Source organism: Papio anubis, chromosome 11, assembly GCF_008728515.1.
Source record: "Papio anubis isolate 15944 chromosome 11, Panubis1.0, whole genome shotgun sequence".
Lineage (NCBI taxonomy): Eukaryota > Metazoa > Chordata > Mammalia > Primates > Cercopithecidae > Papio > Papio anubis.
In genome coordinates, this window is record NC_044986.1 from 53,426,181 (window position 1) to 53,498,269 (window position 72,089).

Here is a 72,089-nt window from a genome sequence, read left to right on the forward strand (position 1 = left end):
TACCTATCAAAATGTCTAAAATTGAAAATAGTGACAAAACTAAAATGCTGACAAGATGAAATCAGATCACTCATACATTGTTGATGGAAATATAAAATGGTATAGCCATTATTAGAAACAGTTTAATAAATTAAATAATTAAAAATGTAATGACCATACAACCCGTAAATTGCATCCCTGGGCATTTATAGTGAGAAATTAAGGCATATTCACACGAAAGCCTATATATGAATGTTTATAGAAGCTCAATTTGCAACAACTCAAAATTGGGAATGACCTAGTTGTCCAATAGCTGAATGATTAAACAAATTATGATGTATCCATATCATGAAATGATACTCAAAAGTATAAAGGAATAAACTTTTAATATACATAAAAATGTGAGGGAATTGCTAGAAAGTTATGTTGGAATGTGAAGAAGTCAATCCCAAAAAGTTACGGTTACATGTTGCACGATTCCTATTATATCACTTTTTTTTAATTTTTATTTATTTATTTATTTATTTTGAGACGGAGTCTCACTCTGTCGCCAGGCTGGAGTGCAGTGGAGCTATCTTGCCTCACTGCAACTTCCGCCTCCCGGGTTCCAGAGATTCTCCTGCCATAGCCTCCCAAGTAGCTGGGATTACAGGCACGCGCCACCTCGCCCAGCGAATTTTTGTATTTTTAGTAGAGACCGGGTTTCACCATGTTGGCCAGGATGGTCTCCATCTCTTGACCTCGCGATCTGCCCGCCTCAGCCTCCCAAAGTGCTGGGAGTACAGGCATGAGCCACCACGCCCCACCCACAGCATTCTTGAAATAACAAAATAATAGAAATTGAGAACAGAGTAGTGGTTGTCAGGGTTTATGGAAGAAGCAAAAGTGAGAGAGAAGTAAGTGTGGCTACAAAGAACATTATGGACGGAAATGTTATGGAAATATTCTGTATATTGAATGTAACAATATCAATATCCTGGTTGTCATCATTGGAGGAAACCCAGTAGTTTATATCCCGCATCTCTCTGTATTCTTTCTTATACCTACATGTGAATCTACAATTATTTTAAAGTAAAATATGTGATTCAAAAGTAAAAAAAAAACAGGTAATGAGTTGAAATTGCATGTCTTGATCATTAACACTAAATTATAAGGCCTATTTGATAAAATATGATTCAATTAGTAAATAAAGCACAGGTAAACTTCAGCAGACTTTTGGCAAAATGTGAAATTTGAACTTTACACATTTCATTTGACCAGAGAAAGATTTTGCAAAAGAAGACTGCATTAGTTTACTAGGGCTGCCATAACAAAATACCACAAACCGGGTGGCTGAACAATAGAAATTAACTTTTTCGTACTTCTGCAGGTTAGAAGTCCAAGAACAAGATGTTAGAATATGTTATTTATACCGAGGCCTCTTACTTTGGTTTGCAGATGGTGTGCTCACGTGGCCCTCTCTTCATCTCTGTGTTGTCTGCCCTAATCTCTTCTCCTTATAAAAACACCAGTCATATTAGATTAGGGCACACCCATATGATATAATTTTACCTTAATTACCGGTTTAACAGCCCTGTCTCCAAATACAGACATATCCTGAATTATTACAGGTGAGGGCTACAACATCTGAATTTTTAGGGGGACATAATTCAGCTCATAACAGAGACCAACACGTAAAAATTAAGGAATTCCAAATAAAAATGTAGGTATCTAGGTTATTTTTACAGTCTGCAATTAGTTCTAGCAACAATTAGTAGTACCTGAGAAATAAATCCCTGCTTCAAAAGCACATGCACACATGCACTCAAACATCTGTAAAATTCATGCTTCACACACACACACGTACACACACACATACAGTGTTGTCTTCACACCTTTATTAAATTCCTGGCCTTTGGGTCATTGAGCTTGTGATGTCTAGAATAAGGAATCATATAGTTTTCTGATGGAGTAGGGAGGGAAAAGTCAAGAGAAATACTGAAAGGAGGTGCGTGAGAGCTCCGTAAACAAACAGCCTGCTTTATAATTTTGTGAGCAATACTCTTGTTAGGAAGCAGAAACTGACTGGTCTGCATTTACAGAGAGCAAACTATTTCTCCCTCAAAAGACTTTAAAAACGTTGCATCAAAAATGAATTAGTTTGTTATTTCAATCTTTCTTTTTTCTTTGTCTGATCAGGAGTTGACTTCTTTTTACCAAGCTCTGTTCTTTCAATTTAGCAAGTCTACTTATGGCATATAGGGCAGTGAACTGGTTTATTGAGAGCATTTCTATTAACATAAATAAATGGTCATTCTTAGTTCAAAACATTAAACCAGGTTTGCAACCATGTCATTGTAGTTTGTGCATAAAAACATTTTGCTGGGTGAGGACAGCCAATTCTTTATTAGCATGAAAGTTACAAAAGAAAAAAAAATAGATAAGTGACAGATATTTCCTTAAATGCAAAGCAAAAGTACAAATTCTACACAGAACAAAATGAAGAAGTGATATGAGATGTGAAGAAGCAAACAACACTTTTATTTTACCCTGGCGTATAGAGTGAGCTTGTTGACAAAGGCCTGGGGTTGTATTTGCATCCCTGCAGTATACTGTTTAGTCATGAAGATTTACTTAGTGGAAAGTCACTGGCTGAGAGCAGTGGTTCACGCGTGTGATCCCAGCACTTTGGGAGGCCCAGACGGGCGGAACACGAGGTCAGGAGATCGAGACCATCCTGGCTCACACGGTGAAACCTCGTCTCTACTAAAAATACAAAAAAAAATTAGCCGGGCGTGGTGGTGGGCGCCTGTAGTCCCAGCTACTCAGGAGGCTGAGGCAGTAGAATGGCATGAACCTGGGAGGCGGAGCTTGCAGTGAACCGAGATCACGCCATTGCACTCCAGCCCAGGAGACAGAGCAAGACATATCAAAAAAAAAAAAAAAAAAAAAGTCACTAATCAGCTTATTAAAAGTCAAATAATACTTGGAAAAAAATTCATGTATGCCATTGCAATTACATAAGGCCGTTTTATTTTATAAAGTACAAAATTTATAAAGCAAATAATGAATCGATAGAAAAATAAAAGTTTATATTTGCACTGTGTTTTTATTTCTGTTATACCCGTTGATTTTATTCTAATAAATTTATGAGGAAAATTTAAACAAAAATGTGTTTCCCAAGTATATTTATATTTGCCTCTACCAAGTGGGCTCTGTGTTTCCCAGTAGGGATGCTGACTTAGCTGTGGACAGAAGCTGAGTCTCCTCCAATTCAATTCTGGCACTATCTACCTAAAGGTAGCATCAGATCTCACCAGTTGAAGGCTCAGTCTCCACGACCACCTCCCGCTCCACTTCAGGTATCAGTCATAAGTCTGGGCATCAAGAATATCTGGCCAACCAACTTCAAGTTGGGGTTGCCACAATACTCTCTTTGGGTTTGATTAAGTTGTTCAGCGACTCTCAGAACTCAGGGAAACATGTACTTACATTTACCAGTTAATTATAAAGGATATTACAAAGAATACACACGAAGAGGTACACAGGGTGAGGTACAGGGGAAGGGGTGCGAAGCTTTCATGCCTCCCTGGCCTCACAGCTCCTCAGGAATCTCCCCATGTTCAGCTATGTGGAAGCTCTCTGAACTCTGGTTTGGAGGTTTTTAGGGAGGCTTCATTATGTAGGCATGATTGATTAACCTATTGACCATCGGTGATGAACTTAACCTTCAGCTCCTCTCCCCTCAGTCTCAATCCTTCCATCAAACCTTGGCCTTCCCCATCCTGAAGCTGCCTAGGGGCTGCCAACCATCAGTCACTTATTGGCATGCAAAAAGACATCACTGGAGATTCCAAGGATTCTGGGAGTTCTATGCCAGAAAACAGGGATGAAGACTAAATATATATTTCACAATATCACACTGGGTAAACCGCTCTTATTCAATATCACACTGGGTAAACTGCTCTTATTTTTTTGGTGAAGTGGTTTTTGTTATAAATTTCCTGAAAAATTTTATCCTCCCTGCCTTTAATCACTACAAAGGAAGATAGGACTCTGTTTTAAAAAATTACTGAATATTTTAACAACTTTAACATCCTTTTTTTTTTTTTAAAACATAAGCCAACCTGACCACCTTGTTACTCAAGATGGAACACAACGAGGCTGTTGGGAGTTTATGTTGTGCCCTCCAGACTGTCCTTGGAATTGACTCTCTTTTCCTTCTTGTATAGTTGGGGTAAATGCAAAGCCTTTTATTCTGTGATTTATAAAGACTTTGGAAGACTCTTGAGCAATTACCTTTTTCTGAATTGGGATAAAAGTCATTCTCTCAAGTGTCATCTCTCTTAGAGCATTTCATTTTTTTTTTTTTTACTTTGTGTAACACTTCCAAAATTGATGTCATAAAAGAGACAACAGTTTGCTTCAGGATTCCTCAAATCTTAAAAGAAATATTAAAATTAAATTTTAAAATTTAATTTTTTTTTTAAAAAAAAAAAAAAAAAAAAAAAAGAGTATATTTTGGATCGAGTTTGACGACCTCCATTTAATGAAATGCCAGCATAGGATATCAATGCCCGGTTTGAAGCTTAAATTATTTCCCTAAAGAGATAACATTTTAGCATTTAATGTGCTAGTAATTGCCAGGATGTCCAGTGTCTTAAATTGACATAATATAATGCTAAAATTACAATAGTCTTACACTTATGTAGTTAGATTGAATTCTTTTGACAGATTTAAAGGTAGAACTTCTCTAATACAGTGATAACTAAAGGAAATTTTTTTTCTAGACCACAGATTTGTCATTTTAGTTTTTAAATATCTTGATATATTGATTTGACAAAGAAAAACAATAGACTGTGGCAGAGTAACAACTACTTTAAATAACAGAATACTTCTTAAAATTGTAAATGATGCATTTTGGGCAAGTAAAGGGTAAGTTATGTCATGGAGTCTCATAAAAATGTGAATTTCTCAGTTACTCTATTGCCAAGGCAAGTGGTGGCAAAATTTGAACCTAATATTAATAGAAAAGTTCAATTCGACAGTATTTTGATGGTTATTACCATAATAAATCATAGCGGTATTATTGCAATCTTCCCTTACATAAAATAACCTAAAATATTTCATTAGTAGTAAGTATATTTTTCTGTTACTACAAAGTTGAGATCCCCAGATGCCTCCAGGTATAAATAGGTATCCATTTTACTTCAGAAAGTGCTCTGTTCTATTTTATTTAAGGTGATTAGTCTCAACACCAAATAATAACATTTTTAATGGAAGTTTAATCATCTTATTCTCATTTATCCATGATCCAAAACAGTTTAACACACAGTTGGCCATTATTAAAAACAACAACAACAACAAAAACCACTAACGACACTTTGTCTTAAATTTAATTCTGAAAGTACCTTTTGGTATTATGAAATATGCTTGTATTTGAATTCAATTTCTATTTTGAGCAAAGTGTGTTTGTTACAACTTTATATTATTTTAAAACATTATAGTAAAACATTTTTGAGACAATTTTTTTTGAAAATTAAATAATAAAAAATTAAAAATTAAAAATTAAAATACTGTCTATTGTCATTGTAAATGCAAGATAGCTTTTATTTTTTCAGTTATGTTCTCCAAGGGTTAGACTTTCTCTCATCAAAATCTCCAAATAAATAACAAACAGCAGTTAATGACTTTTCCTAACCTATTTTAACCTTTCATATTCCTACCATCTGCTTTTTATTAATAATACATAATTATAATTTGTAATTTCTTTAGTTATAGTATTAATTTCTCTGCATTTTAATGAAGAAAAATCTTAAAGGCAATCTCTTGCTTTATACTAGCAAAACATCAGTATATCTCAATGTATCATCCTTGGAAATTTTAGACATGTACATGTTTTTTTTGTTTTTGTTTTTTGTTTTGCAAAAAGACAAGTATGTCTTCTCCCTGATGTTAGTATTGCCTTTCACTTTATAGGAACATAATATTTTAGTCATTAGAACATTTAGAGATAAGTGTATTAATCGAAAAGGTAGATAAGATGATGGTATGAGAGTCCTGTCCTCTGCCCTAATGAAGTAAACTTCCAGTTATAGTGAGTGCCCAGCAATGCAGGAGGGTGATTATCACCCCAAAACAGGCAGTCTATAGGGTCTTTTTAGCTTCCCATTACCCTATGGAGTTGGCTGAGGCATTTGTTGTGACTGCATTGCAGCCAATTCCTCCTCCTCCCAATGTTGCTTCCTTTCCTTTCTTTACTGTTATAAATCCTGAAAGTACTTTCTAATGAGTTTCCTGTATGCAGATTTCTATTTCCTTGTTGTTGTTGTTTTTGAGATGGAGTCTTGCTCTGTTGCCTAGGCTGGACTGCAGTGGCGTGATCTCAGCTCATTGTCACTTCCGCCTCCCAAGTTCAAGAGATTTTCCTGCCTCAGCCACCCAAGTAGCTGGGATTACAGGCACCCACCACCATGCCTGGCTAATTTTCGTATTTTTAGTAGATACTAGGTTTCACCATGTTGGGCAGGCTGGTCTCGAACTCCTGACCTTAAGAGATCTACCTGCCTTGGCCTCCCAAAGTGCTGGGATTACAGGTGTGAGCCACTGCACTGGGCCCAGATTTCTATATCTGAGTTTACTTTCTGAATAAATCAGCCTCTCTGAGTTTTTACCAGGAGGAGTCAATAAAAGTAGATGCTAAGATGGAATTTTGAAGCTGAGCTGTATCACCTCTTGGCTAGCTGACAATAAAGAACTTCTTGTGAGCAGTAGGTAGACTATGAATAAACCCTAGCCCAATTTAACAGCATAACTTAAAAGTTCATCTGGGTTTAACTTAGTGGTGTACCAATAGAAAAAACAAATGCAACTAGCAGGTGAAAGGTAGCAAGCTTTTAAGAAATATGAGAAAAATGGTAACTATAAAGGGAATGAAATTGTCTGGCGGCAGGGGCAAGCGATACTGTGGAGAAATGTAATGAAAGACTAGAGGTGATAAGTCATCAATTAAAAGCTAAATGTGAACAAATAGTGCTTCTTTACAGTATATAAAAAGCCTCTCAGCAGTAGATGGGCAAAGAAAGCTGAATATGTCCAGAATTTTTATCATAAAAGTTGCAGAACTCAGGAGAAAGATAAATTCTCAACTTAGGTAGGACTGCTATGCTGACATCAGGGCCCTGTTTAGGAAAGAATGGGACAGTTGCCTATGGGTTGGGTTGATGAACTTGAGAACCTTGAGTCCTCAGATTAATCTAACCTGAGCCAGAAAAAGTGGCTATTCTTCCTTGTTAAGGGCTAGTGCCCTTCCTTTGCTTGTAGGTGATGCAGACACCTCTTGCCTTCCAGTGAGCATGAACTCCCCATAGATTTGCCCCTGCCTTCCTTCCTGACCATCAGACCAATATTTAAGAACCACAATTTGAAGGAACTGTAAGAACTAGAAACATATATAATGTGAGTGGGTATTGAACATGCTGAATCAAAGGAGGATGATACATAACACTGATTAAGAAAAACTTTATTGAGATGAGAGCACTGTCTTAAAAAAAAAGATTTACTACTTTGGCAAAAACTCCAGATGTTTCTAAAATGCTACTTAGACAATTCTAGAAACTGGAATAGTATTGGCTCGCATCAAAGAGGAAGTGCAATACCTGTCCTGGCAGTTAGTGGATAATGGAGCAAAAGAGGGTGTGGAGATGTTCATTTTGTTCTGCAAAAGTGTTCAGAAGATATGTTTACCAAAGCAGTAAGCAACGCACAGCTGAGAGGTGCTTCAATATCAAGTTCAGTGATATCTGTTTTCTTGTATGCCAGGACTAACAGTAGCAGGTGCTATTATATCAATATGCTCATTGAATTCTGTAATTAAAGAGAAGACTCTGGAAAAATAGAGGCCAGGTCGTGGTGCATAATCATCAAATGTCCAGTAGACGTAATTGTTGCAATGAGAGACATGGTCACAGTGGTAGGCAGGGGAGCTTGACATATACAGTTATAAAGCTAGTTAATACAAGTTAACATCCCTGTGGTTAAGAGCAACCAACAAACAAACCAAGGAGTCTGAGGGCAGTCTCTTGCCTGTTTTCTATACTCTGAGTCCGTTGACTGCAGAAAGCTAGAACAGAGCTGCCTATACTAAGGCCATTCCCTTCTCAAGCAAATCTCACACCCACTGAAGCATCTGAGAAGGAGCATAAAGACTTGGTTCATACACACCAGTCCAGAACATCTCTGCAAAGCCATCACACTTTCAAATTTTCTCGTTTTCTTCTGCATGTATTGCTCACTGCTTACTTCCTTTCTTTTTCCCATAGGTGTTGATGTTGAGAGCAATTCTTAATAATCACTTGAATGTAAATCCACAAATTAGGGTCCTGTTTCCAGAAATACTCTTGCAATAATATTTAAGAAAATCTTTTATCAGCTAAAAATTATAATGAGAAACTATATATATATATAGTTATATATAACTATATATATGTATATATGTATAGAGAGAGAGAGAGAGGGAGGGAGGGAGAGGAGTTGTCTTAGAAAGGACAAAGCATGCATTATTGCCCTAAACTCCTCTTTGGATGATTCTTGATTGTCACCTAGGTCTTCTGTCTATGTTTGTCACTAATTTATGTTCCACGGCAACAGCTAACTTCAGACTTTCTGTTGAACTAAAATTCCAGACCTCAGCAGATTTTACTCTCTTTTTCCATATTAGTGACAACTCTTCGCCCGAGCAAGAAGTGATCAAAAGGACAGGTGTCTTTTAACAGTAAACTAGTTTTTCAGAAATAAGCATGAACTACAAAGAAACGTGCAACCCTCAGGGTCAGTATCCCCAGTGCTAGCCTCCGATTTCATCAAGTCCACGTGCCATGTATTGCACTCTGCAGCTGTGACGAAATTAAGGGATACCTGGCAAGACACTTACAGTCTCCTGAGCATATTTCTTCTTCTGTGGACTAAGCAGTTTGAATTATTTTAATTAATTGAAGGTATACATTTAGTAATGATAACTTCACTACTATGAACATACAGAGGGCTATTCTCTGTCTCTGTCTCTCTCATTTTCTTTTCTTTTTTTTTTTTTTAATTATACTTTAAGTTCTAGGGTACATGTGGATAACGTGCAGGTTTGTTACATATGTATACCTGTGCCATGTTGGTGTGCTGTACCCATCAACTCATCAGCACCCATCAACTCATCATTTACATCAGGTATAACTCCCAATGCAATCCCTCCCCCCTCCTCCCTCCCCGTGATAGGCCCCGGTGTGTGATGTTCCCCTTCCCGAGTCCAAGTGATCTCACTGTTCAGTTCCCACCTATGAGTGAGAACATTTTCTTTACCCTAGACACTATACCATTTCAAAATTGCATCTGTTAATAATGTCTTGGGCTTAGAATTACAATAGTCTTACTTTATTTTAAGTAGGTATTTTTTTACATGTATGGTTTCACTTTAAAATTTTCCAGTGAAAGAAAAATTGATAAATAGATGGACTGAATTATTTAAAATAGTATGAAAAAAATGGTCTCTATGTATTCAACTTTCATACTGTAAATATGAAGACGTCTGAAGAAAATCCCACTATTTAGTCATAATAGCATTAAAAACTACTACATGGTATTAACAATTATATATATTTCCCTGGATTCTAAATTTTACTTCCTGAAAATTTTAACTGTTACCATTCCGTTGTCTCTCATAACATTTTTTGGCAGTTGAAGAATAATACATTTGTAGGAATTGATTATTTTTAATTAGACCCTCTACACAAATTTTAAAATGCCTCTGGTAAAAGAACCATCAAGGGAGTATTTTGTTTTAGGTATAAATGAACTTTCTCATACATTTTAAGAGAAAACCATCTTTTTGATTTATTGAAATTCAATTCTGTTCGCTGCCACATTTCCTCATAAAGTAAGATTGAAATAAAAATGGTATATATATTATACTCTATGAACATATTGTACAGGTTCCCTTTGCCATTCTAAGTCTGATGTGTGTTATAGTTTCTTACCTTTCTCAACTCACTTTTACTGCTTCCTATAAAAATTTTTTTAAAAACTAACATAATTAAGTCAAAATTCTTCTTGATGAAATGAATGTGACATGTGACTTTCTATTCAGAGTATAGGGTGTGGTATTTGGAGCTCCAAATCAGGCTCTCTCAGTTCATTGTTGTGTCACTTTGTACACATCATTTATACTCTCATCTTTAAAAACATGCATTTCATGTTTTTATTTGTTAGAGATATGAATACCTAAGGAAGTAACACATGAAGAATATCTAGCAAAGGGGCTGGCACACGATAGAATCTCACTAAATGGTATAAATAAACTCCCCAAGTTTTACCCTAGAAAAAAAGACTTCTCTTTTTAGAATTGCAGAATTACAAAATAAGACATTTCAGAGACCAAGAAGTTGCTGATCCTTTTCTGTGATGGAATGTAACATTTATCACTGAGTGTTCCCCCCCCCCTTGTTATCTTTCATGGGATTTGTTTTGCACTTTAATATTGTACTGTAGATTAATCATTTTTAATGTTTATGTACTTTCTGTCCAGTGAAATTCTACTCAGACCCTGAAACTAGACTATCCATGTTTCTATTCACTGCTCCATTAATTCTCAGATGTGTATGATGCTGAGCAAGTTACTTAAACGCCTTGTGCTTTAGTTTCTTAATTTGAAAATCAGAAAAAAAAATAAAAGCTCCTCCAAAGTCTGTGTGAGTTATGTGAATTTGGATGAATAAAGTACTTAGAATATTTGGTATCATCATTACATTTTTTTTGGTTTTTTTATTAATTATTATTATCATCATTACTTTTAATATAACTTTGAAGTGATACAAAGTCTAATATAAAATGGAAACTGTACTTCATAAAGATTTGCCAATTAGATAAATAAATAATGCAAGCACTAATTCACAGTCATCTATGTCAAAATATGAGTGCTATGTCCTATGCAGGATACAAAGGTGAAGAAGATGCATAGGACTTCATAATTGGATGAGAGGAGAAATAAATCTATACATTCTTGTAATTTATGCTGCCACGTATTAGAGGCTCAACTAATTATAACAGAAATTGGTCTGTGTATCTCCTCTTGCTCTGGCCAACATGATCAACTCATGACTGACCTTTTCTTGGCTATTTTTCTGCTTCTCTGACAGTACTTTCAGAGGCTTCTTTGTTTTACAACAAACGAAAAGGTATTTTATGATTCTCAATTAACAAGTCTGGGAATTATCTAATTCCCTTTATCACAATATTCTGGAATAAGTGTCATTTCTTTTCTTAATTATCAATGCAAAATGGTTATTAAACACTATATTTTTCTCCTTTTAGTTTACATTATATATTTTTATGATTTCTTTATGTAACTGCATTTAGCCAGTAGGGTGTGGAGTTATCCTTGCCTCCTCTCGCACTATAACAACTCTGTGACACTCTTCATTGTGGATTGATTCTGAAGTGATCATTCTCTAGAACAGCAAGATTCATGGTACGACAATATCAAGTTTAATGCATACAACACAAAGAATGAGATAATAATGCAAAAAAAAAAAGTATATGAGTTTTTTACTGTTTTCATTTCCAATCTAACATGACTTTTCCAGCAGGAAGAAAGGAGCAATGTTATAGCCAATCTTAGCTGAGATAGTCTGTGGCCATCGCTGACATTCATTTACAATGTGTAACAAAATTTAGTAAAGCCTATATGTTTGCCTTGCTCATATGACTTTTACGCATCATATGTGTGATGATAGAAGTTAGAGCTAAGAAGAGATTTTCTGTTTCTTCTGATTGTAATTTTAAAATATAATTTAAAATTAATTTCCGAAAGCTAATGCCTCTTAACCAAGATTATCTCACCAATTATTTCTGGGTGGAAAATATCAGGTGTATCCTGTTTATAATGATAGGTTTTGAATTCTTCAGATTCTAACTTATTCTTTTTACTGTTAGTTGAGTAAAATTTTTTCTCAAAATTGAAATCTAAAGTAAAATATAGCACAACCTGACAAAACTATGCAAGGCCATGCTTTTTATTCTTGTTTTTTAGTTGGGCAGTTTTAAATATTAAAAATGTGGAGCAAAATATTTAAAAACGAAATTACCAAAAAGGAAATGAACCCAGTGTCCAAAATTTATACTGTAATCATTTTCGACTTTGACAAATCTCTCATGATCTATGACTGATCCATGGTCATCACATGGTGTACTTACTGGCTCATCATATATGGATCTGCCATTATCTGACTAAACCTGAATGGTGCCTACTAGTGCATTAAATCCTTTTTTTTTTTTTTTTTTTTTTTTTTCCTGAGACAGAGTCTTGCTCTGTTGCCCAGACTGGAGTGCAGTGGCATGATCTCGGCTCACAGCAAGCTCCACCTTCTAGGTTCAAGCAGCTCTCCTGCCTCAGCCTCCCAAGTAGCTGGGATTACAGGTGCACGCCACCATGCCCAGCTAATTTTTGTTTTTTTAGTAGAGACAGGGTTTCACCATGTTGACCAGGCTGGTCTCAAACTCCTGACCCCGTGATCCACCTGTCTCAACCTCCCAAAGTGCTGGGATTACAGGCGTGAGCCACCTCATCCAGCCGTTAAATACGAATTTTTAAATCAATTAACTTCAGTGGGAGATTCTGCTTCCTACCACGGCAGTGCAAACTTGTGCCTACCTGTCTGGATACTTGTCAGAGAAAATGGATGTGTGTTGCCACAGTCACCTTTTTCAAGTTTATGTATTGTTCTGTATATCATTTTAGGCCATGTCATGATTACAGAGGAGAATTTTTAACATCATATGGCATGAAGAGAAACTTCCTATTTTAATTCTGAGTTTAAAATGTGTACTGCATTGTCAAGGAGTATGTAGCTTCCTGGAGAACCATGACATGCCACTGAGTTAGTGCCTTACGGCCTGCAGTGACTTTGTGAGTATTAATACTATAAATAAAAAAAAAAAAAAAATGCAAGGTATGCCCCAGCCTTTCTATAACTTATTAATTATGAGGAGAGGCAAAGAAATGACAGATGAAAGATCGATCAAGAGTCAGAAACATATGAAATGCTCAAATGTATCGTATAGTCAGTGTATATGAAAGAAGGTCAGAAAAGAGGAAACCAATGAGACTGTAAGAGTTGTAGAATACCTTATAATGGCAATCAGAAGATACATTTAAAAGATGGGTATTGAACCTTAGAATTGTATTAACGAAGTCTTAGGTGCTTTCGGCACTTCCAGAAGAAACATTTGAGGCAGTCTGGGGAATGGGAGTGATTATGATGAGGATCCTTAGAAGAGGTATGACTTAGCTTGAGTTTCTCCCAAGAGTGGACCCTGAGACAAAGATTTATGTACAGGGAGTTGGAAGGTGATCCCAGAGAGCAAGCATGAGAAAATGGTGAGAGGGAGAGAGGAACAAAGGAAAATCGGGTTTTCATTGTTAAGGTAACCACCACTTTATAGACTGCATAATACAGTAATTAAGAGTATGGGCTTTGAAGTTACACAGACCTATTTTTGAAACTGGTTTTATATATGCTTATTAACTAGGCCATTTGTATTAACTAGGCCACTTGAAGTACAGTTTCCTCACATTTATTTAATGCAAATGTATTCATTTGTAAAATAAATATATTGTTTATAAATACATTTATTTGTAAAATAAATATCACAGAACCTATAATGTTATTACTGTCAATAAAATTATGATAAATGTGAATATCCTTAACACAGTATCCTCACCATAATAAATAACCTTGCTTGATTTTACTTCTTAAAGTGATAAAGTGTGCCTTAGAAAGAGAAAAGAATCAGAACTTTTGAAAAATAGTTTGCACATAGTTTTCTTAGATTTAGTCTAGCTAATCTACATTTTCAAATATTGTATTTGTTCCTACTGAATAGAAATATGATGTTTAATTTGCCCAATATGGATACCAAATTTTATTGTTATGTGCGTACCTTTTTATATACCCAAACTTAGTGTATAATAGATTTTCAAGGGCTTTACTGGAAATTATAGTATATTTTCTGATATTTTTGATTTAATTACTTCAGCATCTAAAGGAGAAAAATATAACAATGCCACTTTTTCATTTCACCTGGCTAACACTGTGAAACCCCGTCTCTACTACAGATACAAAAAAAAATTAGCTGGGTGTGGTGGCAGGCGCCTGTAGTCCCAGCTACTCGGTAGGCTGAGGCAGGAGAATAGCGTGAACCCAGGAGGCTGAGCTTGCAGTGAGCCGAGATCGCGCCACTGCACTCTAGCCTGGGCGACCCAGTGAGATTCCATCTCAAAAAAAACAAAACAAAACAAAACATAACTCAAAACTATAGGGCAAGTCAGAGACAGAACTTTGAACCCTTGGTCAATCTTCTTTTTATACAGATACATATTTAATGCATTCCAAGTTGAAAGGATGTTATATTTTAATTAGTAGAAATGATACTTAAGATCTATGTCCCTCTTAAGAATTTTGAGTCATTAATATATAAAAAGCCTACTCTGTTTTTCTCATGCAATTTTTAAAATATTGATAAAATAAAAAGTGGCAAATGAATTGAAAATGCTAAATTATGCTCTGCTTGTATAGCCAATTTTCCTCCAAAATAATGTATACAAAATGTACCTTACATAAAAAGTATGCATTTGCATACCTTATAAAAACAGTCAACAGAGAAACAGTGCTGCATTGTACAGGACTGTGGGAAATAGAATAGAATTCATAATATTTATAAATTTGTAAGACATTTATTATAAATATTAGAAGACATTTATTGTGAATATTGTAAGACTCAGTTGACCTCTACCTTCTAATACAAAAATCCATTAATATGAGCTTATAAATAGGTGAAAAAAAAAGCTGATCAAAAGAATAGCCAAGGAACCTAATGAAATTGTTTACCACAATGTCAAAATGTGTATCTGCAGAACTTGAAGGCAAGTAGATGTTTCCACGGGCAAAAAAAAAAAAAAAAAAAAAAAAAAAATTTAAGTACAATGTAAAATAACATGGAGTCTGTGAAGCATTTTAATTTTTACTGTGGTAAAACATACATGGTATAAACTAAATATTTATGTCACCCCAAATTCATACACTTTAGCCCTGGCCCCCAATTGATAGTATTAGGAGATAGAGCCATTGAGAGATAATTAGATAATATCATGAAGGTAGAAACTCTATGATGAGATTATTGCATTTATTAAGAATAGGAAGAGACACCAGAGATTTCTCTCCCACCATGTGAGAATATAGAAAGAAAGCAATGTGTGTGAGCCAGGGAGAGGGCTCTCACCAATAACTGAGTCTGTGCACATCTTCATCTTGGACTTCTCAACCTCCAGAACTTGAGATAAACATCTGTTGCTTAAGCCACTCAATCTCAGATATTTTTGTATAGAAATTCAAGCTAAGATAGGAAGTAACATCAAATTTACTATTTTAACTAGATTTCAGAATACAACTGAGTGAAAGTGTGTACATTCACAATAGTTTGTAGTCATCACCGCTACACATTTCCAGATTTTTTTCATCATCCCAAAAGGAAACTGTACCCCGTTAGATAGTAACAGGCTATTCTGCCTGCACTTCAGCCTCTGGTAACCGTTACTAGGTTAGGATTACCATGGACTTCAAGAAAATACAACCATGTTATGATTATAGATATTTTTCATAAGGAATTTGCCTTAATATAGCTCCAGAATTTTAGTCTTCCCGAATGCAGAATCACTCAAAATAGAATAGTTTTCAGATTTTGGTATTTAAGAATGATGTATCCAGTTGAGATTGCTTGATTTTTTTTTTTTTTTTTTTTTGAGACAGAGTCTCACTCTGTAGCCCAGGCTCAAGTGCAGTGGAGCGATCTCGGCTCACTGCAAGCTCCACTTCCCCGGTTCGCCATTCTCCTGGTTCAGCCTCCCAAGTAGCTTGGATTATAGGCGCTGGCCACCATGCCCAGCTAATTTTTTGTATTTTTAGTAGAGACAGGGTTTCACCGTGTTAGCCAGGGTGATCGTGATCTCCTGACCTCGTGATCCGCCTGCCTCGCCCTCCCAAAGTGCTGGGATTACAGGCATGAGCCACTGAGCTCGGCCCATGAATTCAATTTTAAGAGGAACTATGGTATTAGAAAGGACTAAAAATTAAATACTATAATAGTTTCTCCATAGAACTTATACTATTGTATTAAAACTTATTTATTGTATTTTGGTCTCATTAGTTTAAACAAAATAATTTTTTATGATTCTATTTTCAGGCTATATGTCAGCATAGCCAATATTAAAGTAAATTTTTGTTCTTCTGATTCAGGAAATTGCCATAGAACATACCATCTCTAAGGATGAATCAGCTCTGGCTAGATCGGTACACATAATTCTTATTCTTTGTGTTCTAGAGAAACCTTAGTACATATTTGAAATGAAGAGAATCTTCTCAAATTCCAATAGATGCCAAGATTATTCTTTAATTTGTCATTTTATATATATATATATATGAGATAATAAAAGTACAATTCTAAGATAGATTTTTAATTTACTAAATTAAAAATGCAAAGAGGCCGGGCGCGGTGGCTCAAGCCTGTAATCCCAGCACTTTGGGAGGCCGAGATGGGCGGATCACGAGGCAGGCGATCGAGACCATCCTGGCTATCACGGTGAAACCCCGTCTCTACTAAAAAATACAAAAAACTAGCCGGGCGCGGTGGCGGGCGCCTGTAGTCCCAGCTACTCCGGAGGCTGAGGCAGGAGAATGGCGTGAACCCGGGAGGCGGAGCTTGCCGTGAGCCGAGATCGCGCCACTGCACTCCAGCCTGGGAGACAGAGCGAGACTCCGTCTCAAAAAAAAAAAAAAAAAAAAATGCAAAGACTACTCTACCTTGGAAGGAAAAACATGCACTTCAATGATGGGCATTTGAGCATTATAAAAAAAAAATAAAAAAAATAAAAATCTAACTAAAGGCTTTAAAGACCATTTTCAAATGAGCACATCTGTATTTTATAAAGTGAATATATACTCCAGGACACATTACGAATATTTTATAGTGATAGGTAGAGTAGGAAGGGGTGGTGCATTAATCAAGAATATATTATCATCTACATGCCTCTAGGACAGACCGCATAACATAGTCATTGCATATTATATACTCTAAGCTGTTTCAGCTGTAACAGAATACTTCTGCCAATGAACTCTTCAGTGCATAAAAAATGCTATAAAGATTACTGAGAATCAAAATTGTCTGTAAGCTGTCTGCCCATTCCAATTGGTAGTTTTTTTAATTCTACTTACTTTTTTATATTTTATGAGCAGAGAGCTCTGCTAGCGAGTGATTTACCATCTATTTATGTCTGACAATCTTAATATCAAAATAATAAATGCATTCAGTATGAATGATGATTGTGTAATAAGATTTATTCAACATTTTATTTTACAATGTTGAAGAAATCTTCAGTCTTCTTAGAATTGTATTTTTATTATCTTTTAATGAAAAATAACCTATCAACATTGTTTTGATAAGCTATTTTGCTCCCATTATGTCTAAAGTATAATTTTTTAAAACAATTATATTGTAAGTTGCCCTTTACATTTTTCAAAGTAAGAAAATAATATTAGATAAGCTCTGTGGATCTTTTCTAAATACAATATGTAATATCACTTCTAGAATGAGAGTTTGGAAGGTGACCTTTTATGATAAACATAAATGATCTTTTATGATAAACATAAACCTTTAAATCTTCAGACTGTAATTTCACATATTATGTCTCTGGGGTTAAGGCAATCTTTATTTAAAATCACTGGTTGGTCTCAAAAGAGACATCCAAGCATAATCCCTCAGCACATTTATTCATATTATAAGAGATGTGAAAAAAGAAAATCTCCATCAAGACTGGGGTTTGGAGAGAAAAGAAATCAACTTTCTCACAACTGTGTAACTTATTTGCTCTCTCCTCCTTGGGTTATCATGGCTTTTATATAGACACTTAAGAAGAAATTTATTCTGTTATCAGTAGTATGAAATCATAAGAAGTGTTTTACATTATTTGGTTTGGCTCCTATATTTCAGGAAAAAAAAATCTGAGATGACACTGTTAATGCTTTTTTTCCAAAATAACTGTGTGATCTAGGGGTTATCTTAATTTCTTTTGCCCACTATGGACTGCAGATGCAACAAAAGTGCAAAGATTATAGGAGGATCACAAACTGAGTCTGGGAAAGGGAGTTGACTTGGTGTTCTGGGTGAAAATATATCTATCTGCTTATTTTTCTTTGTGCCTTTCAAGAGAATTTTAGGTTCAGTAGGCCAGTATGAACTGTTGCTCTCTCAGGATAATACAGTATTATTCTGTATAGTGTTTATCAGACAACCAGAAATAGAAAAATGTTTCTGATAATAGTCATTACAAACACACAAATGGTGTAGACTGGAAGAAAATCAGAAGCAAGGAAAGAGGTTCAAAGTTAGATTTTCAATTGAGATAGTTGCAGCTATCCATAACATTAGAATTAAAATGTCAGTATTATTTGACTTGGTGAGGTCCAGCTACCTAAAGTAATGACTTTTAATTACATATTTTACTAAAGTTTTCTGGTATACATAGACCAAGCTATTACAGTCTACTTTTTACCAATGCTTTAAATTAGTAAATCATATTTATTAGATAGGCATTATACTTTTACAGATGAGTATTAAAAGAATTTCAAAGATACTGGAAAACCAGAAAGAAGAATAATTTTATGGTTATCTTAATCTCTTGGATCTGCAAAACAAGTCTGCCTGCAAAACTACTATAAATCCATTTTCTTTTTACATTTTACCTGGCTTTGTCAATGGGTGATTATGATAGTTTCTAAAATTATAATTATGTTTTATAATTTGGCTTCACACGAATCTATTCTCTATACAGAGAGCTGAATGATCTGTTAAATATGCAACTCTAATTAAGACATGCATCTGCATAAATCATGTCAATGGGCTTCCAGCTACAATTTAAATATCACCTTTCTCTGACATCTTATCCGAAGCTGATTTTTTATTAATATCTATGGTAGAATTCTACTCATTTATAGAAATTATTACAATTTAAAATTATGTATCTTATTGTATACACATATGTATAGAAATATACATGTACAGGTGTTTCTTTAAATATTCAGTTTTTGTTACCACTAATCCAAACATACACAAAAGAGAAGGTAATTCATAAGAACCAAGTTCCTATCTCTTTCATTTACCAGCACTTTGTAAGGACAAAATGACTCACTGACAGGTGTATGCAAAATGGAACTATTTATGAAATTAATGAATTTTGAGTCAAAAGAAAATGCACCAAACTGGTAAATTCAAGCTTTTGTAATATCTTTCTTTCCCTATCTAAAATATGATTGGCAACAACATAAATAATAAACAGAATTTTTTAAGTATTTGTTGATTTTGCTGCTTCTAGTTTTGATCTTTCAAGAAACAAAGACATTTTTAATTTTTTAAATGGTTAGCTTTCTATATAGAAATATAATGAACTTTGTTAAATTAGTGACATAATGCTTCATGCTAAGGCTTTGCTAAGAACTATGGAAAACACTAGTTATAATCATTTTCTTCAAGGAGATGATAATCTAGTTAGGGTGATTGAGTATAACATTTAGTGACATGTTCAATTAATAATAGATAAGCTTTTACAAGACTATACTGCATACAAATAATAACAAATGTGTGGCTAAGTTGCAAAGTCACACTTCAGGGAACTATTTTGCACTATTTTAGTACAAATAAGTAAGCTATTTTGGATGAGTAATTTTCCTCACTGCATTAAACAGATGTGTTCAAATCAGGCATTTAATTAAAATTGAAAGGAAATGGGTAGTCATATTTTCCTAAACTATAGGCATAATTTGGTATCAAATATTTTTCTCTCAGGTTATAAAGGCTCTTAATTAAGCACAAGTGAATTAAGTGTAAAGCAGCACAGAAGAGTTTAATGCAAATTTTAGAAACATGTTAGTTGTTGTTCCAAGGTCAGACTGTTCAATAGAGAAATGCTTTTTGCTCTTGTATTATAGTCATATTTATTTTTAGCCACTTTTTATTCCATAACCTCTACATGTCTCATGAATCCTAGTTTTCTATTTTGAGTTCATTTATTTGAAATGAAAAGAAACAAACAATTTTAGAGCCAGATGGATGATTCCATTACTGTCATTCTACTGCTACCATTTCTGTATGCTTTTAGGAATAAAAAATTAAAGCCTTTTATGTAAATTAAAACCTAAAACATAAATTCCCAAGTTTTTTGATCCCACTGTCTATAGATAAGCAAAATCTTGAAAGATTTTTTTAAAAAATCAATAAAAAGGACACTCATTGTTCTCTTGTGATTTCTTTACCTGTTCTTTTACAGTACCTATATATTTTTTTAAATTCTTCTTAAGACTCATCAATGCAGCTATAATTCATTAATGTGGGTAATCTTTATTAGTTATTAGAATTATGTTGACACCATGGAAATCTTTATGGTTCAATAGACACGGCTTATGATTGGAGGAAGGACACTTTGAATCTTGTTTTCAGTAATAATGTCACTACAGGTTAATTATTTAAACTTTCTGTACCTTGACTGATGTAATCTCACAGGGAAACGGTATCTCCCTTTAAGGATAAAATAGCTAAGTGTACAGAAAAGAAATTATAATGAAATGAGTTTATGTTGCTGTTATTTTTTTCATCATCATTATCATTTCAAAAGAATAAGAACAATCTTTAGATCCATATTTGGCAAGGATGAAGGAAAAGTCAAAAGTAATATGTAAAAATTAATAAACCTCTATTCCAAACACAGTTGGAATTTTCTATAATGATGTTTCTATTTCATCATTTTTTCAATAAGAAACTCTCATTAATGCACAGAATGTTCAATTTAGAATCAAAAAGCCAAATTCCCATTTAATTTTCTGAGTTATATGTAAACTATATAGCTCCTATATTTCCTAGCTCACAATACCAGAAGACATGGCAATTTTGCTAATTCCCAAATTTGTTGTTCACAAGCTAGATTTTCTCTATAAATCTGATTTGAGAAAAATTAATTTCTAAATGTTCTTTTAGCTCTAATTCTGTGAGGTTTCATTACTACTGTAAGATGCATTTTATTTATACACAGACATAATTATTATGTAATATTATACACAGTAATATATTATTGAAATATAATTTTCTTAGTGAAATACTAGAACAAATAAATAGTAAGACATAATTTATGTCAATCAAGAAACAATGTACATGCAAATATTGAAGGACACAGAGCATGCTACTTGAGATTGCATTAAGATAACCAGAAAAGTTTTTAGAATAAAAGAAAAAGGATTGTATTAGTATTTCAACAGATTTTTTTACTTTATTAAATAATAATTAAAAGAAAAAATATCAGTGAATAAAAAATATTGAAGAAAAAATAATAATATGGGGTTAACATTGAAAATCAGATCCATGAAAGTAAATTTCAAGAGAATGCCTTATTAAAAATAGAACATAAAAAGTCAAGAGAAGCATTTTCTTGCTACTTACAAATGTGACCTTTTCACATAACTCAAAGTTCAAGTTTGTGTTCAGAAAAGGCTTCTGCAGCCCCTGACAACATCTATGTCAATTTATATAGACATATGAGAATATGCAAAACTTCATGGATTTCAATAGAGAGAGTTCTACAAATAGATAGACTCAGAGTTTATCCCTAAAAACAATCTGAAGAAACCTTCCCATGTCTACTAAGGGAGAAAAGAATGAGAGGTATTTATAAGTAACTACCATCTCTTTTCTGTGCTACTACAAAGCCTCCAACATGGTTTTGCCATGTGAATTTTTCTAAAATATAAATTAAATTGTATTACTTCCCTTTTTAAAATCATTCATTAGTTTCCCCTGTCCTCAGGGACAAAGGCCACCTTCTGTTCATGACCTACAAGGCTTTGCATAATATGGCTTTTGTTTATATCTGTAATCTTACCTTATCCTGTTCTTTTCTTCATTCAATATATTTCAACCACTTGATCCTAAAATGCGCCAACCTAATTCAGTCGATATTATTTAACACCTGCTATTCCCTCTGAGGGTGTATTCTTTGAATCACTCTCACTGTGAAAGATGCTTATCCTCTAGATCTGAGCTTAAATCCACCTTGTAAGGTATTTCTTTAAGCATCCCACTTTAACTGGATCAGTTGGATTTATTTCATAGCCACCCAATGATGGTTTGAAACAATAACCATTTTGTTGCTAATTTTTCTTTGTGAATAATATTGTCTGTACTAAGCAAGGCAACTCTCCTGGTATCTGAGGGATCATTCATTCAGCTCCTGTCAACTGCATGTCATTGGCAGCTCGCTTCTCTAGGGTAACTTCAATTCGGAAGGCCAATCTCTAGTCCATGCAGTTTCTCACATTCTAGAATGTTAGCCAATTTGTTCACATAGTCAAAAGGCAAAGGGGAGAGAGAGATCTTAATGCTCAGAGCAGTCACACTATCATTTCTAACGCAGTTCTCAGGTCAATATAAGTCACTACACAGCCCAGAATCAAAGGGAGAAGATACAGGCTGCAGTGCTTGATGAGAAAAGCTACAGTTGCATTATAAAAGATGCAGAAACGGAAAGGATGGAGAATCGTGGCCATTTCTGCAGTTCACTACACAGACTTATTGGTAAGAGCACCCTGTTTATTTCCTTTACACCACACACCAAATATGCTTCACCACTTTGATGTTTGCTGGATTATTGTTTGTTACTCCCTCTAGACTATAAACAGAACAGAGACTTTTTTTTTTTGTTTTTAACATAGTATTGCCATGGTCTGACATTATGCTTTGCACATGGTAGGCACTTAATGAATGTTATAAAATAAGAATTTTAAAAAGAAAAATAAGAAAATTGTAGGAATAATTTTCCTTACAGTTTTACAAACATGAAGATTCTTGTTAAGGCTCATATATCTATCGTCTACAAACAATCCCAATAACTAGCAATAACATTAAAATGTGTAACAGTAATTTAAAAGTTATATTAGAGAACCTAGACAAAAGCCTAGCTTAACTGGAGTGTATTGCTTTATTAATAGGAAGGAGGTAACATACATTTGCTCTGTGCACTCAACATGTCTGCCACTATGCTGGTAATTTTGTTCACACCATCACTTGTCTGGAAAACTAATGAGAGAACAGAAGAAAGGTGACCTGAGAGAGATAGCATGAGGTCTCTGACTTAGAGATGGATCCTTGTATTATCTGGCAGGAATCCGTGGAAAGCTGGCACATGTAAGGTGAAAGGAATTACATAAAGAATTAATGCTAGTATAGGATTACCATGGACTTCAAGAAAATACAACCATGTTATGATTATAGATATTTTTCATAAGGAATTTGCCTTCATATAGCTCCAGAATTTTAGTCTTCCCGAATGCAGAATCACTCAAAATAGAATAGTTTTCAGATTTTGGTATTTAAGAATGATGTATACAGTTGAGATTGCTTGATTTTTTTTTTTTTTTTTTTTTTTTTTTTTTTTTTTTTTTGAGACAGAGTCTCACTCTGTACCCAGGCTCGAGTGCAGTGGAGCGATCTCGGCTCACTGCAAGCTCCACTTCCCCGGTTCGCCATTCTCCTGGTTCAGCCTCCCAAGTAGCTTGGATTACAGGCGCTGGCCACCATGCCCAGCTAATTTTTTGTATTTTTAGTAGAGACAGGGTTTCACCGTGTTAGCCAGGGTGATCGTGATCTCCTGACCTCGTGATCCGCCTGCCTCGCCCTCCCAAAGTGCTGGGATTACAGGCGTGAGCCACTGAGCTCGGCCCATGAATTCAATTTTAAGAGGAACTATGGTATTAGAAAGGACTAAAAATTAAATACTATAATAGTTTCTCCATAGAACTTATTTCCTGAATCAGAAGAACAAAAATTTACTTTAATATTGGCTATGCTGACATATAGCCTGAAAATAGAATCATAAAAAATTATTTTGTTTAAACTAATGAGACCAAAATACAATAAAACTAAGGAAATTTTTTCTTATAAAAACTAAAATGATCACTATAATACTAACATTCTATTTGTGAAGCACTGTGTACTTGCAAAAACTTCTACACAGTTAAATCTCTTCGGCCAATGAAGCACAGGATTAAAGAGGTTAAATACTTTGCATAAAGACTGCCGGTGTTAGGTACAAATAAACGCAAGACTCCTAACTTATGATCCAAAGTCTTCTCCTACTTTGTGATGAAATAGTAAATATAGCAATAAACTTATAAAGAAATAAATAAGAGCCATAACATTGGTTGACATGAGGCTTAATAAATTGCATGATCCTTCAAAGTGTATTAGATTACTATTTAAATAGTCAATATTTCTTTAAACATACACAAAGCAAGCTGTCCACAATTTAAAAGTCAAAATATGATTTCAGATAAATTTGTGTTCCCCAAAATTCATAGGCTAAAGTCCTAACAATTAGTACCTCACAAAGTGACTGTATTTAGAGATACATAATTAGAAGAGGGGCTTTGAAGTGGTCATATGAGTGGGCCCTAATCAGCTCTAACCAGTGTCCTTGTAACTCAAGAGAGATACCAGGGATTGTCTACACAGAATGACAAAGCCACGTGAAGACACAGCAAGAAGGTGACTATCTGAAAGCCAAGGATAGAAACCTCAGGAGAAACCAAACCTGCTAACACCTTGATCGTGAACTTTGGTCTCCAGAATTATGAGAAAATCAGTATTTGTTAAGTCATCCAGTCGGTGACCTAGCAAACTAATGTATCCATCTAAAATGGAAATACCTCTAAGACCAAGCAGAAGATAAATGACCTCCATTATAGAAACAGCAATCATAATTGGCTAAGTGTCTTAGGGCTGGCAGAGTGTGTAAAGTGACCAGCCTCCCCGGAATTCACTTCTCTGTGGCACTTCTCTGCAATCAAAGACTTATCTACGATGCTTGTACTCAGAATATCCTTTCTATATCATGACAGGTCCTCAAAACAAACAAACAAACAAACAAAAACTTGGATCTGAATAGAGCCTCCTGTGTTACAAAATGCATGGACTTCTCCCTAATTTTTCTGTGTCCCATGCCCTCTGCCCAGACTCACGATACCAAGCTGACTTCCTGTTCCTTGTTCTCTCTGGCATGCACTATTTGGCAGTTGTCCAAAACCTTGGTTGTACTCATTAAATTTGATCAAAGAGCCCATTAAAGGTATAAGAGACTATGCAGAAACTTATGAGTTTTTCAACATATAATTCTATTATTGGGGACTAACAGATATCCAGGTTAAATTTGGTATTTTTGCCTACATATAATATACAGTGAAAGGCTCACGTTTCTTGTTGCCATAGCATATGCTCCTGGGAAATTTTAGATGCCAAAAAGTGGAAAATCAAATCAGGGCTGTAGCTTGGATTTCAGGATAAATAAGGAATTGGTAAACCATTTATGTTGCTCTTAGATCTAAATAATTCTAGGTCAAAGGAATGGAGAGAACAATCAACAGATATTTTCTTCTTCTTTTACTCTGCAATGCTTCTCTTTCATCCTACAGGAGGCAGAGAGATGGCAACATTGATGAATATTTTTATGCTTTGATTTATATCTTAAGAGATCCCTTAGTATTTCAAGAGACATGTAGTATACTTATTGTTGTCAAGACACGTACTTCCCATTATATACCACAGGAAAAGAAAAAGTAAGTTCAACTGGCAATTTGAAAGATACATTTTGAGTCTCTCTCACAAACACTGCAGACACATTTGAGTCTCTGATGTGCAGACAATTTTTATAAAATGTTACCTTTGTGTGTAAAATAACTTCTTTTTTCCTGCAACTGTGGTAACATTTCTGATCTGTATATAAACTAGGATAGCAATTAAAAGTGTCTGGGCATCATTCTAAGCAAACTATCACAAGGACAGAAAACCAAACACCGCATGTTCTCACTGATGGGTGGGAGGTGAACAATGAAAACACATGGACACAGGGTGGGAAACATCACACACAGAGGCCTGTCCTTGGATGGGGGGCAGGGGGAGGGATAGCATTGGGAGAAATACCTAATGTAAATGATGAGTTAATGGGTGCAGCAAACCAACATGGCACATGTATACCTATGCAGCAAACCTGCACGTTGTCCACATGTACCCTAGAACTTAAAGTATAATAAAAAATTAATAAAAAATGAAGTGCCTGGACTCCCCTTAATGATCATGGAACCAAAACAAGACTAATTTTACTTTTACAGAATGCATTTCTTTATAGCTTTGGCAAATGACCTTAAACATGCTAATTTACTTATGTCTCTCCTTTGTGCAAAATATTCAAATTTGCCAGTGGCCTAAGTTCTGAGTATTCCATGGGGATGTAAGTTTCTGTGTGTCTGAACTGAATTCCTCCTGTTGCCATTTCTTTAAACCTGCTTCTCTTCTTACATTCCCTCTCTTGGTGGATTCTACTCATTCATCAAAGCTGGCAGCTGGGAAGCCATCCTACCAGTATCCTTCTCCATGTCACTCACCATATTAAGTGGCAGATTATTTTACCACCTCATTATCAACTTTAGTACTGTTGTCCTAAGTGAGCATCGTCAGCATAATTGATGTCTACAATTATAAAGTCCTCCTTGCTCTGTTTGCTCTAACATTGCCCACATCCTTTTCACTACTGTCTTGTGTTACAGGCATTTATCTCCTCTTCAGATCCCTTCATATTAGTACTCACTGAAAAAATGTTTGGTATCTCCCTTTTGCCTATGTTTAAAATCCTTAATGTGGACAATCCTAATCTGTTCTAAAGCTATTTTCCTGATTACCATTGAAGTAAAGATACTGGACCATCCAACAGCTGACAGAATACTGGGAAATTATCTTCACTGATTCCTAATTTTTTGTGTTTCAAAAAACACTCAAATTTTTTCTGATACTAAACAAATAAGTGAAACCTATTGGGTTCAGAAAGAGATGAAATAATATATGCTTTTAAATCAATTCAGCAATTTTAAATCAAATTTTAGCAACATTTCCCCTATGGTTAGTTTCTTATGTGGTCTTCTTCATTCCAATGCAGGACTTGAGTTACTCCCCTTCAACATTTATTAATTTCTATAACTTATAACTGTTGGAGTCATGTTGATTTGTACATTTTAATATGACATTGAGAATATGTGTTAATCTTTCACACTTACCTATAAGGATATAAAAGTGCCAAAACCCTGCTTCCCTGTCCTTCATTTCACCCATTCATTCCACATCTTGTGATATACACATACAGATTCAATAATAAAATCTTTCTCACTACTCAAAGGCTGTGGGTATACACTGGAAAAACACCTGGGTGGTTTATAAAGCATTACATGCCCTTGGAATCTGAATAACGCAGTGATAATCTCTAATTACTTTGCTTTGTGGATATTTTCTTGCATTTCTCTCAGGTGACAATCCATAGGTTTTATTTACATACAACTATTAAAAATGCTTCATCTTAAGCAATCAAGAGGAAAGCTGATTTACCTAAAAGTGAAATTCTTAAGCTCAAACTATATTTTGACATTATTTTAAAATACAGTAAAAAATATACTAATTACCCCTTAAACACACACACATGTGCAGAAACATATACATGACTAGTAAATATGTTATACTCTTAGTTTTTTTCTGTGGAAATGGAATGTGAAAAGTGGAATGGGGAAATCTAAGAAGAATCATTAACACCCTAAAAATAAGAAAATAAGACAAATGATTACTGAAATAGAGTGTCAACTTTAGATCTTTCCTGCTTTCTCTTGTGGGCATTTAGTGCTATGAATTTCCCTCTACACACTGCTTTAAATATGTCCCAGAGATTCTGGTATGCTGTATATAGCCGGGCACAATGACAGAGCAAGACTCCATCTCAAAAAACAAAAAAATAGCTTTATATATTTCATATAAAGAAACACGTACTCAATTTTAAATAGATTTTGGGCTCACGGAACTTCCATATATCATGATCAGTTGGATCCAGGGGCTCAAATTATGCCAGTCATTTCTTTCTTTTTTTTTTTTTCTGCTTTCTTCACTGTAATGACACTATTCTCTACTTGTACTACTTGAATTGCTCCATAAATCTTGAAGATGGCCACTTGTAGCCTTTGCTACCAGTTTAACAACCCCGGTTAAAAATAGTTTTCCCCCAGTGATATTATGCCAATACAAATAAAGAACCTCTACCAATTTTGTTTCATCATTTGTCAAACCCCAAAATGCTCATTATCATGAGACAGACGTAGTGCTACAATTTGACAAATCTAGATTGCATGATAACTTCTATAGCTCAGGTGAGAGGCTTAGATTGATAGTTTACCAGAACCATATCGGATGGGGTCGATTACTTTCCACAAAGAAAGGAATGTCGATGCAAACAAATATCTATCCCTACTTTAATGTCTAGTAAATGGAGTAAAATCATACATATCTTTTTATTTCAAATCCTGTTCTCTTTCTTTTTACAAGAACATTATTTTGGTTGTAAATCCCTTAAATCTCTAGGGTTCTAATTCTTTATATTGTTGACTGGCTAGATATCTCCTTTATGCCACACCATTACAAAATCTTGTGTGTCCATGCTCTTTCCAAAATCACATGCACAACTATGTAAGAGGAGCTCTCAGTTTAGAGTGCAAACATCAATAGCACTACTACTCTTCCTGTAGTTTCAAGCAAGTACTCAGAAAAGCACTCTCTATACCTACAATAAAAACCAGAATAGTGTAGCATTAAATTTTTTGTGGAAAAGATACAGACTTCTTGGGAAAAAAACCTCCAAATTTGTATCCTGTAAGTGAAACTGTACATGATAATGAGTTGTTGAGATCACATTGAGTTCTCTTTTACTTGTTGATGGGCTATGAAAGGGCCAAGGCTATTGGTTATACAGTTGATTCAGAGAAAGAGACTTAGAGGACTCCAGAAATATTCGGTAATTTGCCCTTGCAAGGACTTTCCTGTCTTTAAATAAAATGATTTTAGAGCATGGTGTTCTTAGAATGTGAGTGTTAGTAATCCTTTGGATGTGACCCTAGGTGGATATATGCTATCTGAATTCGGTTCTGTGGCATGTTTACAATTAGGCATATTGACTTGGAATAGGGAAAGTTAGGAATATATTCTGTCGAATTTACCTTAGGCAATAGAGGGCTGTGGGAAACTATTTCTCTGAATAACCTACTTCTGTCTGCATAAACTTGTGTTCCGGTTTTGTTCTGTTTTGTCTCTATATATGTGAAAAGAACAGTGAAATCAGAGCAATGCTGAGCTAATAACTACGAGTTTAGATTGGAAGTAAGTACGAACAGCTAATTTGTTAGTTTCAGGAGTTTGTTTATTTAACAAACCTGAAGACTGGAGTCAAGAGGCAAAAGGTTGAATTCTTTGCTGTTTCATAGCATGTATCCTTTTGAATCACATAAAAATATATATTTAGTTACTTGTAAATTTTGGGAAATGTTATCCTCTACAATGCTACTTTATTAGCAATGTGAAAATATGGGAAATACTGTAAAATATTGTTATTACAAACCAGTCCGTCATATTTGTTATTACAGATTCTGAGTGATATAATTTTACCTGTAGTAGTTCTGAATACAATGATAAACAATTTCAGCAAAGAACTGAAGTATATATAATAGGTCATACCATGATTCATTCAAATTCACACTAGGCTCTGGGATTTCTTAATGGAATCTTCAGTCTTTATTGATTTCAAAGAGATCCAGAAACTTAATGACTGCGTGTTTTGTTTTTCCTGTGTGCTAAATTACTTTAGGTAATTAAGACTGCAAAGTAAAATACTTTGAACCATCACTCTTCTAGCTGCCAGGGAGACATTCATTAGTTTGCACTAAATCCAATTATATTTGGAATCGGCAGCAGTTTTATCAGTAAAATACCTTCCTTTTTGCAACAAATATTGAATAACTTCGTTCTCTAAAACAGGGTTTCTGAAGCTTGGCATTATTGATATTTTGGACTGGGTAATTGTATGGGTTGTTCTGTGCATTGTAGTTTATTTAGCAGGATCCCTGAACTCAAGCCACTACATGTTAATGTAACACTCTTCCCCCACCACACACACACACACACAGAGACACACACACACACGAGTTATGACAACAAAATTTATCCAGCTACTGAATGTCCCCTGAGAAGAAAATCACCCAGGTTGATAACCACGACTCTACAACAATGGCAACTGTCATAAACAAAAGGTGTAGTCAAAAATTTTTAAAGAGGAATATAAGGTTAAAAGTTATGTACTCAAATAACCCTTCCTATTACAGATTACTAATTTAAGTAATAGAAAACTTATGCAATTGACTAAGGTGACACAGAGCCAGGGTTTAAACTCAGCTACTTCAAATTTCTATCAAATGCCTTATAGTTATTCACTATAGAGAAAATAAAATATTATAGATGGTATAAACCTAATTATATTTATTATTTGTTGACGTATTTTAAAAAATTATATTTTATGCAAATTGATACATATCTTAGCAGTTACCCATTTATGTGTAAAGGCTTTTATGTTTTTATGAATGAACTTTTCCTTGTGAAAATAAAATATTCAAATAAGTTTCTGGCTTTGATTAAAACAGAAATGTTAATGCAAAACATATCATTAGAAAAGAAAAAGAATACTTATTATCATTAGAGCTTGAGATATTCATCATATACATTGTAAATTTTTGATTAGAAATATTCCACACTAAAATAAATTATATTAAATAAATTAATTATGTTAAATGTTAAATTAATTATGTTAAAATAAAATATGTTAATATTTTTATAATATTAAGAAAAATTAAAAATTATTTGAAAGTTTATCATTGTACCCAGTGTTTTGTCTGAAGGAGATTGCTAGTATGTGTTTGTGTGTACGTGTGTGTTGTGAATAATCAGAATTGAAATATAATTTTCTTCCTGAATCAATTTTCTAAATGTATTGTCTTTACAATTCAATTACATGTTTAAAATGCACTACTACACTTCTTCGTTGGTTTCTATTGCTACTGTAACAAATCATCATAAGTTTAGAGGCTTAAAAAACGCAAATTTATTATCTTCTGGTTCTGCAGGTCAGAAATCCAACACAGGTCTCACTGGGTTAAAATTAAGGTGTCAGCAAGGCTGAATTACTTTCTGGAATCTCTTTTCCAGAACATAAAGTCTCGGTGGAATCTCCACTGAGAACTTTTACCCTTTCTAGCTGCCTAAAAATCATTTCTTAATAACTCCTGTATTATTCCCCCCTTCAGGAGATTTTATTCTAACTGCTGTTGGGGGTGTTGGATGATGATTCTTTCTGGTTACTTCCTGCTAAAAAGGGGTGTGGTGTGGGGGGACAGCAGTTGGGGCTCCTTCTGATGTTGGTCCAAGGGTTCTCAGAAGAATGGTGTGTCCATGTGTGGCTCTGTCTGCAGCACCTTTTGGTGTTTGATTGCTTTTAGGCAAAAAGAGATAAATTTTACAAGAAGGTTTAAAATATAGAGTTAGAATATGAGTATTAAGATTACCACTGTTAGTGGGTGTACTGTAAACATTAACTATGACAATAGTTACACCAACGGATTGTAATACCGATCTTCCTCCACTAGATGGCACAGTACACTACAAGAAAAGTTAATGTAAACGTAACATTTTCCTTGAGAAAAACATACGTTTCCCCCTTGACTTGCCATTAGGGGATAATTTTAGGCTTAGGCCTTTCTTATAGCTTGTGATATGATTAAGAGAAATACATTATTAGGTGGTTAAAACAACTTTAGTGTCAATCTTGGCAATTATTTCCATTTAATTATTAAATTCTTAAATGACTTTCACAGACCCTCTTAAAACATATTCAAACTTTTTGACTTGTCCCAACATTATTCCGCAAAACAACCAGTCATTTCCTTTTGGAAAAGAATTAACCATACAAGAGCCTTTCTTATATAAAATCTCTTTTTTATAACCTTCTTTCCATAGCTTAGAGTGTACCATATTATCTTCAATTATATAATCTTCAATAAAAAGTCCTATCAAACTTAATGATAGTAAAACTTTCATGCTTACTTCTTGACTGTAACTAGCACTCCTGCCACAAGCAAAAAAAATCTTGACTAAATCCTTCCTGCAATTATTAATCCTGCTATAAAGATGATAATTAGGCAAAATATTACAGCCATTAGAATTTTAAAACCAGAATTCCACACTGTGGGTACCACAGTGTATAGTTTTATTGCAAATAATAGTGTGACTATAACAATTTCCACAAAAGTGGCATAGTAAATAATTTTTGTTTAAAATTTTACTTGCCAAGATATAACATTTCCCTTCGGGGATTTATGAAGTTACAAACGCAATTCCATGTGTAGTTAAAATCTCCCTGCAAATACGTGTTAAAAAGAAGTTCTATTATTTGGCGGTGAATTCTGAGAGGAAAGGTAGAGTAATAAAAAGTATTTGTTGAGGTAAAGGAGTGGGACTGAGTAAGATGACTGTCCCTCACTCAGTTACTTATCTTTTATGATTTTCAGCCTAAGATCTTCTATTTCTCCACATTGATATTTGAGATGTTCCTCTGGTCTGTCAGGGGTTGCTCCCTCAGCTCTTCAGGCATTGACTTTAGTGTGATGTATTCAGAAGTTGATACCTGTAACGTTTACTGCTGAGGGGGTTGAAAGAACAACTGTATAGGGCCCTTTCCAGCTTGGTTTAAAGAAGGAGAGAGAGAGATGAGTTTTCACTAATACCAAATTTCTTAGGTTGAGTAAAGGTGGTCCTATTTCTTGGGGCTGCTCTTTTGCTAGTTGTGTCAATTTCTATCGAAAGTGAGCTACAGAAGGTAGATGCTTAACCAACTTAGAGGTTTCCTGCCTGAAAGCAATCTCTAAGCACATTGATAAGTTTTCTTTTCCTAAGTGAAAACCTTGGTGAAGGATTTTAAGGACTTTCCATTGGCTGGAGGCTGGCAAATCGAGTTCGCCATCCTCTGACCGTAGCTATCCTGAGAGATGAGAAGTATACCCTTGAGAAGTGGCTCATTCTATTTCTGCAGGGAAATAATGAGGCTTAATTTTTCTTATGGGGCCTTCCTTGATTAGGATGGCTTGAAGTGTGTTAATCCCTTGAGGCTTCCTTGCCACTGACTTAGCTGCCTGATCAGCTAACCTGTTTCCTTTGGCTACTTTATCTGTTTCCTTTTGATATTCCTTACAATGCACCCCTGCTATTTCTTGTGGAAGGAAAACTGAGGATAGTATCCTGCTAATTTCCTGGTAATATTTTATAGTAGATCCATTAATGATAAGAGAATGTCTTTCCATTTAAATGGCAGCATGAGCATGAAGAACTAAGAAAGCATACTTGGAATTAGTATAAAAGTCAGCTACCTTTCCCTTGCTTAATTTAAGTGGTCTTATAAGAACTTTCAGTTCAGCTAATTGAGTGCTTGTGTCTGGGGAGAGACATTATTTAGACGTTATTCTGCCTTATGTATTGCTTGCTTTACTGGCTGTTTGTTAGCTAAACGCTCCCCCTAGAGGACAGTAATCCTGCCACATTATGTGGGGTGTAAACAGGTAAATTATTTCCTAGGGTTAATTTGGAGGCTTTTCTGATGAGTAGAGCTACTGTGGCAGTGGTTTGGAAGCATGTATAAATAATAGGTCCTCCTAATTGCAACTAAAAGTTGAGAAAAATATTGGATTAGAGTTTGTCCTGAGACTCCCCTTACAGTTGTACTACAGGAAGAGGGGAGGCCTAAATTAGAGAGGAGCAAAGAGAGAGACAGGCTCTAGTGTTCAGAAGGAGGTCTACTTTCCTTCCTTCAATTTCCAGAATTACCCAAGGCTCCTGTGCTGTTATGGTACTTTAGCCAACAGAGCCAGAGTTTGAGCCCCAAGACCCACCAATCCTACTGGACCATCTGTGAGACTGGTTCTGAATCCAGTGACCTGTGCCTTCGGGGGCAATTTGATCTCCAGTGGTCTATACCTCAGGCTGGACCTGGTCGAGGTGGCTTCTTCTTGCTGTTTGGGCACTCCTTCTTAAAATGCCCTGGGTTGCCACACTGATAGCAACTAATGGATGCACCTGGGTGATCCCGGACTTTGCAAACTTGCAAAGCAGCTATTAGAGACTTTGTCATTCTCCTGAGCTTCCTCTCTATCTTTTAGGTCTCTTCCTGCTCCCTATTATAAAAGACCAAAGTGGCCACCTCAAGGAGGTTTTCCAAGATCCTATCTTGTCCTATAGTTTACTTCTATAGTTTCCTTCTAATATTGGAAGTTGCCTGTGTAATAAACTTAAGCTTTAGAATGAGCTGTCCCTCAACCGTATCAAAGGATAAGGAGGTGTACTCTTTTAGTGCCTCTCTCAACCTTTCCACAAAGGCTGCAAGATTCTCATCTGGCTTTTGGTCTATCATGGACAGTTTAGAGTAATTAATAGATTTTGTCCTACTCTTTCATAGGCCCTCTAAAATATATATTAAAAAGTGTTTTATTTTCCATTCATCTGTGAAGCTGTTGGGATTCCAATTAGGGTTGTCAAGAGGAACTGTTTCCCTTCCTATTGGAAATTGTGTTTCCGCTATTTCTTCCCTTTCCCTATCTCTTTTCTTCCCTTCTGTTGTATTATAGGAGGTATATTGCTCATCTCTGAAATTATCTGCTACCTGCAGTACTGCCTGCTGTGGTTAGGGTTTGGTTTAGGAGCAGCATAACATCTTTCCATGTGAGGTGAAACACCTAAGTTAAAATTCTGAAAACCTTTTATATACCTATTGGGGTCATTAGAAAATTGGCCTAGTTCTTCCTTTATTTGCCTAAGGTCCTGTAATGAGAAGAAAACTTAAAGTGGCCCCAAATAAGGGGAATTATGAGATCTTTCCCCTGGAAACTGCCTTTCTAATTGGGGAATTATTTTCTATAGGCTTACCTGATATGCCTGTTAAAAAAGCTAGCTCGATCTTATGACACTTGCAAAGGTTAATAAAAATGCCATGCTCTTGTGCAAAATAAAATGAGTCACTTTTCTCTTTAAAGTAGTGAGGTTAAACAAGTTCCAGTGTTTCAGAGTGCAAAAGGGTGCAAGCTGAAGATAATCTGTTACCCATCTAGAAAAAGAAGTGAGAATAAAAGCATCTTTTTAGTCCTCCCTTCTTTCATTGTGACCCAGGGTGGAGCAGGAGGAGAAGACAGTGGGAGCATCCCCCTGACTATTTTCTCTCCTCAGTTCCTAAGTGCCAGCACTGTGTTAAATATTTCACCTAAGGTTGCCGGCGTAGCCCTCCAAGCCATGGAACCAGATGATCTAAGTGATTGGATTAGCCATGCTTGACCCACTCAACCTTAGCTTATCTGCCTGTTGTGATCCCCTTTGACTTCCTAAACTTGTGTGATCTCCCTGGCTCCCTGAAAAATGGATCTCCAGAGAGACTATGTCATCTTTGGGCAAGGCTGCTTTAATGGAGGGAATGTTCTATATTGCCTGCTACTATAACCTGTGCTAAAATATTTACCCTTAGCAAAGTGGTTCCAGTTAACTTCTGAAGTTAAAAACTCCTTACTAATTAACTACTGCTCCAACTGGAGACAGAAATGAATGTAGGGACCTAATGACAATTTTCCTGCTGATGGGGAGAGGTGAAGTCAGCTGGGCTTCTGGGTTGGGTGGGGACTTGCAAAACTTTTGTGTCTAGCTAAAGGATTGTAAATGCACCAATCAGCACTCTGTGTCTAGCTAAAGGATTGTAAATGCACCAATCAGCACTCTGTAAATTGGACCAATCAGCTCTCTGTAAAATGGACCAATCAGCATGATGTGGGTGGTGCCAAATAAGGGAATAAAAGTTGGCCACCAAAGCCAGCAGTGGCATACCACTGTGATCCCCTTCCACACTGTGGAAGCTTTGTTCTTTTGCTCTTCACAATAAATCTTGCTGCTGCTCACTCTTTGGGTCCACACTACCTTTTTGAGCTGTAACACTCACCGTGAGGGTCTGTGGCTTCAATCCTGAAGTCAGCAAGACCACAAACCCATCAGAAGAAAGAAACTCTGGGCACATCTGAACATCTGAAGGAACAAACTCCGGACACACCATTTTAGAGCTGTAACACTCACCGTGAGGGTCAACAGCTTCATTCTTGAAGTCAGTGAGACCAAGAACCCACCAGAAGGAATAAATTCCACACACAATGAGACAGTATCAGGTCTAAAATCTGGTGATGGAGGACATTTTACTCCTAACTGTTGATGGCAGAGCTTTCCTATTCACAGAAGTAGCTTTTCTAGCTGTGTGAAAAGAGAGGATTAGGAAACTGCAGTGTTACCAGACTGACAATGTACCTCATGAAGAGGATTTCTACTTCCATGAGATGGTTATGTTGGCTTAGAAATACTATGTGCTCACCACAGAAAGCATACAGAGAGATGCTTAATGGGTTACTGCCTGTGGTGATTGCCAATCTATCCTAAAAGAACTATTTCCCTGAAGTGTAAAAATTTCCACACATTGCACACACACACAAAGAAGAAAGACAAGTGACCACAGAGAGAAAAGAAAGAAAAATTTTGTGACAGGATAACTGGAGATCCATTACCAACACCCAGATGGCTACTGGAGGCTGGGTTCAGTCCAGAAGCCTTTGAATAACACCAGGGTGTGCCCTGGCCAGAAATTCTCATTTGCCCAAGGACTTCTCATAGCTTAACACAATGGCTAGCAATTCCATGAAAGGAAACTGGTTTGAATAAAGCCTTGAGATTAAAGGACAGAATTGAAGTTCGCTCCATACTCACCACTCTGATGTTTCTACCTTCCATTCTGATTCCAATTGCAAATGAGCCCCCAAAATGAAACGACTCTGTTGTCTGTGGTACAACAGAGTCATGGTGGAGAGAGAATTCAGAATATATGTTTTTCAAACTCAACTAATAACATGTTTAAAACATGATCCTTTCATTGTAAGTTGTAATTCAATAAAGTTGATTAAGAATATCCAGCTTTAGGTATTTTTATATGTTTATGATGTATAAATATACAACATTTTTTGAAAGTTTCTGTTGAGATCTATTAGAAACATGAAAATAAATAATGTCTTACAAGTTTAATCAGTCCATCTTGACTGCTTACTGTAAAACTTTCATAATTAGCTCAAATTAAATATTGCTTAATAAAAAAATTCCTGTTGTTACACAACATTGTTTCCAATCCTAAAAATTCATTTTTACATTATTTAAATCTTTATCTAAATAGTTCTGCTGAGGCAGTTCCAAGATGACTGAATAGGAACAGCTCCAGACTATAGCTCCCAGTGTGTGTGATGCAGAAGATGGGTGATTTCTGCATTTCCAACTGAGATACCGGGTTCATCTCACTGGAGCGTGTTGGACAGTGGGTGCCAGACAGTGGGTGCAGCCTACCGAGTGAGAGTTGAAGCAGGATGAGGCATCACCTCACCCAGGAAGCTCAAGGGCTCAGGGAATTCCCTTTCCTAGCCAAGGGAAGCTGTGACAGACAGCACCTGGAAAATCGGGTCACTCCCACCCTAATACTGTGCTTTTCCAAGGGTCATAGCAAATGGCATATCATGAGATTATATCCCATGCCTGGAGAGTCCCACACCCAGGGAGCCTCACTCACTGCTAGCACAGCAGTCTGAGATAGAACTGCAAGGTGGCAGCGAGGTTTGGGGAGGGGCGCCCACCATTCCTGAGGCTTGAGTAGGTAAACAAAGCAGCAGGGAAGCTTGAAATGGGTGGAGCCCACTGCAGCTCAAGGAGGTCTGCCTGCCTCTGTAGACTACACCACTAGGGGCAGGGCATAGCTGAACAAAAGGCAGCAGAAACCTCTGCAAATTTAAATGTCCTTGTCTGACAGCTTTGAAGAGACTAGTGGTTCTCCCAGCATAGAGTTTGAGATCTGAGAATGGATAGACTGCCTCCTCAAGCAGGTCCATGATCCCCAAGTAGTCTAACTGGGAGGCACCCCCGAGTACGGGCGGACTGACACCTCACATGGCCAGGTATCCCTCTGAGATGAAGCTTCCAGAGGAATGATCAAGCAGCAACATTTGCTGTTCAGCAATATTCGCTGTTCTGCAGCTTCCTCTGCTGATGCCCAGGCAAACAGGGTCTGGAGTGGACCTCCAGCAAACTCCAACAGACCTGCATCTGAGGGTCCTGACTCTCAGCAGGAAAACAAACAAACAGAAATGACACCCACACCAAAAGCCCATCTGTATGTCATCATCATCAAAGACCAAAGGTAGATAAAACCACAAAGATGGGGATAAAACAGAGCAGAAAAGCTGAAAATTCTAAAATTCAGAGTGCCTCTCCCCCTCCAAAGGAATGCAGCTCCTTGCCAGCAATGGAACAAAGCTGGAAGGAGAATGACTTTGACAAGTTGAGAGAAGAAGGCTTCAGACGATCAAACTTCTCTGAGTTAAAGAAGGAAGTTTGAACTCATCACAAAGAAGCTAAAAAACTTGAAAAAAGATGAGATGAATGGCTAACTAGAATAACTAGTATAGAGAAGTCCTTAAATGACCTGATGGAGCTGAAAAACATGGCACGAGAACTATGTGACAAATGCACATGCTTCAATAACTGATTCAATCAACTGGAAGAAAGGGTATCAGTGATTGAAGATCAAATAAATGAAATGAAGTGAGAAGAGAAGTTTAGAGAAAAAAGAGTAATAAGAAATGAACAAAGCCTCCAAGAAATATGGGACTATGTGAAAAGACCAAATCTATGTCTGATTGGCGTATCTGAAAGTGACAGGGAAAATGGAACAAGTTAGAAAACACTCTGCAAGATATTATCCAGGAGAACCTCCCCAACCTAGCAAAGCATGCCAACATTCAAATTCAGGAAATACACAGAATGCCACAAAGATACTCCTCAAGAAGGGCAACTCCAAGACACATAATTCTCATATTCACCAATGTTGAAATGAAGGAAAAAATGTTAAGGACAGCCAGAGAGAAAGGTTGGGTTACCTACAAAGGGAAGCCCATCAGACTAACAGGAATCTCTCAGCAGAAACTCTACAAGCCAGAATAGAGTGGGGGCCAATATTCAACATTCTTAAAGAAAAGAATTTTCAAACCAGAATTTCATATCCAGCCAAACTAAGCTTCATAAGTGAAGGAGAAATAAAATCCTTTACAGACAAGCAAATGCTGAGAGATTTTGTCACCACCAGGCCTGCCCTACAAGAGATCCTGAAGGAAGCACTAAACATGGAAAGGAACAACCAGTACCAGCCACTGCAAAAACATGCCAAAATGTAAAGTCCATTGATGCTAGGAAGAAACTGCATCAACTAACGAGCAAAATAACCAGCTAACATCATAATGACAGGATCAAATTCACAAATAACAATATTAACCTTAAATGTAAATGGGCTAAATGCTCCAATTAAAAGACACAGACTGGCAAACTGGATAAAGAGTCAAGACCCATCAGTGTGCTGTATTCAAGAGACCAATCTCATGGGCAGAGACACACATAGGTTCAAAATAAAGGGATGGAGGAAGATCTACCAAGCAAATGGAAAACAAAAAAAGGCAGGGGTTGCAATCCTAGTCTCTGATAAAACAGACTTTAAATCAACAAAGATCAAAAGAGACAAAGAAGGCCATTACATAATGGTAAAGGGATCAATTCAACAAGAAGAGCTAACTATCCTAAATATATATGCACCTAACACAGGAGCACCCAGATTCATAAAGCAAGTCGTTAGAGATTTACAAAGAGACTTAGACTCCCATACAATAATAATGGGAGACTTTTACACCCTATTGTCAACATTAGATAGTTCAACAAGACAGAAAGTTAACAAGAATATCCAGGAATTGAACTCAGCTCTGCACCAAGCAGACCTAACAGACATCTACAGAACTCTCCACCCCAAATCAACAGAATATACATTCTTCTCAGCACTACATTGCACTTATTCCAAAATTGATCACATAGTTGGAAATAAAGCATTTCTCAGCAAATGTAAAAGAACAGAAATTATAACAAACTGTCTCTCAGACCACAGTGCAATCAAACTAGAACTCAGGACTAAGAAACTCACTCAAAACCGCTCAACTACATGGAAACTAAACAACCTGCTCCTGAATGACTATCAGGTACATAACGAAATGAAGGCAGAAATAAAGATGTTCTTTGAAACCAATGAGAACAAAGACACAACATACCAGAATCTCTTGGACACATTTAAGGCAGTATATAGAGGGAAACTTATAGCACTAAATGTCCACAAGAGAAAGCAGGAAAGATCTAAAATTGACACCCTACCATCACAATTAAAAGAACTAGAGAAGCAAGAGCAAACACATTCAAAAGCTAACAGAAGGCAAGAAATAACTAAGATCAGAGCAGAACTGAAGGAGATAGAGACACAAAAACCCTTCAAAAAATCAATGAATCCAGGAGCTGGTATTCTTTGAAAAGATCAACAAAATTGACAGACCACTAGCAAGACTAATAAAGAAGAAAAGAGAGAAGAATCAAACAGACACAATAAAAAATGATAAAGGGGATATCACCACCAACCCCACAGAAATACAAACTACCATCAGAAAATACTATAACACCTCTATGCAAATAAACTAGAAAACCTAGAGAAACTGATAAATTCCTGGACACATACACCCTCCCAAGACTAAACCAGGAAGAAGCTGAATCCCTGAATAGACTAATAACAGGTCCTGAAATTGAGACAATAATTAATAGCCCACCAACCAAAAAAAGTACAGGACCAGATGGATTCCCAGCCAAATTCTACCAGAGATACAAGGAGCTGGTACCATTATTCCTGAAACTATTCCAATCAATATAAAAAGACGGAATTCTCCCTAACTCATTTTATGAGGCCAATATCATCCTGATACCAAAGCCTGGAAGAGACACAACAACAAAAAAGAGCATTTTAGACCAATATCCCTGATGAACATCGATGCAAAAATCCTCAATAAAATACTGGTAAGCCAAATCCAGTAGCACATCAAACAGCTTATCCACCATCATCAAGTGGGCTTCATCCCTGGGGTGCAAGGCTGGTATGACATATGCAAATCAATAAAAGTAATCCAGCATATAAACAGAACCAAAGACAAAAACCACATGATTATCTCAATAGAGGCAGAAAAGGCCTTTGACAAAATTCAACAGCACTTCATGCTAAAAACTCTCAATAAATTCGGTATTGATGGAACATATCTCTAAATAATAAGAGCTACTTATGACAAACCCACAGCCAATATCATACTGAATGAGCAAAAACTGGAAGCATTCCCCTTGAAAACTGGCAGAAGACAGGGATGCCCTCTCTCACCACTCCTATTCAACATAGTGTTGGAAGTTCTGGCCAGGGCAATCAGGCAAGAGAAAGAAATAAAGCATATTCAATTAGGAAAACAGGAAGTCAAATTGTCCCTGTTTGCAGATGACATGATTGTATATTTAGAAAACCCCATCATTTCAGCCCAAAATCTCCTTAAGCTGATAAGAAACTTCAGCAAAGTTTCAGGATACAAAATCAATGTGCAAAAATCACAAGCATTCTTATACACAAATAACAGACAAACAGAGAGCCAAATCATGACTGAACTCCCATTCACAATTGCTTCAAAGAGAATCAAATACCTAGGAATCCAACTTAGAAGGGATGTGAAGGACCTCTTCATGGAGAACTACAAACCACTACTCAACGAAATAAAAGGGGACACAAACAAATGGAAGAACATTCCATGCTCATGGATAGGAAGAATCAATATCATGAAAATGGCCATACTGCCCAAGGTAATTTATAGATTCAATGCCATCCCCATAAAGCTAACAATGACTTTCTTCACAGAATTGGAAACAAAAAAAAAAACAAACTACTTTAAAGTTCATATGGAATCAAAAAAGAGCCTGCATTGCCAAGACAATCCTAAGCCTAAAGAACAAAGCTGGAGGCACCACGCTACCTGACTTCAAACTACACTACAAGGCTACAGTAACCAAAACAACATGGTACTGGTACCAAAACAGAGATATAGACCAATGGAACAGAACAGAGCCCTCAAAATAATGCCACACACCTACAACCATCTGATCTTTGACAAATCTGACAAAAACAAGAAATGGGGAAATGATTCCCTATTTAATAAATGGTGCTGGGAAAACTGGCTAGTCATATGTAGAAAGCTGAAACTGGATCCCTTCCTTACATATTATACAAAAATTAATTCAAGATGGATTAAAGACTTAAATTTTAGATCTAAAACCATAAAATCCCTAGAAGAAAACCTAGGCAATACCATTCAGGACATAGGCATGGGCAAGGACTTCATGTCTAAAACACCAAAAGCGATGGCAACAAAAGTCAAAATCGACAAATGGGATCTAATTAAACTAAAGAGCTTCTGCACAACAAAAGAAACTACCATCAGAGTGAACAGGCAACCTACAGAATGGGAGAAAATGTTTGGAATCTACTCATCTGACAAAGGGCTAATATCCAGAATCTGCAAAGAACTCAAACAAATTTACAAGAAAAAAATAACCCCATCAAGAAGTGGGCCAAGGACATGAACAGAAACTTCTCAGAAGACATTTATGCAGCCAACAGACACATGAAAAAATGCTCATCATCACTGGTCATCAGAGAAATGCAAATCAAAACCACAATGAGATACCATCTCACACCAGTTAGAATGGCAATCATTAAAAAGTCAGGAAACAACAGGTGCTGGAGAGGATGTGGAGAAATAGAAACACTTTTACACTATTGGTGAGACTGTAAACTAGTTCAACCATTGTGGAAAACAGTGTGGTGATTCCTCAAGGATCTAGAACTAGAAATACCATTTGACCCAGCCATCCCATTACTGGGATGGATTATAAATCATGCTGCTAGAAAGACACAAGCATACGTTGTTTATTGTGGCACTATTCACAAGAGCAAAGACTTGGAACCAACCCAAATATTCATCATTGATAGACTGGATTAAGAAAATGTGGCACAAATACATCACAGAATACTATGCAGTCATAAAAAAGGATGAGTTCATGTCTTTTGTAGGCACCTGGATGAAGCTGGAAACCATCATCCTGAGCAAACTATCACAAGGACAGAAAACCAAACACCACATGTTCTCTCTCATAGGTGGGAACTGAATAATGAGATCACTTGGACACAGGAAGGGGTACATACACACCAGGGCCTGTCGTGGGGTGAGAGGAGAGGGGATGGATAGCATTAGGAGATATACCTAATGTGGATGACGAGTTAATGGGTACAGCACACCAACATGGCACATGTATACATATGTAACCAACCTGCATGTTGTGCACGTGTACCCTAGAACTTAAAGTATTAAAAAAAATTTTTTTTAATCAACTCCAAAAATAATAGTTCTGTTTTGTATTTTCATTATTTTTCTAACTTTTGTTTTAAGTTCATGGGTATACGTGCAGTTTTGTTACATAAATAGTTATACTTGTGTCATGGTGGTTTATTGTACAGATTATTTTGCCACTCAGGTATTAAACCTAGAACTCATTAGCTATTTCTCCTGATCCTCTCCCTCCTTTTACTCTCCACCCTGCAATAGGCCCCAGTGTGTGTTGTTTCTCTCTATGTGTCCATGTGTTCTCATTATTTAACTCCTACTTATTGGTGAGAACATGCGGTATTTGGTTTTCGGTTCCCGCATTGGTTTTCTAAGAATAATGGCCTCCAGTTCCATCCATATTCTTTCAAAGGTCATGATATCATCGGTGGCCATTTAAGTTGATTTCATGTTTTTGCTATTGTGATTAGTGCTGAAGGAACATGTGCATGCATGTGTCTTTATAATAGAACAATTTATATTCCTCTGGATATATACCCAGTAATGGGATTGCTGGGTCAAATGATAGTTCTGTTTTTAGCTCTTTGAGGAATTGACACACTGTCTTCCACATGGATGAACTAATTTACACTCTCACCAACGGTGTATAAGCATTCCTTTTTCTCTGCAATCTCACCAACATCTGTTATTTTTTGACTTTTTAGTAATAGCCATTCTTACTTGTATGAAATAGTATCTCATTGTGGTTTTGATTTGCATTTCTCTAATGGTCAATGATGCTGAGCTTTTCTTCACATGATTGTTGACCATATGTATGTCTTATTTTGAAAAGTGCCTGCTTATGTCCACTTTTTAATGTGGTTGTTTTTTCTTGTAAACCTGTTTAAGTTCCTTATAAATGCTGTGCATTAGACCTTTGTCAGATATGTAGTTTGCAAAAATTTTCTTATTTTGTAGGCTGTCTCTTTACTCCATTGATAGTATCATTTGCTGTGCAGAAGCTCTTTAACTTTAAGTAGAAATATTTATGTATCCTAGTGCTTATCATTTGTCAATTTTTGCTTTTGTAGCAATTGCTTTTGGCAGCTTCATCATGAAATCTTTGCCTTTTCCTATGTCCATAATAGTATTGCCTAGGTCTTCCAGGGTTTTTTATGGCTTTATATTTTACATTTAATCTTTAATCCATCGTGAGTTGATTTTTGTGTATGGTGTAGGAAAAGGTCCAGTTTCAGTTTTCTACATATGACTAGCCAGTTATCCCAGCATCATTTATTGAATAGGGAATCCTTTTCCAATTGTTTGTTTTTGTCAAGTTTGTCAAAGATAAGATAGGTGTAGGCATGCAATCTTATTTCTGTATTCTCCATTCTGTTCCACTGGGCTGTGTGTCTGTTTTTAAACCAGTACCATTTTGTTTGGTTACTATAGTTCTGTAGTGTAGTTTGAAGTTGGATAGCATGCTGCCTCCATCATTATTATTTTTGCTTAAGATTGCCTTGGTTATTATGGCTGTTTTTTGAGTGCATTTGAACTTTAAAATATATTTTTCTAGTTCTGTGAAGAATTGCAATAGTAGTTTAATAGGAATAGCATTAAATCTATGTATTGCTTTGGGTAGTATGGCCATTTTCACAATTGATTCTTCCTATCCATGAGCCTGGAATGTTGTTTCATTTGTGTCATCACTGATTTCTCTGAGCAGTGTTTTATAGTTCTCCTTGTAGACATCTTTTACCTCCCTGGTTAGCTTTATTCCTAGGTATTTTATTCTTTTTGTGGCAATGGTGAATGGGATTGCATTCCTGATTTGGCTCTAGCTTGACTGTTGTTGGTGTACAAGAATGTTAGTGAGTTTTGCATATTGACTTGTGTCCTGAGACTTTGCTGAAGTTGTTTATCAGTTTATCAAGTTTTGGGGCTCAGAATATGCAGTTTTCTAAACATGGAATCATGTAATCTGCAAGCAGGCACTAGTTTTACTTTCTCGTTTTCTATTTGAATACATTTTATTTCATTCATTTGCCTCATTGCCCTGGCCAAGACTTCCAATACTATGTTAAAAAGGAGACACTATCCTTGTCTTATGCCAGCTTTTAGGGGGAATGCTTCCAGATTTTACATATTCAGTGTGAGGCTGGCTATGGATTTGTTAATAGAAGGCGCTTATTATATTGAAGTATGTTCCTTCAATAACTAGTTTATTGAGAGTTTTTAACATGAAGGAGTTTTGAATTTTACTGAAAACCTTTATTGCATCTATTGAAATAATCATGTGTTTTTGTCCTTAGTTTGATTGGGATGAATTACATTTATTGATTTGCATATGTTGAACCAGCCTTGAATCCCGGGAATGAAGCCAACTTGATTGTGGTGGATAAGCTTTTTGATGTGCTGCTGGATTCAGTTTGCTAATATTTGTTGAGGATTTTTGAACTGATATTCATCAAGGATACAGGCCTTAGGTTTTTTGTTGTTGTTGATTTTGTGTTTCTGCCAGATTTTGATATCAAGAAGATGCTCGCCTCATAAAATTAGTCAGGGTAGAGTCCCTCCTCCTCAATTTTTTAAAATAGTTTCAGCAGAAATGGTACCAGCTCTTATTTGTACATCTAGTACAATTCAGCTGTGAATCCGTTGTATCCTGGGCCTTTTTTGGTTGGTAGGCTATTCATCACTGTCTCAATTTCAGAACTTGTTACTGGTCTGTTCAGGGGTTCAGTTTCTTCCTGGTTCAATCTTGAGAGGTTGTATGTGTCCAGGAATTTATCCACTTCTTCTAGAATTTCTATTTTATGTACATAGAGGTGTTTATAATATACTCTGATTATTATTTGTATTTCTTTGGGGTCAGTGGTAATACCCTCCTTGTTATTTCTGATTGTGTTTATTGAGTCTTCTCTCATTTATTAGTCTAGCTAGTGGTCTATTTTATTTTTTTCAGAGAAACACCTCCTGGATTTATTGATCTTTTGAGGGCTTTTTAGTGACTCATTCTCCTTCAGTTCAGCTCTGATTTTGGTTATTTCTTGTGTTCTGCTAGCGCTGGGATTTATTTTTTCTTGGTTGTCTAGTTATTTTAGTTGTGATGTTAGGTTGTTATCTTGAGATCTTTCTAACTTGTTAATGTGGGCATTTAGTGCTACAAATTTCCCTGGTAACACTGCATTAACTGTGTCCCAGAGATTCTGGCATGTTGTATCTTTGTTCTCATTAGTTTCAGAGAACCATTTGACTTTTGCCTTAATTTCATTATTTACCTAAACGTCATTCCTGAGAAGGTTACTCGATTTCCATGTAATTGTATGGTTTTGAGTAAATTTCTTAGTCTTGATTTCTAATTTGATTATGCTGTTGTCAGAGGGATTGTTTATTATGATTTCAGTTTTTTTGCATTTGCTGAGGAGTGTGTTACTTTGATTATGTTATCAATTTTAGAGTACATGTCATGTGGCAATAAGAATAATGTATATTCTGTTGCTTTTTGGTGGAGAGTTCTACAAGGGCCGTTTGATCTTGTGCTGAATTCATGTCCTGAAAATCTTTCTTAATTTTCTTTCATGATGATCTGTTTAATATTGTCAGTGGGGTGTTAAAGTTTCCAACTATTATCTTGTGGGAGTCTAAGTCTCTTTGAAGTTTTCTAAGAACTTGTTTTATGAATCTGGGTTGCTCTTGTGTTGGGTGCATATATATTTAGGACAGTTAGATCTTCTTGTTGAATTGAACCATTTATATTTATATAATACCCCTTTTTGTCTTTTTTGGTATTTGTTGGTTTAAGTCTGTTGTGTGTGAACTTATGATTGCAACTGCTGCTTTTTTTTTTTTTTTTCTGTTTTCCATTTTTTCGGTAAGTTATCTCCATTCCATTATTTTGAGACTGTGTGTGTCATTGCATGTGAGATGGGTCTCTTGAAGATGGCATACCATTGGGTTTTGGTTCTTTATCCAGCTTTCCATTCTGTGCCTTTTAATTTGGGCATTTATCCCATTTACATTTAAAGTTAGTATTGTATGTGTGGATGTGATTCTGTTATTATGATGTTTTGCAGGCTTGCTTATGTGGTTGCTTTTTAGTGTCCCTGTTCTCTGTACTTTAGTGTGTTTTTGTCATGGCTGGTAATGTTTTTGGCTTTCCAAATTTCATGCTTCCTTCAGGAGCTCTTGCAAGGCAGGCCTGGTGATAACAAATTTCCCCAGCTTTTGCTTGCTTGTAAAGAATCTTATTTATCCTTTGCTTATAAAGCTTTGGCCGGATATGAAATTCTGGGTTGGAAATTATTTTCTTTGAGAAGGTTGAATATTGGTTCCCAATCTCTTCTAGGCTGTAGGGTTTCTGTTGAGATGTCTACTGTTAGTCTAATTGTCTTCTCTTTGAACGTAATCTAACCTCTCTCTCTAGCTGCCTTTAACATTTTTTCCTTCACTTCGACCTTGGAGAATCTGATGATTTTGAGTCTTGGGATGACATTCTCATCAAGTATCTTACTGGGGTTCTCTTCATTTCCTGAATTTGAATATTGGTCTGTCTATCTAGGTTGGGGAAGTTCTCATGGATGATATCCTAGAATACGGTTTCCATATTAATTCCATTATCCCATATCTTTCAGGGACATAAATGAGTCATAGATTTGGCCTCTTTGCATAATTCCATATTTTTGGAGGTTTGATTCATTCCTTTGCATTCTTTTATTTGACTCTTGTATTTCAGAAAGCCAGTCTCCAAGCTCTAGATTTCTTCCTCCATTTGGTCTATTCTGCTGTTAATACTTGTGATTACATTATGAAATACTTGTAATGTGTTTTTCTATTAAGTCAGTTACATTCTTTTCTATAGTGGTTTTTTTGTGTGTCAGTTCCTGCGTTGTTTTATCATAATTTTTAGCTTTCTTGAATTGAGCTTCAACATCTTCCTGTGGCTCGATTATCTTCATTCCTATCCATATTATGAATTCTATCTCTGTCATTTCAGTCATCTCATACCTGTTCAGAACCCTTACTGGAGAACTGATGCAGTCATTTGGAGAAAAGAAGGCACTCTGGCTTTTTGAGTTTTCAGGGTCCCTGTGCTGATTCTTTCTCACATTTGTGGGATAATATGTCTTCAAGCTTTGAGGTTTCTGACCTTTGGATTGTTTTGATTCCCCTTTTATCCTATTAACTTTGAGGGTTTGATCATGGTACAAGGTGCATTCAATCATCTGGCTTTGTTTTTGGAAGATTTTAGGGGGACAATTCTCAGTTTCCAAATCCTGGACTGCATGCTCTAGCTCTTGGGGACTTGGATTAGGCACCACTTTTGTTCTTTGTCTACTCAAGTTCAGGAATCTACTGCACTGGAGGGGCTGAAATGCATCAGCTGCAGGAGAGTGCTAGCAGAGCCTGGGTACCTGCTCCCTTCAGGCATTCACCACAGTGATGGAGGCAATGTAGTTTGGGAGGGTGGACTGCTGGCGACTGTGCATGTGATCACACTGGAGGTGGTATTGGCTCTGGGGCAAAGTGCTGGCAGGTGTAGGTCTGTGTGCCTTCTCTTTGTTCTGTAAGCAGGAGTGGGTCAATCAGGGTGAGGGAGGATCTGCTGTTCTCTGCACAGTGGTAGCACAAGGGCAAGGTGCCTTCAGGGGAAGGGCTGGTTGACTCTGTGTCTGCCAAAGCTCTATATGCAATGGTGGTAGGTGGGGAGAGAGAACAGGAACGTACTCCTGCATGCTGGTGAGGAAATCAAAACCCACCCATGTAGACAGGTGCCAGCAAAGTGATAAGAGGAGGTGTTATAGGCCTGGAATAAGCAGCAGTACAGGGAAAATGTTGCCAGGCTGGTACACAGCCAAAGGGGCCAGCTCGCTGGAGCTCTCTTCTGGTTGGGCAAGGTCTGCCAGCCAGAAGCTATGGTGTAGGCCCTCAGGGCACCCAACACCGCCCTACAAGCAGGCATGGCCAAGCTGGGGCCCCAGGAGAGACCAGTACACCAAGGGCTACTCAGGTCTTTGACAAACCTGACAAAAACAAGAAATGGAGTAAGGATTCCCTATTTAATAATTGGTGCTGGGAAAATTGGCTAGCCATAAGTAGAAAGCTGAAACTGGATCCTTTCCTTACTCCTTATATGAAAATTAATTCAAGATGGATTAAAGACTTAAATGTTAGACCTAAAACCATAAAAACCCTAGAAGAAAACCTAGGTAATATCATTCAGGACATAGGCATGGGCAAGGACTTCATGTCTAAAACACCAAAAGCAATGGCAACAAAAGCCAAAATTGACAAATGGGATCTAATTAAACTAAAAAGCTTCTGCACAGCAAAACAAATACCATCAGAGTGAACAGGCAACCTACAGAAAGGGAGAAAATTTTTGCAATCTACTCATCTGACAAAGGGCTAATATCCAGAACTCAATCAAATTTACAAGAAAAAAACAAACAACCCCATCAAAAAGTGGTCAAAGGATTTGAACAGACACTTCTCAAAAGAAGACATTCATACAGCCAACAGACACATGAAAAAATGCTCATCATCATTTGCCATGAGAGAAATGCAAATCAAAACCACAATGAGATACCATCTCACACCAGTTAGAATGGCAATCATTAAAAAATCAGGAAATAACAGGTGCTGGAGAGAGGATGTGGAGGTGTTCACCTCATACTGTTGGTGGACTGTAAACTAGTTCAACCATTATGGAAAATAGTGCATGCATTCCTCAAGCAATCTAGAACTAGAAATACCATTTGACCCAGTCATTCCATTAGGATATATATCCAAAGGATTATAAGACATGCTGCAAAGACACATGCACACGTATGTTTACGCAGCACTATTCACACAGTAAAGACTTGAATCAACCCAAATGTCCATCAGTGACAGACTGATTAAGAAAAATGTGGCACATATACACCATGGAATACCATGCAGCCATAAAAAAGGATGAGTTCGTGTCCTTGTAGGGACATGGATGCAGCTGGAAACCACTGTCCCTGAGCAAACTATCACAAGAACAGGAAACAAAACACCGCATGTTCTCACTCATAGGTGGGAATTGAACAATGAGATCACTTGGACACAGGAAGGGATCATTACACGCCGGGTCCTATTGTGGGGAGGGGGGATGGGGAGGAATAGCATTAGAGATATACCTAATGCAAAATGACGATAATGGGTGAGCACACCAACATGGCACATGTATTATTATTTTTCTAATAAACCTGCATGTTGTGCACATGTACCCTAGAACTTAAAGTAAAATAAAATAAAATAAAATAAAATAAAATAAAATAAAATAAAATAAAAATAAATAAAAAACTAGTCCCATCTGATGGGCAAAACCACCCTGCAGAGATCAGGTCCAAAATTTCCCTTGGGCTAAAGTATCCTGTGGGAGCAAGTTAAGTTGAAGGGGATATGTGGCCCTGGCCATGCTCCATTACAGAAGTTCCTGCACCAAACCCTCTTGGCTCTACATCAGCTGGCTTGTTGTCCCTACCACTTCTCTAGGTAGCTCTCTCTGCCATCTCAAGTGTCCATGGTAATCAAGATGCCACCAAGGTCTCTTGGTGGTGTTTCAGAGGCCCAAGGAAAGAGCACTTTGCTCCTTCCAGTTCAACTCACCCATTCCTCCAGAGCTGAACTCGGAGCAGGTCCCAGTGTGCAGTAGCCCTGTGCAGGATTCCCAGCTTCCTCCCACTTCAGCCCAGCCTCTGTGTCTTCTTTCCATCCACTTTTAGTGCCTTCTCTCTGAAAATCTGTCAGGAGCATGCCAGTTGTCTCAGTACCTCAGTGGGAGCTTTTCCACCTGGCTGCGTCTAGTCGGCCATCCTGCCCCCACCTTGGCTTCTGCTTTTTATTTTTAAACCAGCCATAAAAATATAAAGATTAAAGTATATAAAGTGTATTTCAGCAATTTTCACTTGTCCGGAGGAAAGACAGTTTTATAAATCTCACCAGAAGTCATTAGAATAAGATTTATAGTGCACATTTCCTTACATTGTACCCAAGACATATAAAAAGTTTTAAATTTAGTTCACATATCAGTGGTTTATAACAATGGAATCACTTTTCCTTTGTCTATACTTACTATTTGCTTTTTTATGAAAGCGTTTTTTTTACAATGAAGAGTGACTGGGGAAGAAGAGGTCAATGGGTCCATCATTTAAACTTTTAAAGGCATTATGTCACAACAGGAATTCTATTCAACATCAACAGCTCATAGAACTAAACAGAAGTAATGTCTTGACTCATATTTCAAAATATAGACTTATTAATCACTTGCATAACATAAAAGATCAATTCAAAGTATTGGATATCCCTGTAAACCCTTTTGGACAAATACACCTGATTCCTAAAACTTATAATATTTTATTTACATGTATATAAAATATATTGCCATTTAAATGAAGCACATTTTAGAAATGTGTTGGATCATTGTGGTTCTTAAGTCCTTCCTCAAATACATCTCAAGACTAAATATCTCTGTAATACATTGTCTTTGCCTTGTGTCTTGAATATTTATTTCAGTTATTTTGCTTTTAAAGTAATACAAACACAAAACTTTGACAGTAGTCACACCTCAAGCCACATTAGTTAAAACTTATGGGACAGCAGTTCCTCTTTGGAGAAAAGAAATCTTAAGTATCCCCAGGTTATGGGATTCTGGAACCCAGAGAGAACCCTGTGAAAGAGTCTACAACATGAGAATCCAATTAGGTTGACTTCAGGCTAGCCCTGGGCAGACTACTTGATAAATCACTGAGTATTTTATGAGTTATTCATATATTTTTTTTGCTAGGATAAAATTTATGATTTGTAAATTACTTACTAAAGTACTGGGAAAATGGTCAGTTCATTTGGGCAGTATTCCAACCATATTCAGCCTGTATTTGAAGCATTAAGAACACGAAGGTAGTCACTATGACTATATCAGAGTTAAATAATTTGCTTTCAATATTCCATTGATTAAACAAATATTTACTGATTATGTATATAATTCTTCATGGGTCTTTAGCATTTCTGCATCTCTTGAGATCAGAGGCATGAACTAGGCTTTTGTTCCAGAAAATCTTGTCGAGGATGTTTATATAAAACAGAACATAGAGATAGCCAGTGCTTCATCCAAATGAGGCTCTCCTTGTACTAATTTTCTTCGGGTTTCTTTTATAATTTATTTTGGTTTTTTAATTTGAATGTTTTTATTTGTATATTATAATTTAACAAGGTGCAATTTAGCTTAACAAAAGCCACTCTATTCTCATAACACTTTCTCTATAAAATGTGGAAATTTTGCAGAGAGAGGGTGAGTTATTTCCATTAGAGAAAGTATTAAGATTTAACCTCTTTTTTTTTTTTTTAGGTTAAATGTTATCTGTCCCTTTATGATAACTGAGATGGTATCTGCTGAGATTTGCAAGCTGCTGTGTACCTGAAGGCCTTGCTTTCTCTTGCACAGGGGCACACATCATAAACAAGATGGGCAACTGGCCTAGTGATCTAATGCGGTGATGTCTAATCTGAAAGTCAGAAGCTCAATCTTGCCCGCAAATGTGTTTCGGTTGACCAGCCAGTATTAAAAAAAAAAAAGAAAGAAAAAAAAAAAAGAAAGAGCTTTCAAATACAATCTGTGTTCATATTCCTAACTGTTCTTTGAAGATGAGGCCATCCTACTACAGTCCCCATGGCAGCTATGGCTGTAACAGAATAGTACTGGATCCTCTCAGATGAAACATGTGCTTTCCAGTTTTCTGTCCCATCTGCTTCATTTGTCCTGTTGGATTCCTATAATTACTAACTTGTTAATGAACCATGCTTTGATTTCTAGTCTCCTATGCACAAAACAGCAGGAGTGGTATTTCATAAATATCAATCACATATGTGATTTCCTGAACTGACCCTTCCTATGGCTTTCGTTCCCACATAGAAAATAATCTAAATGTTTTATTTTGCTCTAGAAAGCCCCATATGATCTTAGACCACTTCACAGACCTTATTTCTTATCAGACTTTCTCCACCCACCCCCATTATCTCTATTTATATGGAACTTCTTTCTCCCTGTTACCTGAACATGGTAAGGTCATTTATTATGATTTTGTGCACTTGCTGTCTTTTATGTTAGGAGCACACATAACATGTTATCTCTCTTCCTGTGGTTTCTTTTCAGAGTCTTTACAATACCCTCCTTCAGTCAGCTCTGTGCACTGTTGTAAACATAATCTGTAACACACAACCAATCTTCTCATTAATCTGATTTAAATCCATCAAGAATTTTTCACTAACCACAGCGTAACAGTCAAACTCGTTGGCATGATATACAAGTCTGCTGAATCCAGATTGAATATACATTTACGTCTTACACTCCCACTCTTCTTTTATGAAATGTATGCTGTACCAGACTCTGTACCATTTTCCAATTGACTGAGCATTTCTATAGCTTTGTTTTTATTAGGCTAGTGAAAAAGTAATTGTGGTTTTGCCATGAAAACTGCAATTACTTTTGCACCAACTCAATATATTTGTGATTGTTCTCTTGACCTAACTGACTTTCCCCTTTCTTATCAAAATCTAACTCAAACTATCATTCCCAGTCAAAAATATGCATAATTCATTATGTATATTTTTCTATCTACTGCAGCATTTTCTTAGACTTTTAAAACAAAAGTAAATAAATAAAATAAAATCAGTGTCTTGAATGCCGTTTAAGGAACTCCTAAATAGACTCCAAGTTCGCTGAAAATAACAATCAGGTTTATACTCCAGTATATAGCACATTCTCAATAAATTTATTAAATTCAAGTGAAAACTATTGAAATTCATATCTGACTTGCAATTTAGTACTATGAGAAGACCACCAAAATCAATGCTTCGAAGTCATTGGCTCAGTTCTGTCCCCCTTAGGTGACTCAAAAAAAAAATTCAATGTGCAAAAGAAATTGGGTTTGGACTTTGATTATGACTATGCAAAACAAACTATAGTCTAGGAAGCTTGTCCAACCCACCTTATTTTGTTGTTGTTCTACTTTGTTTTATTTTAGGCTTTTAGCATACCAAAGCCATGGTTTTTAGTTTCTGCCTCTAGTGATAAGTGGAAAAGAGGATGAGGAAAGGGCCTTGCTGGCCCAACCAGAAACAGAAACTAAGAACCCATGACTTTTGATCTCACTTGGACACTCCTGGGAGGTGATTTTGTATCATGTAACTTGATTCATTCAGATCGATATGATAATGGATGAAAAAGAAAACTCAAGTCCTATTGTAGCAGGGCATTGGCCGTATAGATCGTAGCTTAACAGCCAAACTTGGTTTCTTCTGAGAATAGAAAAGCCTTAATTTTATGGAATACAATAAAATTCTCATGGTTTGCAGCCAAGAAGAGACACTTATGTTGGCTTCAGTAAAGAAAAAAGCAAGCACAACCTTCATGTTTGGGTCAGTTTCCTTTGTCTTCTAAGTTTCAAGAAGACGACATGATGAGCCCCAGGTGGATGCTGCATGAGCAACAGGTTTGTAGCATACTTCAGGAACTCGGAGTTTAGGGAATCCAAATACTTCATAATTGCCTACAAGTGAACTTGGATAAGCTTTGCTCCTGACAGAAACACTATCCAAATTATTCTGAGAAGTAAACAAACCTTCTCTGGAGGGAAGCACTCTCTTTTGTGCCTTGTCAAATCATGTCATGCAAACATGAGCATTTGCAGAATCAAAATCAAAAACATTCTAAAAAAATAGAAAAATTAAATATGAGTGTAGGTGTGAGTATCTTGTTTGGTTGAAGAACTGGCTAAGTATGTAGAAACAGAAGGGACACATATTAAAAGTTAGCATTTTTGCTAGTGAGATTATCGGTGTCCCTAGAACATTTGATAACATACCTACATTTTGCCAGTCATTTTCTGGAGAAAATGCTTCATGGTAGCAAATTCAAGGTGACAGCCAACAAAGAAGATATTACTGAGAAGAGAGACAAATTTAGTTCTGCAGATTAAGTTAATCATAGCCTCTCTTCTCCTTTCTGTCAAAAGCTAGTTCCTCCTGTTCATAACTAAACCAGCCTTCCAACACAATTGGGCTCTCAATTCAGGCATAACATAAAAGTAAAAAATGTCTAGATTTCTGACTTTCTGTAAATATTTACATCTGTGAATTTATAGACAGCTACATTTTTTTTTTAAATTTATTTATTATTATTATACTTTAAGTTGTAGGGTACATGTGCATAATGTGCAGGTTTGTTACATATGTATACTTGTGCCATGTTGGTCTGCTGCACCCATCAACTCGTCATTTACATCAGGTATAACTCCCAGTGCAATCCCTCCCCCCTCCCCCCTCCCCATGATAGGCCCCGGTGTGTGATGTTCCCCTTCCTGAGTCCAAGTGATCTCATTGTTCAGTTCCCACCTATGAGTGAGAACATGCGGTGTTTGGTTTTCTGTTCTTGTGATAGTTTGCTAAGAATGATGGTTTCCAGCTGCATCCATGTCCCTACAAAGGACGCAAACTCATCCTTTTTTATGGCTGCATAGTATTCCATGGTGTATATGTGCCACATTTTCTTAATCCAATCAGACAGCTACATTTTATTCCTTCACTTTCTTCCATATGTTTAAAATATTGAGCATTTGCATCAATAAAGCTACATAAAATATATTTCTATTTATGTGACACTGTAAAAACAACTAATCAGAAAACTACCATGCCAATTCCAAACTATGAGGAATCAATTGTTGGACAGATTGATTGTTGCCTTTTAGCCTGTGACGATGGTGGGGAGGGAGTTGGTTTGAGGAAAAGAGGCAATAGACTGCTGCTGATCCTGAAATTATATTTCTGGCTTTTTCTTCATTCGATCTCATGCATTTTCATCTTTCAGTCTGATTTGGACTTGCCACTAGCATTTGAGATTATATGGTGCTTGCCTCTTACAAAGGGAAGTTTGTAACTAGTTTGCATTTTTAAAGCTTCTAGAGAATAAATAAATTTCTGATAACCCTCCCATCCAAACCAATTTATTAGATAAAAACTGCTTAATTTGTTACTTTACCAGAATTCAGGGGACTCTCACATATCCAAAATTAAGCATTCTTTATAAAAACTGTGCCATTTTCAAACATTTACTTTTCTTGAACCTCCTTGAAAGTCATTGCAAAAGCAAAGTGTTTCAGAAATAGGTGCACTTACTTCTAACTAGCAGTCTCAGAACATCAGTTGACATTTTTAAAGATACAGAAAATTTCAAAGTAAAAACATTTAAAATTTGCTTTTCTCCTCACTAGGAGGAAGCATTTGATTATACATTTTAGATGATTTAACACAATATTTATGTGGCATAAAGAGTCTTTGCTATGACTTCCAGATCTTTTAATATGAAAAAAATATTGAAAATAGTCTATTGCATTTGTCTTTAAATTTAAATTATAATAAAACTGATTTACTTTACTAGATGAACTGCAGAGTAATGATTAATAGTACAGATCTTGGAGCCAGAATGCCCAAATTTGAATCTGCTATTTAACAGCTGTGCTATCTTGAAATATTGGGCAAGTTATTAATATCTCTGCACTTCAGTTTTATCATATTTAAAATAGAGATGATAATGAAGCTTTTTTTAGGTTGATGTAAGGATTAAATGAGTCAATATTGGTAAATTTTGAATGTTATCTAGAATGTGGTAAGTGATGGGGGGTGGTTAACTATCCTTATTAAGATTAATGAGCCAGGCAGCCTCTGCATAGTGTTAGGCATCGTCTTCATTAACAAGGGTCCAATTAGGACATAGCACTCAGCAGTACAATATGAAGTTCTATCAGAACTACCTTTCCTGTGGATTCCTCAATTGGAAAATAAAGCAAGGGAGAATTGTATCACTAAAAACATGAATGTAAAGGAAACAACCTTCATACTTGATATGGTTTAGCTGTGTCCCCACCCAAATCTAATCTCAAACTGTAATCTCCATAATTCCCACATGTCAAGGGCAGGACCTGGTGGGAGGTGATTGGATCATGTGGGCAGTTTTCCTCATGCTATTCTCTGATAGTGACTGAGTTCTCACAAGATCTAATGGTTTTATAAGTATTTGACATTTCCTCCTACACACATTTACTCTCGCTCACCTACTGCCATGTAAGACACCTGCTTCCCCCTCTGCCATGATTGTAAGTTTCCTGAGGCCTACCCAGCCATGTGGAACTGTCAGTCAATTAAGCCTCTTTCTTGTATAAATTACCCAGTCTCAGGTATTTCTTTATAGCAGTGTGAAAATGAACTAATACAATACTTAATAATATCAAATTTTTTTCAACAGCAAGAGTAATCATTGATCATAAAGATGATCCAGAAATAGCTTTTAATGTCTGGGGTACAATATCTGGAACCTATAGTTACTTAGTTTCAGAAACTAACTCATAATTTTCAGATATCAAGTAATAATTTTCAGATATTTATTTTAAAAATGTCCTGCATTCTGAAAGAGTAGTATAGCTTTGTTTTTCTGGTTATTGCTTTTATGTTTAGCTTATGAGGAACCATAGCAATTTATACTTTTTGTGGCACAAAGATGATCTATGTGTATTTATTTATTTTTACCTTATTAACTATGAGACCTATTTTCCTCAGGAAGAGATCATATCATTGGCAATTTAGGCGTTCTCCTAACCCAGTCATGCCCTAGAAGGTAGGCCACCAGAAATGTTAAAACAGGTCCTTATAAAGGGCATGAATATAAAAACTAGAGACTGCCCTGAGGAGGAGGTGCCAGCCTCTGGCCGAGCATTGAGGTTTCTCTGGCCCAAGCAAATCGTTGAGCCTGCTCCAAGTTTTGCCTTCTCTGCCATCATTGTTGACATGGTGTTGGAGACTGGCAGATAATTTAACATTATGGCTCCAATTCTAATTGTCTATGTGTTCATAAGCTGTTATTAGTTTTTATTAGTAGTAATAATATGTCAATGCTACTATTATTATTATTACTCATTATCATAACTAACTATTTTCAGATAGCAATTGGTCTGTTTAGAACAGGTCCCTGTTAATCTCTCATTAATTGATCCCTGACTTCACCATTTGATTTCATAGTTTAACTTCTAGACCAAATCTATATTTGTTGCTTCTGATGTAAACATCTCAATGTCTGCCTATCTTGTAATAGTCCTATTATTCTTAAAAAAAAAAAAGAAAGAAAAGGAATAGAAAAAGAAGGAAAATTTATTTTCACAGTTTATAGTTTATCTTTATCATTTATTGACTAATCACCACACATTAAAATGTTCTTTTTATTTGGTGAATATATTTAAGAGTCTAGCTTATGGTCTTGGAAATTGTACCCAAGTAAGGGCATAGCTTTCTGTGTGTTAGTATCACTGACATTACTTTTACAATTATGTACCTCTCTATACTTAACCTTAGTTACTTGTTTCTCATTCCATATTTCGTACAAATTCTAATTTATCTCTTAGCTCATTAAAGAGCTTACTGTATAACCATGTTGCTTTGAGAAATGTGGCCTAGTAATTTCTCAAGGACAATTGGAAAAAAGTTTAAATTGTTTATAAATATTGCAAGAAATTGCCACTTTTCCCTAGATATTCTTTCTTTAAAACAACAATATGAATTCATTGTTCACCAATATCTTTTATAAGGCAACCCAACAATATTTATCAATACTTCATCCCACTTTCTAGAATAAGATACACATTCAAATTAATTTCCCCTTTCAAAGTGTTGATGGCTTGTGAAATCAGACTCAGGTAGATAGCCTGGAAAAGTGTATTAGCCTCTCCCTCTCACTCAGACTTTCTGAATGAATAGACAGCATTTCCTCTATTTAAAAGATGCCTGTATTTCATTTCATAAGCATCAAATGTCTCTATAAAGAGAGAAAAATGGGAGTCAAGAGAATTGGTATTTTTCAAGTGGGAAGAACTCAGACTAGATTCTATGATTAAATGTAGAAACAACTCTCCAAAAAACTAATTTATGGAAGTCATTAAGTTAGTATAACCGCTTCATTTTGAAAAATAGCTACAGCAAAATCTAGTGTTTGGTTTATGTATTTATTTTTAGGTATTCTTTTTCCTTATGGAAAAAATAACTTTTATGTAGCTTTGTATTTATTTGTTTAGCATCAATATGAGTTAAGAAGAGACATGTTAAAATGCTGGAAAAAATGTATACAAAAAATGAAATCAAGAGAGAAAATAGTTCACGATAGCAGGACCTCTTCCTGTTATATTGCAAGAATATGGATTTATATTTATTTTATAATCTGCTTATCTTCATGCAAAAATAAAAGCAAATATGCAAAAATGGAGGGTATGAGATTTACTGATTATCATACATTTAACTGGAAATTTGAAAAGCTGATATGTTATTGTATCAAAATGAATATTTTATAGAAAAACTAAAATGTCTTTAATGAAGTATATCACAAGGTACCATAAAGAACTGTCATAAATGGACAGTATTCTCCATCCTATAATTTGCCCTGGTTCTAAAACAATCCAGCTAAATAATTCTGTCCTTAAAACTGTAAACAATCAACCACAACCAAGTATTTTCAGAAGAGCTTTTACACAATATGTTCAAGTAAAAACGAGTAAAGCCAACTGTCAGTGCTAATTGCTTAGCAGGAATATTCTAACAAATTCAATTCAGATAAAATAATGAAAAATAAAATGATTTTTTATTAACTTAATTACTTTGGGTTCTCTCTAGCCCTGGAGATATTTCAGAAAGAGAAAACAAATAAATAAATGAAGAGTAATTTTAAAAGAAGGAAATGAAGCTAATGGCAAGTGAAATATTTCCCGATGGAATCAACAGACTTGTCTGCTGCCCCATGTGTTCAGTCCAGCCTGTATACGCAACAAAACACACAAGGGTGTGACTGGAACCTCATCTCAGGCTCTCTGATGTTCTCAGAGCTCAACAGTGGCAAGTCCATCGCTTTTGTTGGTCATGAAGGACATTATCAACAACACTGTCTGAAATCTGCAAAACCCCGTGTATCAATAATTTCCAAAATAAACACCCCAAATAAAGGGGAATCAAATATTGCATGGCAATAATCTAGAGGATCTAAACACCTTATTATCAGTCCCTTTGTCTGTTTTGGATCATTCAAATCCTAGTAAAATGATTCAAATTCTCTTTGGTCATCTATTAATACCAACAATATTGATCAGGTGGGGTTCTGCGTGCCTAGTGACCATAAAAGACACTTAAAATGTTTAAGTAGTTTAGTAATATCTTTCAGTTGAAGATATGACTTCAGATTAGTGGATTTAAAAGCGCTTATAAGTCTTTTTCCCAGGCTTTGTCTCCTCCTGGTTAGATAAGTACTGCACACATATGTATGTGTGCTCACATACACACTCACATGCACACACCCCTTTACACTGCAATTCTTCATTGAATAAATATCTATTGAGTATCTTTCATATGCCAGGTACAATCCTAGGTTCTAGGATGGAAAACAATTGAATAAAGAAAAGTCATTGCCACAAAGATTGTAGTTGAGTTACTTCCTACTTCATTTTATAAGTTAATTAATTAAAAAAAATCATGATTCAACTTCACATATTAAATCAGATTTTCTAATCCAATTAAACATCTCATTATAGAGCATATTTAATAATTTAAGCATGTTGATATTACCTTTTAATAATAATAACACTATCATCTACCATTATTTAATATTTTGAAGGAATAAGATACTGTGCTAAGAGTTTTATATAAAATATTCATTCATTCAGCAAACATGTATTAGCATCTATACCTTACTAGAAAATAGTATAGGCTAGGGCTTCCCATGCATTTCAAATTTAAAGGCTGATGCTTTACCCCAATAGTGGTGATTAACTCCAACTTTCATATTCAAATGACTAATAGAAGGAGGTTCTCTATACTCCTACTTCCTTTACATTTTTTAACACACTGTGAAATAAGAAAATACAAAGAAACAACTACTCCCAGAAAGCTCTACTAAGAGTACTCTGTCTCTCTTTCCATTTCATAGAAATTTAGTTATTGAAACAAAAACCCACAAAAATAAAAATTTTACTTCACATTCCAGCTTCCTGAGACCCATTGCTTGCTGTAAGGTATACATTTATTTCACTATTTTTTTTTCTTTAAAATAATTTCAAATTTACAGAAAAATTGGAAGAACAGAATATATATTTTTTTCTGAACCATTTCATAGAACATCGAAGATGTGCTAGGCCTTTGTTTCTGAACACTCAATTTGTATTTTCTATTAACATGGACAATATCTTCAAGGCCAATACAAGCATAAAAATCAGAAAATTATTAATGATGACATGTTATAATCATCTAAAGCACAGATTATCTGAGCAGAAGTTTCCAATTTTTTTTTTATAAAAACTGACCAGCTCAAAAGTACATCAATTATAAAAGGAATTCTTGGGATTTAATGATAAAGCACAAATACAACAATAAATTGAAGAGCTGGAAGATGAATGCAAGCTACTTACTCAGAATACTCAGAATATAGAGCCAAACAGACATGTAAATCAGATAAGCAAAGATTAGACAATCAGAGTCAACTCAGGAAATACAACATTCGATAAATCTTGTTGAAGAAGGCTTTCAGAGACAGTGATGAAACCCTTCCAATGAGAGCTTCAGAGACACAGTACTGCCAAAGGACTATCACTTACTATCAGGAAAAGAACTAATCCCCCTCAGTAAATGTTAAAATGACCTTTGGAAATGAAACTCAGTATGCTTATACAAAACATTCTTACATTGTCAGTGACTCTTCCATCTTCCCCATGTACAGTAGAGATACAGAGAGGAGGCATGGGAATGGGGGCAAATCACTCAGTCAGTCTCTCTTTCGACTACCTAAGATTCAAATTGCCCTGAGGGAATGAATCTTTTTCCTAAGGATTGTGGAAACAGAACTGCCACTTGCAATACAGCCTTAGAAGTAGGCAGGGGACAAGTGGATTATTATCTCTCAGACCTGCTACTTCTACTTCAGAGCTGCTACTTTAAAATAATCATACAAAATTAAAGCAAACAAATACCCTCCCCTAATATCTATCATACTATGTTTTACAAGCCATAACATTTTGGATTACAATAGACCCTTGGAGAAATAATACTTGATTATTCCTTCCTCTTGCATGACCCACAGGTGGTCAACATGTGACTTGCATTCCTCACCCTGCCATTGAAGAATGGGCAGTTAATACCCCAGCAGTCCTCCAGAAAAAGCTGTTTTTGCTTTCTCAAGGGTAAGTCATCAGTCCACAGATGCCCTTGACTGCCGGGAGCACATAACAAGCAAGCCTTTGAAGGTTCCTATTGGAGAAGCCCCCAATAATACTGGAGCTAGAAGATAGCTCCCTCAGTTCTTTCAGTTGGTGGGATTTTATCAGAGGGCTCTGGGAGAGATTTCTTGAAAACAATAAAATTGATGAATTATATAAAATTATTTAAACTATTAAGAGACACATGCAACTGGGAGGCACTGAATTAGTGTTAGGTCAAAAAAAAAAAACCTAAGCAAATGAAAATATGTGTTTAATAATGTTAGAGAAAACAAAATATTGAAATAAATATAAAGCGATCCTTGTGGAGTACATAACTGAGCTCTAAATGCTATCATTTAGTCAATATAATAAACATGAATATTCATTTGATCAACATGATGATACACTATTTCAAGATGATGAGAGCACAAAAGTGGAGATATGTGTGATAAGGGCTGGAAAATGAAAGCTAAATTATCATCTTCCATAGTGGGAAGCCAATAAATAAGGCCTATTAATAAAAAAATCAAGACACAGCAGTATAACCATGTTACTTAGAGATACCGAGAGATCTTAAAAGAATCAGCAAATGTAGTTGCAAGTAGTTGCATCTGTGCAACAGGAACTGGGCTGGGAAAGAACAGAGGCAATTGCTGTTTTTGTAGCAAACCTAATAGAACCATTTGATACTTTAAAGTACATACCTAAATAAGTTTTATTAAAATAAAAAGTAAATTGAAAAATACTATACTGCATATATTGAAATCTAAATGGCCCTATAAATTTTATTTTTAATGTACATTTTACATTTTTTTGATATTAAGTTTGCTTACCTGTGATATGTAAGCTTGATAGCAGCCTGGTTGGAACTTTAAGAGCACAAAACTGAAAATATTTACTTTCCTGCAAATGGAAAAAAAATTAAACTACTGACACTATAGTAAAGTAGAATGTTTACTTACTGATTACTTGCTGATTGCAGAAACTATGATCACCTGCAATGATAGTAATTTTAGCCAAAAGGACAGAAATCTTATGTAAATAACTCAGAATTGTACACGTAACAAGCCATTTATGAAATACTGAAAAAATACCCATAGAAAAATATTATGGAAAGTTCACTGTCACCGTTTTACAGTTAGCAGGATTATGAATAACCCTGAGAGATGCCGCACATCACAACTGTGTCTTGCAATGTTTCTTTCAAAATTGTAACATTTACACCAAAACTAAGAGTTACAAGATCATTTATCATCAGTGACCTTTAACAAATTTGTCTGTGATGATTTGAAAATTTTTGGTTTGATTTCCTCATGGAAACTGCATTTGGATATTTTAATTTCAAATTACAAATGTATTAATGGCTCAAAAATATATGTCGATAAACTCGAGTGAGCCTATTATTATACTATTTTATCACATATTTGTTAATGGTGCCTGATTTACCTGATGAATGAAATTGTAAGTCTTGACCCAAATGAGTACCAATTAACATTTGTATTATATAGCTGGAAAAGGGAACTGACAGATTCTTGAATGCCAGAGGTCTCAATTTGTATAGGCTAGATGTAGTCCTAATAGACAAAAACCACATAGGATAAATGACATTCTTTGACTATTTTAACCTAAGTTTTTATTCTGCTTTTAGATTTTATCAAATAGATGGAAGAGTAAGGCGAAAGTAGTAAGAAAAAAAAATTCTGCTCAAAAATGCAGGAAATAAAATAAGAAAATCTACCCAAAGGTCTAGAGCAAAACTTTTCTAGGTCACCTATGAGATTCCAAATGCAGCATTCATTGGCATGGGAGAAACCTCACACACAAATGTGACTCCCATGTAGTCTCCAATCTTAACTCTCATAATCAGCAATGTCAAAAGTCCCCTTTCAGATTCTGCATCTGTGATCCATGAACCCTACCAATCATGGGTAGTGTATCTCTTTCTACGGGTCTAGAAGTAGAAGGAGGAAAGGCAAACAAAATAAGATGTGAGATTCTTTGCCTATCATTGCCTGTGAGTATCTATTTTTGGAAAAAAAAAAATGAGAATACACATTCCAAGATGTTTCCTAATGACAACAATTATGATACAAGCAGAACCCTGGAAACCCTGAATTGTAGACCTATGAGCCCTGGTAATTTGTCATGGAAAATAAACAAATTAAGAAAGAATGAGATTAATTCACTGACAGTGCTGTTTCCAAAGCATGATATTACAAGGCTTGAGCATTTTGGGGAGGTGGGTGGGGATGGCAAGGGAAGACAGGGTCTCACTCTGTCACTCAGGCTAGAGTGCAGTGGTGCAATCACAGCACACTGCAGCCTCGATCTCCTGGGATCAAGTGGTCCTCCTGCCTCAACCTCCCGAGCACCTGGGACTACAGGCACTAACCACCATGCCCAACTAATGTTTTATTTTATGTTTTTGTAGAAACCAGATCTCACTATGTTGCCCAGGGTGGTCTTCAACTCCTAGGCTCAGGTGATCCTCCCACCTGTTCCTCCCAAAGTGCTAGAACTACAGGAATGAGTCACTGTGCCAGTCAAGCCTGAGCACTTTATTTCAAATGCAATTTATACAATTTAAGACAAGGAAAAAGAAATCAACACACTTTAAACTTCAGCAGAATTCTTAGAGAATCACCAATCCACCAATCGTGAAGACAGATCCCATGCTATGCTCCAATCCTTCTCCCCACTATTTGCCTTGGACACTTCTTATACTAGATACCTTCATGGAAATATCCTTGGCATTCCCCCACAGCCTGCCATACATCCTCGGTTAAAGCAGATGCTAAATGCATACACATACACGCACACACACAACATAGACACTCAGAAAGAAAGATAAATAGACCTTTTTAGACATAGATATTAAATTATCATACAAAAGATATTTCTACCTAGGAATGGGAAATCAAAGTATTTCATTTAAAATTATAATTCATACATATATCACCAATCAATGATAAGTTCATTCTGCATATGGATTGCAGTAAGTGTCCTGCCTGTATTCACAATCTTTGCACTATGACTTCACAGTTCTTCCCATAGAGAGTTGCTATATATTCACCTGCCCTTTAATTCTGAGTTTAGCCACAAGACTTGCTTCGGCTAAAGGGATGTTACCAAATGTGACTAAGCAGAGGCTTGTACAGTTGGGCTTGTTATTTTCTCCTGTCACTATTGTGAAAAATTAAGATCATATGCATGTAAGTTTACTGAAAGATAAGAGATAGAAAGCCCTGTCCTTGCCCTAGCTGAAAACTACCAACTACAACTACCACTGCCAACAACTTCTAGTTTCCACATGGAAACAAGAAGAACCAACCAGTTAAGACTGATGTAAATCACCAACTCTCAATCAGATCTGCGAGCCAAGCAACTGCTTATTGTTTCAAGCCATTGAGATCTGGAGTGGTGTGTTATGCAGTGTTATTTAGCATAACACATAGAGATCTCTCTTTTGAGGACATTCATAAGAATATCACCGAAAATGCATGGAACTAGTTAATTAATGGTTAAAAAAAAAAGTTATAATAAAAAATATCAGGTTGTAGAGTTTGAAAAATATCACATTGAAACTCATGTAACTTGCAAAGCCATAGTTGGAAGTTTAATTTGACAAGAAGCAAATAAATGTAAAAATAAAAATACATTCTTACATAAATAAAGTGCATTGTATTTGTTTCCTGAAATTTACTTCTCCTGGCAAGAGGGGCCCTATTTTTATGAAACTATCCATTGGTATTGGAAATGTTTAGATAAAACGTATAGCCATGCTATGATAAATTTATTGCATTTCTCAAACTGTTAGCTATTAAATGTGAAGACATGATTATAGCAAACTCTACTTCCCAGTAAAGTTGAGGCACGGATAGATAACATTTGCAATACATTGTCATCAATTCAAGGAAAGTCCTTTTGCTCCTTATCAATCCTTTCTTGTGTTCTTGTTGTACTACATCTTCCATTCTCTTGCAGAGCTATTCTACAACTTCACTGTCTATTCAAGCCCCCTTTCTGATATTAATCAATTCACTCACTTGACTTATAAGGCGCTATGCTATTATTCTAGCTTTCTATTTCTACCACAATATTAATCATTTATAAATAGAAAAATATTTTAAACCTTTTCGAAATTCAAATTTTTGTGTTAAAGTGATTTGGGAATATACTGCATCCCTAAAGCACATCCAGGATAATACTAAAAAGAAAAAGAAACAAAATCATAAAAGCAGAAGATATTTTTATGGAATGCAACCATTAAAATACAATTAAAGAAAAAGAATAGCTAAAATAAGTATCTAGAACAATTAAGAAAACAAATCAAAATTGTAAGAAAAAAGTACTTGGAAAAGGATGATAAAAACTAAATGAAGTAAGGAAGACAGATCTAGAAAGTTCCACATGGGTCTAATCTGAATACAGAAGGCACTCACATCCTAAAAAAACCTAAATAGCAACAATTAATGAACAAAAAATGAATAGTAAGTAGAAAGCAATGTCTTTAAATATGCTCTTCAAAATAAAATAACATGTACAAAAATTATCATAGTAATACTAATAAAATTGATGAAAATTATGTTAAGGCAATCACATAAAACAAATGGCAGAAAGATAATGAGGGAGAAATGTGCTAAACATGGCTACATTTGTTTTGTTTCAGGCTAAACAAAATAAATTTTTTAAATATCATTGCATTGTTAAATATTTCTGGTTTATTATTTAGGATAATTTAATAAACTAAAGAGGATGTTTAGTAGTGTCAAATTTCATAAAAAGTGCTTATTCCAAAGGAAAACTATAAATTGATTTTTGATCACTAGAAAGGATATATATTACGAGCCTTTAAAATTGTGTCTGTATAAGGAAAACAAATGTAAAACAAATAAACAAACAAAAAAAATATTACCAGGACTGGGGCACAAAATATGTACCAAGAAGGGAAGGAAAAACAATGTGAGAGAGATAAGAGGAAAAAATCTTAAAACAATGGCTCATTTATTGACAATTTGAGCTGTGTCCCTAACAAAACAATATAAAATACTACATGTAAAACAAATACACCTGCAAAGGAATAAAAAAAGAAGCTGATTTTAGTGCTGCAGAAGTTTTTCTAATCAGTTTCTGCAAATCATAATCTTGAAATTTATTATTTATTTTTGTGAGCCCTTAGCATTAATATAAAGAGTGCCTGAAAAAATACACTTTCTAATTAATTTGAGGGGTTTCTCATTGTCAACGAAATATTTTTGACCTGAAATTGACAATACCTAGATTCTAGTCCATTTATTTTTAACTAACTCATCATGTTAAGTTACGCAAGTCACCAAAACTCTGGATCATTATCTTCTCATCATTAATACAAGATGGTTACAATATGTTGTCATATGTTTCCATTTTGAGAGCTTGATACATTATTGCAAACACTGTGATATGTCATGTACAGTCAGTTCTCTGTATCCATGGTTCTGCATCATCAGATTTAGCCAATGGTGAACCAAAAGTATTTAAGAAAAATATAACAATAAAAATAATACAAATAAAAATACAGTATGACAACTATTTACATAGCATTTACATTGTATTAGGCATTATAAGTCCATTAGTGATGATTTAAAGTGCATAGGTTATATGCAAATACTAGGTCATTTTATATAAGGGACTTGAGCATCTGCTGATTTGGGTATCCACAGGGATCCTGGAACCAATCCTCTGCACATACAAGGGATAAATGTATATAATCTTGATTAAATCCCAACAACAGTGTTATTGGGAGATTTTTTTATCCCTGTTTTACAGATAAGGAAACTAAGGCCAAGAGACATTAAGTAGCCTGCACAAAGGCACGTAAATGCATCTTAGTATTCACATTCCAGTTTGCCTCAGCTATTATGCAGTACTGCATCCAGGTGGTTGTAATAAAACAGCTAATATCTTATGAAGTGTGAAAGAACTCATGGCATGATTCATCAGACATGTTAATTGCTCACAATATTTAATTTCAGCTGAATTAAAAGTAGTTTATTTCCATTAGCCACTGCCTCCTATTTTTCTTATGTCACCATTAGGGATGCATTACTTTGGGATATCAGATACCATTAAAATGGGAATTGAAATATGGCAGAAAGGTATGAATCATTAAATACTAGTTCATAACAATCAGCCAAGGATAAGACACAAGATCATCAGGAGACAGGAGTAAAAATATGAACGAATTTCAGAATAATCTCCAAAGCAAATTCCATCTACTTCACACATTATTAACACTTGACTGATGGAGTACAGTAGTTATTCTTTTTCAGTATTTTTAAAAATAAATCTAGAATCTCAGGTCAGGAAAAGGACAAAGAGTGGAAGGCACTTTCAGACCAGATAAAAATGTTCAGAACTTCTGGAAGACAGAGTTATCGAAACCCATCTGGCTCAAAAAAAATTATGTAAGGGAAAAGTTAGCAATTCAAAAATGAAAAAGAAAACAGAGACTGTTTTATTCCAGGAAAACTGAACAACACCAGCAGCTACTGAGCTGCCAGAGCTGTTTCATCTTCTCAGAGGATCCTACAAAAATTGGATAGCAACAATGAGAGAATGAAGACAGCTCCTACTCAGCTCAGTCCTTTGCACTTGGTGCCATAATCCCCGACAACCAGTGTGAGTTTGTGTCTATAGATAAAATCATTTTGGCAACTCAGATCAAAGAAAAAAATGAGTTCATTCTGAGAACGGAATGTGTCAAAAGATTATTAGTACTCTTGGCACTAAAGATTAGTATTGTATGCTCGAACACTTCTTTCACAAAGGACGAATGAACACAGAGATTGTATGGAGTTAGAAGACCCAGCATTCACTTGTAGGAAACATGTTAATCAATGATCATAATAATACTTATTAAGGAAAATAATTAATTTGTCTGGAGATTTTCAATTTCTGTCATTGTGCTACTTTATGAAGACTATCTTATTTAATATTCTCAACAACCTCATGAAGTAGACACTGCATTTTACACATGAAGAAGCTGAGAATAGGAGAAGTTATGTGACATGACTGAAACAATTCAGATATGAAACAGTGAGCCATGATTTGAAATTGTCTGAGTGCAAAGCTTTTGTTATTAATTACTAATTATGTAAACACTTTGAGTTTTATTAACAAGTTTTTTTTTGGATAAGGCTCATACTATCATTTTCTGGATAGCATTCGTAAACAAATTCTCTCTCATTCTCTCAAAGAATATAGATAACATATATAGAAATGAATGTATCTATGTATCATCTAGAAATTAATATATACATGGGGTCCTCAAAATAAAAAAAAGATCATGATAAAAAAACTATAGGAGTTTTTTTCTATATGAGTTTACAACTCATGTTATAAAAACTTATTATTATTACATGTTTGAACAGAATCTAGTTTAAGAAACTAAGAAGGATAAGTATGAAAAGCCCCTATCAGAGAACATGAATTCTGCTAAAAATGAAGCAAGAACAAAAACAAAATTTATGAGGAAGCTTGGGTGGAAGAACGGTGAAATCATTGCTGCTTCATATAAAGTTTATACAGGCAATGCCCCAAAGAAACCAGCAGTTTAAAAATTAATGACTCTTTTTAAGAACTGATGAGATGATGTTGAAGATGAAGCCCACAATGATAGGCCATCCACATCAATTTGTGAGGAAAAAATTAACTTGGTTCATGCCCTAATTGAAAAGAACCAACAACTAACAGCAGAAACAATAGCTAACACCAAATACAGCTCAACTGGTTCAGCTTAACAATTCTGACTGAAAAATTAAACTTGAGCAAGCTTTTCACAGAATGGGTGCTAAAACCACTGCATCTGGATTAGTTACAGACAAGAGCAGAGCTTTCAATGTAAATGTTTAAAAAATGGGATCAAGATCTTAAAGCATTTCTTCAAATACCTGTAACAGGAGGCGAAGCATGGCTTTACCAGTGTGATCCTGAAGACAAAACACAATGAAAGCAATGGGTAGCAAAAATTAGACAAGGTCCACTCAAAACAAAAGAGGACCAGTCGAGAGCAAAGGTAATGGCAAGAGTTTTTGGGGGGCACTCAAGGCATTTTGCTTATTGACTTCCTGGAGGGCCAGAGAACAATAATATCTGCTTATTATGAGAGTGTTTTGAGAAAGCTAGCCAAAATTATTCCAGGAATACACCCAGAAAAGCTTCACCAGAGAGTACTTCTCCACCATGACAATGCTCCTGCTCCTGCTCACTCTCACCAAACAAGGATAATTTTGTAAGAGTTTTGATGGAAAGTCATTTGGCATCAGTCTTACAGTTCTGGTTTGGATCCTCCAATTTCTTTTTGTTTCCTAATCTTAAACTATCTGTAAAGGGCACCCATTTCTCTCTAGTTAATAATGTAAAAAAATTTCATTGACATGGTTAAATTCCTAGGACCATCAGCTCTTTAGGGATAAACAAAATGGCTTGTATCATCACTTACAAGTGTGTCTTGAATGTGATAGAGTATGTTTACAAATAAAGTATTTTTTTTGTTGTTTTATCTTTTAATTAAAATTTTCCATGAACTTTTTGATCACCTCATATGTGTGTATACATATACATATATGCCCTATAAGTGAAGAAAATAACACCACAATGCCTTCATATACAAATATAATTTGTACCTATTTTTTTTTATTTTAAATGGAAAAAAAGACAAAAAAAATTGAGGTTAAATTCATTTTGACTGCCTACTTTTAAAGTTCTATTTTCTATATAGGATTATGAATGCAAAAATTGCATTTTGTCCTCTTCTTACTAAGATTATTTATTAGGCCATGATGGATGCTGTCATACTCATAAAGTGTTCTTATAAAACACACAGCACAAGAAAACAGCTAAATAAAATGGTTCATAAAAACTGTTTCCATACAGACAATTCAGAAAACAGATTTGCTGCTTGTATAATTGTCTGAAAGTCTAAGCTGAGGACAGAGTCCAGATGGTAAAATGTATGGCCAATATGGTAACACCTAATTATAAAAGAATAAAAACAAAAGGCCTCCAATAATTAGATGGTGATGCAGACTAGAGCATACACTATGAGCAGGAGGGTTAAACTGAACTGTTGCAGACCTAGATCTCAAGTAAGAAAGAGCAGAGAGCAGCTTAGGTGCAACTGGAAGTACCTTCACTGAAGATATGAGTGATACACCATCCCAGGCAACTCTCTGTATTATCTCAATCTTAGACTCTTCATCTGTGCAATGAAGACATCACCCTTTATCCTTTGGGGATTATAGCTCTTCTGGAGATTTTAGTAGAAAACAATCCACATAGCCACATAGATGTGATAGTTTATATAAAATCTGTAGTATTTCAGACCCTCAGAGCTGAGAATTCCTGAATTAAATGATCTTTATGGTCTTTCCCAGATTGCCCA